We start from the raw sequence: 72,089 nt of genomic DNA, 5'->3' as shown, positions 1-72,089 counted from the left end.
GTCTGCTTGTATTCTTGTCAGCGGCACCTGGAATCTGTGTCTCATTTTGTTCTATCATCTTGCTGCATCAGCTCTCTGTGTGTGCTGCACCATTCCTGGGCAGGCTGCACTTTTTTTCGCAATGGGTGACTCTCCTTACAGGGTGCACTCCTTGCACATGGGTCTCCCTTATGTGGGGGACACCCCTGCATGGCAGGGCACTCCTTGTGTGCATCAGCACTGCACATGGGTCAGCTCATCCCAAGTGTCAGGAGGCCCTGGGTTTGAACCTTGGATCTCCCATGTGGTAGGTGGACGCCCTATCCATTGGGTCAAATCTGCTTCCTCTCAGGGGCAAGTTTTTTTTTTTTAAGATTTATTTCTTTTTTTATTTCTCTCCCCTTCCCCCCACCCTGGTTGTCTGTTCTCTGTGTCTATTTGCTGCATCTACTTTGTCCACTTCTGTTGTTGTTAGCGGCACAGGAATCTGTGTTTCTTTTTGTTGCATCATTTTGTGTGTCAGCTCTCTGTGTGTGTGGTGCCATTCCTGGGCAGGCTGCACTTTCTTTTGTGCTGGGCATCTCTCTTTATGGGGCATACTTCTTGTGTGTGGGGCTCCCCTACATGGGGGACACCCCTGTGTGGCACAGCACTCCTTGCATGCATCAGCACTGCACATGGGCCAGATCCACACGGGTCAAGGAGGCCCAGGGTTTGAACCGTGGACCTCCTGTGTGGTAGATGGATGCCCTAACCACTGGGCCAGGTCTGCCTCCAAGGGGGCAAGTTTTAATCCTGCTGCAGTTAAGCTCTAAGGCCTGATATGCTAAAACTAGAGTTTGCGAAGAGTGAGCAGCACACAATATATCATCCATGTAATGTATAATATAACAGAAAGGAAAAGCCAATCTTACTGGATCTAAGGCTTTAACCACAAAATTTTGACATATGAAAGGAGGTGTTGGTGGAGGGGAAAGTGACTTTCTAAAGTCAGTTAATGAAGGAGCTGAAGGCAAAACAACTTTAGATTTAGTATCATCAAAAGATTCAGTGGGAGGAACTTCCTTGCATTCGCTATCTTCACTCTCCTTTTCCTCCTCTTCTGTTTGCAAGGGTTCCAAAACAAATTTAATTATAGTCCAAGTGGGCCAAATGGTAACAGGGAGTGGAACACATTGTACATGTAATTTTTAAAACTCTTTTGCCACTCTCTCCCAATCTCCTAATTCTAAATTTCCTATTGCTGGGAACCATGAGCAATATTTTTCTACAATCTGTAGGAGTTCTAAAATATGAGACTCACTGGCCTTGGCTCCTCCTGCCTTGAGGAGTTGTTTCAAGAGACAGACATATGGGCAATATTTTGTTGAACTGATGCCGTTTCCCATCATAACCCTGAAAAATACTCAAGAGTATCCTTATTTACCAAGGACTTCAAAGGCCTTCTAAACTACTTGGGGCTCTGCGCTGTTACACCAACTTTAGTTTCACTCAAAGTGATCCTTCTTTCTTCAAGTCCCTCCCTGTTTGGGTACCAGTTGCTGAGACTAACTCAGCAATAGGTTTGCTTGAATGGAAGGTGATACAGAACTTAAGAAATAAAGGGACAGAAAGCAAGACACAAGAGAGAAAATAAAGATGGGACCAGGGGGCTCACAGCTTCTGGAACTGAGAGCCTCGACCCTAGTTTCTACATCACCCACCTTTTTTTTTATGTGAAGCTTTTCTACCTCTGGTTTCTTCCCTGTTAAGGTTTCTTGCTCTGGGAACTTAGATGGGGTTCTAAAGGTGTTTAACTCCAGAAAAATCCATTTTGCATACGTTATCCAGTCAAAAGAAATCAGATTGATTGTGTACACTTCTTGCCAACAGTTCTACCAAGGTCTCTCTCTCCCTTTTCCCCATGGGGTCTTTTTGTATGCACCATGCCTCAGGGGTCTGTGGTTCACCCAGGGTTTCTGTGGGCTTTGGTCCCTGCAGGTATCGTTGGGTTCTAACTTGCTGCTGTGACAGAAGGGACCCAGGCCACACTGCCTCTTATGATTCCCATGCTGTGCAGGACTGAGTGAGAGGGAGGGTTCCAGATCGGTGGGACTATGACAGAAATTTCCTGACTGATCTTGGAGATCATTTTTCTTCTTCTTTGATTCAGCAATTATGGAGCCCTTCTCCAGTCTCTGTCATCCTCCAGGGTTCTAATCAAGTGGAACTTGTCCTTTTATTTGTTGATTCTTAGGGGAGACTTTTCCAGAGGATGTCGTATGTCACCATGTTGATGACATCACTCCGTGAGCTGTTTCTTTCTTTTTTAAAGATTTATTTTCTTTATTTGTTCACCACTCCCTGTTGTTTCAGTGCTTACTGTCTGTGCTCTCTGTGTTCTTCTGTGTCTGCTTGTCTTCTCTTTAGGCAGCACCGGGAACCAATCCTGGGACCTTCTGGAGTGGGAGAGAGGTGCTCAATGTCTTGTGCCACCTCAGCTCCCTGGTCTGCTGCATCTCTTATACTCTCTCCTCTGTGTCTCTCTCTTTTTTTTAGAAGATTTTATTATTTTTATTTATTTCTCTCCCCTTCCTCCCCATTGTCCATTCTCTGTGCCTTCTTCTGTGTTCACTTACATCCTCATCAGGTGGCACTGGGATGTGTCTCTCTTTTGTTGTGTCATCTTGCTGCATCAGCTCTCTGTGTTTCCATTGCCACTCCTGTGTTTTTTGCGTGGGGTGGCTCTCCTTGCAGCGTGCACTCCTTGTGCATGGGGCTCCCCTATGTGGGGTCACCCCTGAGTGGCATGGCACTCCTTGTGTGAGGCTGCACTGCATGTGGGCCAGCTCACCACATGGGTCAGGAGACCCTGGGTACCGAACCCTGGACCTCCTACATGGTAGGTAGATGCTCTGTCAGTTGAGCAACATCCACTTCCATTCTGTATCTCTTTTTGTTGCATCATCTTGCTGTACCAGCTCTCTGCATGGGCCAGTACTCATATGTGGGCCAGCTTTCCTAAATGGGCCAGCCCTCCATGTGAGCCAGCACTCTGCATCAGCCAGCTCTCCACTCAGGCCAGCTTGCTGCATGAGGCCAGCTTGCATTTTAACAGGAGGCCCTGGGAATCAAACCCTGGACCTCCTATATGTTAGACAGGAGCCTGATTGCTTGAGCCACATCTGTTTCCCTATGAGCTGTTACATGAATTTGTATCCAGCTAGTGCAGGGGTTCTTAAACTTTTTTTCCACAGACCCCTTTGACAGTCATGTGAAAACCATGGACCCCTTCTCAGAATGTAGCAGCAGATAGATTTATGAGAGTAAACTAGTGTTGGGTCTAACAACTAATGTAATTTCAAAATATGAATCAGTGTAAGTGATTTTTCAAGATACCTAACAACTGTAATGTGATAGGAAATAAACAATTTATTGCATATATTCATAAGTGAAGGAAATACTAGATTTTGGTTAGAGGTCAGAGAAAATAAAGATAATAAGTGGATTTTTTCTCAAGTCAAGTTCATGAACCCCTGAACTCTTTCCACAGACCCCCAAAGATCCTGGTTAAGAACCAGGAGGTAGTGATATGACAGATTTTCTTGAGTGCCAGGAGCTAACAAAACTAAAATACAAAAAACACCTTTCACAGTTTTTGCAAATTGACTTGTGTGCTCCTTCAAATTTCAAACTTCCTTTCTTTTTAATTAATTTTTTAGTTTTTATTTATCTCTCTCCCCTCAACCCCAGTTGTCTGTTCTCTGTGTCCATTTTGCTATGTGTTCTTCTTTGTCTGCTTCCATTGTTGTCAGCGGCACAGGAATCTGTGTTTCTCTTTGTTGTGTCATCTTGTTGTGTCAGCTCTCTGTGTGTGTGGCATCATTCCTGGGCAGGTTGCACTTTCTTTCATGCTGGGTGGCTCTCCTTACGGGGCACGCTCCTTGCATGTGGGGCTCCCCTATGCGGGGGACACCCCTGTGTGGCAGGGCACTCCTTGCATGCATCAGCACTGTGCATGGGCAAGCTGCACACAGGTCAAGGAGGCCTGGGGTTTGAACTGGGGACATCCCATGTGGTAGACAGATGCCCTAACCACTGGGCCAAGTCCTCTGCCCCTCATTGTAATTTCGATTTACATTTCCCTAATAGCTAGTGATTTTGAGCATTTTTTCCTGTGCTTTTTAGCCATGTTTTATACCTTCTTTGGAGAAGCATCTGTTCAAATCTTTCCCCCATTTTAAAAACAGGTTGTTTGTCTTTTTATTTTCAAGATATATGAGTTCTTTATATATGCAGATATGAGACTCCTATCAGATATATGGTTACCAAATATTTTCTCCCATTGTGTAGGCTCTCTTTTCACTTTCATGAAAAACTCCTTTTAGGTGCAAAAGGCTTTAATTTTGAGGAAGTCCCATTTATCTATTTGTTCTTTTGATGCTTGTGCTTTGGGTGTGAAGGTCATGAGACCATTTCCTATTACAAGGTCTTATAGATGCTTCCCTACATTGTTTTCCAAGGTCTTTATGGTCTTGGCTCTTCCATTTAGGTCTTTGATCCATCTTGAGTTGATTTTTGTATAAGGTGAGAGATGGTAATCCTCTTTCCTTCTTTTGAATATTGATATCCAATTCTAGACACCATTTGTTGAAGGGACCATTCTCTCCCAGTTGAGTGGGTTTGGTGGCCTCGTTGAATGTCAGATGACTGTATATATGAGGAACTATATCAGAACTCTCAATTCAGTTCCATTGGTCAGTGTGTCTATCCTTGTGCCAATACCATGCAGTTTTCACTACTGTAGCTTTGTAGTATGTTTTGAAGTCTAGTAGTGTGATTCCTCCAGTTTCATTTTTCTTTTTCAATATGTCTTTGGCTATTTGGGGCCTCTTTCCTTTCCAAATAAATTTCACAGCTAGTTTTTCTAGTTCATTAAAAAATGCCATGTTGATTTTTAGTGGAATTGCTTTGAATCTGTAGATCAATTTTGGTAGGATAGACATCTCAATAATATTTAGTCTTCTTATCCATGAACAGGAAATATTCTTCCATTTGTTTAGGTCTTCTTTGATTTCCTTGAACAGATTCGTGTAGTTTTCTGTGTATAAGACATTTATATCTTTGGTTAAATTTATTCCTAGGTATTTGATTTTTTAAATTTACTATTGAAAATGGTATTTGTTTCTTGATTTCCTCCTCAGATTGCTCATCATCCATGCACAGAAATGTTACTGATTTTTGTGCTTTGATCTTATATCCTCTGACTTTACTGATCTCATTTATAAGTTCTAGAAGCTTTGTTGTAGACTTCTCAGGTCTTTCTATGTATAGGATCATGTCATCTGCAAATAGTGAAATTTTGACTTCTGCCTTTCCTGTTTTTTTGGTTTTTTTTTAATTTTATTTTTTTATTGACTTTGTAATAATATTACATTAAAAATATATATGTGAGGTCCCATTCAACCCCACCCACCCACCCCACCTCTCCCCCCCCCCCCAGCAACACTCGTTCCCATCATCATGACACATCCATTGGATTTGGTAAGTACATCTTTGGGCACCTCTGCACCTCATAGCCAATGGTCCACATCATGGCCCATACTCTCCTCCATTCCATCCAGTGGGCCCTGTGAGGATTTACAATGTCTGGTGATTGCCTCTGAAGCACCATCAAGGGCAGCTCCATGTCCCAAAGACACCTCCACCTCTCATCTCTTCCTGCCTTACCCCATACCCATTAGCCACCATGTCCACTTTTCCCAATCCAATGCCACCTCTTCTATGTGGACATTGGATTGGTTGTGTCCATTGCACCTCTATGTCAAGAGGAGGCTCAGATTCCACATGGATGCTGGATGCAATCCTCCCACTTGCAGTTGTAATCACTCTACTGCCTTTCCTGTTTGAATACCTTTTATATCTGGGTCTTGCCTCAGTGCTCAAGCTCGTATTTCTAACACAATGTTAAATAGAAGGAGTGATAGTGGGCATCCTTGTCTTGTTCCTGATCTTAGAGGGAAAGATTTTAGGATTTCACGATTGTAAATGATGTTAGCTGTGGATTTTACATATATACCCTTTATCATGTTCAGAAAGTTTCCTTCTGTTTCAATCTTTTGCAGTGTTTTTATCAAGAAAGGGTGCTGTATTTTGTCAAATGCTTTTCTGTATCTATAGATATGATCATGTGAGTTTTTCCTTCAATCTGTTTATGTGGTGTATTACATTAATTGATTTTCTTATGTTGAACCATCCTTGCATAACAGGAATGAATCCCACTTGGTCATGGTGTATAATTTAATGTGTTGTTGAATATGATTACCAAGTATTTTGTTGAGGATTTTCACATCTAGGTTCATTAGAGAGATTGGTCTGTAATTTTTCTTTCTTGTGCTGTTTTTGTTTGGCTTTGGTATTAGGATAATGTTGGCATCATAAAATGAATTAGACAATGTTCCTTCTATTTCGATTTTTTGGAAGAGTTTAAGCAAAATTGTTGTTATTTCTTTCTGGAATGTTTGGTAGAATTCACCTGTGAAGTCATCTGGCCCAGGACTCTTCTTATTTGGGAGGTATTTAATGACTTATTCTATCTCTGTACTTGTGATTGGTTTGTTGAGATGATCGATTTTATTCTTTTGTCAATGTAGGCTGCTTATAAGTTTCTAGAAATTTGTCCATTTCCTCTAAATTGTCTTTCTTGTTGGAATACAGTTTTTCTTTATTTCAGTGGGGCCAGTGGTGATATCACCCTTCTCATTTCTTATTTTGTGTGTTTGAATCTTCTCTTTTTTTCTTTGTTAGTCTAGCTAAGAGTTTGTCAATGCTATTGATCTTCTCAAAGAACCAGCTCTTTGTTTTGTTTATTTTTTGAGTGCTTTTCTATTTTCTATTTCATTTATTTCTGCTCTGATCTTTGTTATTTCTTTCTTTCTTCTTTCTTTGGGGTTAGGTTTTTTTTTCTTTTTTAACTAATTCCTCCAAATGTTCAGTTCTTCAATTTTACCTCTTCTTTTTTGATGTATGAATTTATGGCTATGAATTTCCCTCTCAGTACAGCTTTTGCTGCATCCCATAAGTTTTGATATGTTGTGTTATCATTTTCATTAGTTTCAAGGTATTTATTGATTTCTTTTAAGATTTCCTCCTTGACTTGCTGTTTTTCTAAGAGTGTGTTGTTTAACTTCCAAGTCTTGGTGCCAAATCTGGGCCTCTAGCCCTTGCAGATTTCCATCTTCACTCCACTGTGGTCAGATAAATTATTTTGTATGATTTCAATCTTTCTGAATTCATTGAGACTTTCTTTGTGCCCTAGCATGTGGTTTTTCTTGGAGAATGATCCATGTGCACTTGAGAAAAATGTGTATCCTGCTGTATTTGACTGTAATGTTCTGTATATATCTATTAGGTCCAGATCTTCTAATATATTGTTCAAAGCCTTTGTTTCTTTATTCATTCTCTTTTGAGCTGTTCTGTTCAAAGGTGATAGTGGTGTGTTAAAGTCCCCCACTATAACTGTAGAGGCATCTATTCCTTCAATTAGTTTTTTCTGTGTTTGCCTCACATATTTGCAGGTACCTTTGTTAGGGGCATAAATGTTTATGATTGTTATTTCTTCTTGAAAAACTATCCCTTTCGCTAATATGTAGTGTCCCATCTTTGTCTTTCACAATTGTTTTGCATTTAAAGTCTATTTTATCTGATATTAATATAGATACACCTGCCCTTTTTTGGCTATTGTATTCCTGTAAGATTGTTTTCCAGCCATTCACTTTCAGCCTCCTTGAATCCCTGGGTCTAAGATGCGTTTCTTGTAGACAACATATAGATGGGTCATATTTCCTTATCCAATCTCCCAATCTGTTTCTCTTAACAGGTGAGTTTAAGCCATTGAAATTTAGTTTTATTACTTTCAAGGAATTACTTATATTAGCCATATTTTCTTTGGATTTGTGTTTGTCTTATGTTGTTTGATTTTTTTTTCTCTCTTTGTAGTTTTAGTTGTTCTTACACTCTCCTCCAACTCTGTTTCCCCTGTTTTTTCTTTCCTCCTGCAGAATTCCCTTTAGTATTTCTTGAAGGGCAGATTTCTTGTTGGCATACTCTCTTAGTTTCTTTCCATCTGTTAATATTTTGAACTCTCCATCATTTTTCAATGCTAGCTTTGCTGGATAGAGTATTCTTGGTTGGAAATTCTTTTCTTTTAGTACCTTGACGATGTCATACCACTGCCTTCTTGCTTCCATGGTTTCAGATGAGAAATCAGCACTTAATCTTATGGAGCCTCCCTTGTATGTGATGATTCTGTTTTCTCTTGCTGCTTTTAGTATTTTCTCTTTGTCTTGTGCTTTGGATAATTTGACAAGTATATGTCTTGGGGTAGGCCTGTTGGGATTTAGGCTGTTTGGGGTGCATTTTGCTTCCTAGACATGTACATCCATCTCCTTCAATAGGTTTGGTAAGTTTTCAGCCATTATTTCCTCTAACACTTCTTCTATCCCCTTTCCCTTCTCTTCTCCTTCTGGGATGTCTATAATGTGTATGATTGTATGTTTTGCATTGTCATTCAGGTCTCTAAGTCCCTCCTGGATTTTTTCTATCTTTTTATTGATTAATTCTACTATCTGTTTGATTTCATATGTACTGTCTTCCACATCATTAATTCTTTCCTCTGCCTCTTCAAGTCTGCTGTTATTTGCTGAGAGTGTATTTTCTATTTCTTGGATTGTGGTATTGATCCCCATCATCTCCATGATCTTTTTGTGCATGATCACAATTTCTTCTGTATGCTCTCCAAGTGTTTTCTTAATATGCTTAATCTCTTCCTTCACTTCATCAAATTGTTCCATGATACATGTTTTTTAATTTATTTATTTATTATTATTATTTTTAATTACATTAAAAAAAATATATGAGGTCTCATTCAACCCCACCGCCCCCGCCCCCCACTCCCCCCACAGCAACACTCTCTCCCATCATCGTGATACATCCATTGCACCTGGTAAGTTCATCTCTGAGCATCACTGCACCCCATAGTCAATGGTCCACATCATAGCCCAGACTCTCTCACGTTCCATCCAGTGGGCCCTGGGGGGATCTACAGTGTCCCGTAATTGTCCGTGAAACACTATCCAGGACAACTCCACGTCCCAAAAACGCCTCCACATCTCATCTCTTCCTCCCGTTCCCCACACCCAGCAGCCCCCATGGCTACCGTTCCCACGCCCATTCCACATTTTCTCTGTGGACATTGGATTGGTTGTGTCCATTGCACACCTATGTCAAGTGAGGGCTTAGATTCCACATGGGTACTGGATGCACTCTTCCCGCTTCTAGTTGTAGACACTCTAGGCTCCATGTTGTGGTGGTTGACCTTCTTCAACTCCATGTTAGCTGAGTGGAGTAAGTCCAATAAGTCAAAGTGTAGGAGCTGAAGTCTGTTGAGGCTCTGGGCCTGGGTGTCATATTATCAGTCCAGAGATTCAAATCCCCTACATATATCTTAAACCCAGCACCAACTACAATTCCAATAAAGTAGCATGCAAGTCTTGTGAAAAGAGATCCCCTCTGAGTCCATTTCCATCACGCAGAAACACCAGCTCCAAAGAAGGGCCATCTGTCATGGCAGTGAACCCCTTCTGCCATGACCATAGAACCCGTGGGTCTCTTTATCCCACAAAAGAACCAATACCTGGGGTTGTATCTACCTTATCTGTCTCTTAGACTCTGTTCAGTTGTACATAGGGGTATTCCTTCTGACAACCTCCAGACTCTTTTTTAGAGACTCACAGCCTTATAATCTCATTTCTCCTTTCCATTTCCCCCTTACATTAGGTCAAACCGCTTCCCGAAGTCATGTTATTATATGTAGACAGGTATATTCTGCTGTTCCGCATTGAATCTTTAATTCAAGGTCATTTTCTAGTTGCTTCTTCAGCCGGTATGTGGTAGTGATCCCTCGGTGCCAGGGAGGCTCATCCCCGGGTGTCGTGTCCCACGCTGGGGGGAATGCATCACATCTACACGCTGAGTTTGGCTGTGAGAGTGGCCACATTTGAGTAACATGAAGGCTGTCAGGAGGAAACCCCCAGGCACAATGCTACTCTAGGCCTTGTTCTTATTGCAGGTGCATAGGCTCAAAAGTGTAGCCATTAGTATCAAGAGCCCACTGTTGGGCCCTCCTTCCTTCCCGGTTCTTGCCGTTGCACCTGGAGGATTGCCGCTGCTCTCCCAGGGCCCACAACAGTGACCCCCCTGGCCAGGAGCCCAGTACCCCCCCCAGCTGTTGTTTTTAATTGTTTCCACTATGAGTATATATAGACATTACCATATACCCTGGGCATATGCCCTGTATAACTCCCTGTCAACCATATATATCCTGTCAATAACATCCCATATCAGTATTCCTCCGCTGCCATTGTTGAACCACTCTGTGATCCAAAACTTCCCGTAAAGTGAATCCCAACATAATGTCAGCTTCAGAAGAGTCTTAGATCACCAAAATTCATATATACAATATACAGTATTTCCCCAGATCCACCATAAAACCTTTTCCCTTGCACAGCAATAATCTTTTAACTTATTCATATCATATTTCCTGAAACTGATGTACAGATTCCAAAACTATAGTTTTCAAACAAGGTAACATTTGTGCTTACTATGTGGTCCATACTTTAGGTTGTACAGTTTTCTAAATTTTTTAGTTATCCTATGTTTTGTCTTATGGTTTTCATTATTAGTCTGTCATCCCCTATATGTTTTTGGTGTAATATTAGCTGTTTTATATTCATCCTTGTGTACTCTCACATAACTCCTCTTTTGCCCCCTTATTTACCTTTGTTCCATCCATTGCACATCCATTTTCCCCTCCCCTTAGGGCCCACAACCCCTGCCAATCTAATGCCCTGGGAGCCGTCCTTTCTCACGAGAGATACAGTTCTCTCTATTCGACGGCATTAGTCTTCTCCAGGATATGGGTCCACCCCACCCAATGGTAGAACCCACCTTGGCAAAATGAGCCTTCAGCTATTCCCTCCAGAGTCCGTCACGCATCAGACCATACCCCCTGAGCGTCCTAACCAGGTAACCCTCCTACTTATACTTTGATACGTTTTACTCAACATTTAGTTCTCAACGAACTTCTGGCACTCTCCCATGTTTGTATGTTGCCCCTCCCTCCCACCTATTTCTTGGACCATATTACCCCTCTTCCCATCCCCAGCCCCCTCAAACCCAGAAAACGCCACCCGAAGGTAACCCCTTGCCCCCATTTTGTCCCTTCCTTGTGCTCATACTTACCCCCAGCTCATCACAGATTCCACCCCTACAGACATTAACTCACATCCTTCCTCCACCCCCCGATTTCCAGTAAGCCACTTTTCCAGACTCTAGCTCTCTGAGGCAGTTAACTTATTTCATATCATTGAGGTCATATAGTATTTGTCCTTCAATGCCTGGGTTGCTTCACTCAACATAAGATTCTCAAGGTTCATCCATGTTATCACGTGCGATTGTAGTGTATTGGTTCTTACAGCTGAGTAGTATTCCATTGTGTGTATATACCACATTTTATTGATCCACTCATCTGTTGATGGACTTTTGGATTGATTCCAACTTTTGGCGATGGTGAACAATGCTGCTATGAACATTGGTGTACATATATCAGTTTGTGTCCTTGTTTTCAGATCTGATGGGTATATACCCAGCAGTGGTATTGCTGGGTCATATGGCAAATCTATGGATAATTTTTTGAGAAACTGCCAAACTGTCCTCCAGAATGGTTGGATCCTTCTGCATTCCCACCAGCAGTGGATGAGTGTTCCCCTTTCTTCACATCCTCTCCAGCATTTGTATTCTCCTGTTTTTTTCATGGCTGCCAATCTTATGGGAGTAAGCTGGTATCTCATTGTAGTTTTGATTTGCATTTCCCTGATAGCTAGGGATTTGGAGCATTTTTTCATGTGCTTTTTAGCCATTTGTATTTCTTCTTTGGAGAAGTGTCTGTTTAAATCTTTTTCCCATTTTTTAAATGGGTTGTTTATCTTTTTGTTTTCGAGATATATGAGTTCTTTATATATGCAAGTTATAAGTCTCTTATCAGATATATGGTTGCCAAATATTTTCTCCCATTGTGTGGGTTCCTTTTTTACTTTCTTGACAAACTCCTTTGAGGTGCAGAAGGCTTTAATTTTGAGGTAGTCCCATTTATCTATTTGTTCTTTTGCTGCTCGTGCTTTTGGTGTGATATTCATGAAGCCATTTCCTATTAAAAGGTCCTGTAGATGTTTCCCTACACTGCTTTCTAAGGTCTTTATGGTCTTGGCTCTTATATTTAGGTCTTTGATCCATCTTGAGTTGATCTTTGTATAAGGTGTGAGATGGTAATCCTCTTTCATTCTTCTACATATGGCTATCCAGTTCTCCAGGCACCATTTGTTGAATAGGCCATTCTCTCCCAGTTGAGAGGGTTTGGTGGCTTTATCGAATATTATATGGCTGTATACATGAGGTTCTATATCTGAACTTTCAATTTGATTCCATTGGTCTGTGTGTCTCTCCTTATGCCAGTACCATGCTGTTTTCACTACTGTAGCTTTGTAGTATGTTTTGAAGTCAGGAAGTGTGATTCCTCCTATTTCGTTTTTCTTTTTCAATATGTCTTTGGCTATTCGGGGCCTCTTTTTATTCCAAATGAATTTCATAGTTAGTTTTTCTAGTTCCTTAAAGAAGGCTGTGTTGATTTTTATTGGGATTGCATTGAATGTGTAGATCAGTTTTGGTAGGATAGACATCTTAATAATATTCAGTCTTCCTATCCATGAACAGGGAATATTCTTCCATTTATTTAGGTCTTCTTTGATTTCCTTGAACAATCTTGTATAGTTCTCGATGTATAAGTTCTTTACCTCTTTAGTTAAATTTATTCCTAATTATTTGATTTTTTTATTTACTATTGTGAATGGTATTTGTTTCTTGATTTCCTCCTGATCTTGCTCATTATTGGTGTATAGAAATGCTACTGATTTTTGCGCATTGATCTTATAACCTGCGACTTTGCTAAACCCATTTATGAGTTCTAGGAGCTTTGTTGTAGATCTCTCAGGATTTTCTATATATAGGATCATGTCATCTGCAAATAATGAAATTTTGACTTCTTCCCTTCCAATTTGAATGCCTTTTATATCTGGTTCTTGTCTCAGTGCTCGAGCCAGTACTTCCAAGACAATGTTAAATAGGAGCAGAGACAATGGGCATCCTTGTCTTGTTCCTGATTTTAGAGGGAAGGATTTCAGGATTTCGCCATTGTAAACAATGTTGGCTTTAGGTTTTTCATATATACTCTTTATCATGTTCAAAAAGTTTCCTTGTATTCCGATCTTTTGGAGTGTTTTTATCAGGAAGGGGTGCTGTATTTTGTCAAATGCCTTTTCTGCATCTATAGATATAATCATGTGGTTTTTTTCTCTCAATCTGTTTATATGGTGTATTACATTGATTGATTTTCTTATGTTGAACCATCCTTGCATACCTGGAATAAATCCCACTTGGTCATGGTGTATAATTCATTTAATGTGTTGTTTAATACGATTAGCAAGTATTTTGTTAAGTATTTTTGTGTCTAGGTTCATTAGAGAAATTGGTCTGTAATTTTCCTTTCTTGTGGTGTCTTTGTTTGGCTTAGGTACTAGGGTAATGTTGGCATCATAGAAGGAATTAGGCAGTGTTCCTTCTGTTTCGATTTTTTGGAATAGTTTCAACAGGATTGGTGTTAGTTCTTTCTGGAATGTTTTGTAGAATTCACCTGTGAAGCCATCTGGCCCTGGGCTCTTCTTAGTTGGGAGATTTTTAATGACTGATTCTATCTCTTTGCTTGTGATTGGTTTGTTAAGATCATCAATTTCTTCTTTCGTCAGTATGGGCTGCTTATGTATTTCTAGGAATTTGTCCATTTCCTCTAAATTGTCATTTCTGTTGGAATATAGTTTTTCAAAGTATCCTCTTATGATAGTCTTTATTTCTGTGGGTTCAGTGGTGATATCACCTTTCTCATTTCTTATTTTGTGTATTTGCATCTTTTCTCTTTTTTTCTTTGTTAGTCTCGCTAAAGGTTTGTCAATTTTGTTGATCTTCTCAAAAACCAGCTCTTGGTCTTGTTTATTTTTTCAAGTGCTTTCTTATTTTCTATTTCATTTAGTTCTGTTCTTATCTTTGTTATTTCCTTCCTTTTTCTTCCTGTTGGGTTACTTTGTTGTTGTTTTTCTAATTCCTTCAAATGTGCCGTTAATTCTTCAATTTCTGCTCTTTCTTCTTTTTTGATATATGAATTTATGGCTATAAATTTCCCTCTCAGTACCGCTTTTGCTGCATCCCATAAATTTTGGTATGTTGTGTTATCATTATCATTTGTTTCAAGGTAGTCATTGATTTCTTTTGAGATTTCCTCTTTGACCCACTGTTTTTCTAAGAGTGTGCTGTTTAATTTCCAAATTGTCGTGTGAAGTCTGGGTCTCTGTCCCTTGCAAATTTCCAGCTTGACTCCACTGTGGTCAGAGATATTGTTTTGTATGATTTTGATCTTTCTGAATTCATTAAGCCTTTCTTTGTGGCCTAGCATATGGTCAATCTTGGAGAATGTTCCATGTGCACTTGAGAAAAATGTATATCCTGCTGTGTTTGGGTGTAGTGATCTATATATGTCTATTAGATCCAGCTCTTCTAATATACTGTTCAAATGTTTTGTTTCTTTAGTGATTCTCTTTTGAGATGTTCTGTCCAGAGTTGATAGTGGTGTATTAAAATCCCCCACTATAATTGTAGATGCATCTATTCTTTCACTTAGTTTTTCCAGCATTTGCCTCACATATTTAGAGGCGCCCTTGTTAGGAGCATAAATATTTATGATTGTTCGATCTTCTTGACAAATTGTCACTTTCACTAAAATATAGTATCCTTCTTTGTCTCTCACAATTGTTTCGCATTTAAAGTCTATTTTGTCTGATAATAATATAGCTACTCCTGCCTTCTTTTTGGTTGTTGTTTGCTTGTATGATTGTTTTCCAGCCATTCACTTTCAACCTCCATGAGTCTCTGGGTCTAAGATGTGTCTCTTGTAGGCAGCATATAGATGGGTCGTATTTCCTTATCCAGTGTCCCAGTCTGAATCTTTTGATAGGTGAGTTTAATCCGTTGACATTCAGTGTTATTACGTTTAGAGAGTTATTGATGGTAGCCATATTTTGGTTGGATTTGTGTTTGTTTTATTTTGTTTGTATTATTTTATTTTCCCCTTCTATTTTTGTCTTTCCTGTTGCTTTTACACTCTCCTCCGTCTCTGACTGTCCTGTTTTTTCCTTTCTTCCTGCAGAACTCCCTTAAGAATTTCTTGAAGGGGAGGTTTCTTGTTGATATACTCTTTCCGTTTCTGTTTATCTGTGAATATTTTGAACTCTCCATCATTTTTGAATGCTAGTTTAGCTGGATAGAGTATTCTTGGTTGGAGATTTTTTTCCTTTTAGTACCTTGACTATATCATACCACTGCCTTCTTGCCTCCATCATTTCAGATGAGAAATCAGCACTTAATCTTATGGAGTTTCCCTTGTATGTGATGGTTTTCTTTTCTCTTGCTGCTTTTAGAATTTTTTCTTTGTCTTGAGCATTGGATAATTTGACAAGTATATGTCTTGGGGTGGGCCTGTTGGGGTTTATGACCAGTGGAGTGCGCTGTGCTTCTTGGATGTGTACCTCTGTCTCTTTCAGTAGATTTGGGAAGTTTTCATTCATTATTTCCTGCAACACTCCTTCTGACCCCTTTCCCTTCTCTTCTCCTTCTGGAATGCCTATAATACGTATGTTTGAGCGTTTTGCGTTATCATTCAGGTCCCTAAGTCCTATCTGGATTTTTTCTACCTTTTTATTGACCACTTCTACTATCTGTTTGATTTCCAATGCACTGTCTTCCACATCACTAATTCTCTGCTCTGCCTCTTCTAGTCTGCTGATATTTGCTGCGTGTATTTTTGATTTCTTGAATTGTGGTGTTCATTTCCATCATATCTGTTATTTTTTTGCGCATGTCTGCACTTTCCCCTCCAAGTGTTGTCTTCACGCTGTTAACCTCTTTCATTACTTCATTAAATTTGTCGGTGATAAATGTTCTGAGATCTTTCATTGCTTGTGCGAAGTCCTGCCCCCCTTCCTGATTTTCAGTTTGTTGATTGGATTCAGCCATGTTTTCCTGATTATTGGTTTGGTTTGTAGATTTTTGTTTCTGTCTTGTCAACATTTTTTCTTGACGGGTTTAATCAGTTCCTTAGCTTCTTTGTCTAGTCTTGGAGATTAATTAGCTGTTGTTTTTGCATAAGTGTTATATCTTCTCTTTGTCACTTTGTTCTTCTTATTCCAATTTCTTATTGCTAGTTAAGCTCACTTTAAAGGAAAGTATTAGTGCTGGGGAAAGTCAATTGTGTAAGGAAGGAAAAAGTGTGAAGTAGTATTGGTGATATATGTTTACATAGCAACAATATGAGTTCTGGGAGGATGGAGGTTAGATCATGTAAATTGTGTAGAGTTATAGTAGTAGGAAAGTACCTATAATGAGGTAGACGACTGAATATGGGAGGAATGTGGTACGTACTAAGAGGCTATTGTTTTCGTGAGAGAGGGAAAGAGAAAAGAAAGGTAATAGTTTCAGGGATGAATACCAGATGGAAAACTAAACAAAGGTATTAGAAATTAAGAGTTATACACTTTGTGGATCAAAGAAAGGGAGATGGAATATAGGAGAGATAGCAGATGGTGGAGGATATCAAGTTGTAGGGGAAAGGGGATAGTGCAGATAGGCTAAATCTATTCACAGAGAAATGAGGCAGTGGAGGGTGAGGAAACCCAGCAAATGTGAGGTATTTCCTGTAGGACCTATTGTATTGTTAAGGTAAAATAGTATAAGAAGAATATTGGGGACAAGAAAGAGAGGATTGAAAAAAAAAAAAAGAACAACAAGAACAACAACAACAAAAAAAAATAAAAAAATAAAAATAAATTAAAAAAATTTAAAAAAAACAAAGAACAGAAACCCCGCCGCCAGGCTCGGCTGGGCTCAGCTGGGCTCCGGTCCCCCGCCCGCCACCCGCCGCGGCTCGGCTGGGCTCGGCTGGGCTCGGCTGGGCTCGGGTCCCCCGCCTGCCGCCCGCCGCGGCTCGGCTGTGCTCGGCTTCCCCTCCCGCCACGGCTCGGCTGGGCTCGGCCAGGCTCGGCTTTCCCACCTGCCGCCCGGCGTGGCGCAGCGCGGCTCGGCTCTCCCGCTCGCCGCCCGGCGCGGCACGGCTGGCCTCGGCCGAGCTCAGCTGGGCCTGGCCCCCCCGCCCGCCGTGGCTCAGCCGGGCTCGGCCGGACTCAGCTTCCCCGCCCACCACCTGCCGCCACGGCGCAGCGCGTCTCAGCTCTCCTGCCCACCGCGGCGCGGCTAGGCTCGGCTGGGTTTGGCTCCTTCGCCCGCCGCCAGCCGTGGCACAGCGCAGCTCGGCTCTCCCGCCCGCCACCCGCCGCGGTGCTAGCTGCCTCGGCTCCGCCTACCCAAGGAGGGAGTCCTCCACACGTAGCTGGGATCTCCGTGTATATTTCACAGATGGATCCTCTCTGTTACCTTCCCTCCAAATCGATGTCCACACACCTCCGGACCAGGAAAAATCCCAAAACAGCCGGTCCCAAAGAGTCTCCGATGCCTCCCAGCCGATTCCCCCCAGGAGCTAGTAACCGGGAAGTTCACTCAGCCGCCATCTTGCCTCCCCCTCCTGAAAAGTCCCAAATTATATCTTATAGACCAGTCCTTTCCATTACCTTCCCACCAAATTGGTGTCCAGACACTTCCTGCCCTGAAAAAATCCTGTAAAAGCCTGGTCCCGGAGAACCTCCAGCGGTGCCCAGCTGCCTCTTCCCAGGAGAGACGGCAAGGCAAGCTCACTCAGCCACCATCTTCAGTATATTCTCTTAAAAGCCTGAACTAAGCAAACAATTGGGACAGGTTGCAAAGTCCCTGCTGCTCTATCAAATTCCTAAATGTGGTTTGGTTGGATGGGATAAAACTATGCCCTCTTGTTGTAAATGATGGAATGCAATCATGTTAACAGAGTTTGTAATAATGTTGAAGTGCTAAAAATCTTTCATCTCTCACTTAGTCTCAAATATTAAAACCATTGTATGTATTAATTGGGAAAGGTCCTTCAAGGAAGTAGGGAAACCTCCAGCAAGCTGCTTTAAATAATAAAAAGAAGGTAAATTTTGGACATTAACTCAGTCTATGAATTGGATGCGGCAAGCACCCATATTGGCTTTGGGTGGAGTTTGTGAAAAAGCAAAATTCTAAAAGTAACCCTTGGGTTTTAATCACAATTCTGGAAGGTCAAAAGTGCAATATAAAAGGCAATTGTATGCAGCATGGGAGACCCTGCTAAAAGTGAAAGACTTAACCCAATAATGTCTGGTCACTCTAAAGATGGCCATCCCTATCCAGGGGTAGATTGCAAATACTGAAAACAAGACAGAAATGATGGACTTTTATAAATCACCCTCAGATTATGAAAAAAAATCCAGGATACCTGCTGGTAGTAACAGGTGACTGTCATGTCCCTGCCACTCCTCTAACATCCCTTTTAAGACTGTTGACGCAGATGCCTTTGTGAAGATCCTGGGCCTAAAACTGAAACCTGAGAAAAGGCAGAGTGGCTCTACCAGAAAGGCGAACATCATCGAGTACCAAACCTTGTGGTGCCTAGCCCAGCAATTATGGTTACTCACCAACAGCTAATAAACATCCCCCGTAAGTTCCTTCCTGCTTACTCCAATGACTGTGACATCAGAGCCCTCCTGCTCTTGAGAGGAATGAGCCCTCAGATGCACTATTCAAACCCACTGAAGCTGTATTCATTACTAAAACAAAAAGGGGAAAATGTGGAAATATGGCTGGAGATTAAAATACTTTACTGAAACCTGTGGCAATTTTAACTTTAATCATAAAAATTTTTCAATTGCTTCCATACATCACATGAACTTTACACATTCTGGAACTGTGAACTTGCAGCTTTTGTCTGCCTATGGATTTTGGGCCTGTGTGCTCTTATGCTATTGTGGCAGGAACTGTTACCGTCACAAAGGAAAATGGATACCGGCCCCTTGGACCAATGGCACTCAGTCATAACCTGCAAAAGAATTTGTGGAAAATAATTTTTGGAATTGCCCCTCCGTATGAATGGCTGGGAAATACATTTGATCCTTAAACATACCATTTTAAAGCTTGTGTCGAAGATCCATTTGTTTTCATAACTGGTAAGATAACTATTAAGAATGTTCCACTGTTTTATGAAAATGGTACCTTGTATACATATCAGGAAGTGTGTTGCAGGACGGAAAAACAACAGCCATGACCAGAAGAAGAAAATGCATCTGGATACTGGTGAGAATGATGTTCATTTGGCAGTCATCTTCTGAAAGTCAATTATTGCTGCATAAAAATTCTTGAAATGGACTGAATGCTTTATTGGACTGCTCATTATAAGCATTTTGGGACTGATTGGAATCATTACAGCTTCTGCTACTGCTATGATAGCTTTGCGTGAAAGTACAGACTCAATAATACGTGCATGATTGGCACAAAAATGGTAGTGATTTGTGGCATAGCCAAAAGCACAATTGATGAACAGTTAAATAATTGGGTTAATAATTTAGAATCTGCTGTTTTGCATATTGGAGATCAATTGTATAATTTAAACTTGTTAAGGGGATTGAGGTGTGGTTGGAAGGAAAGTAATTTCTTTGACTCTGCATATAATAAATCAGATATAGTAGAATCATTTGATAGGTCATAAAGGTAATATGTCAATAGAAATAGAAGAATTACAGAAAAAGATAATTAGAAATCCCTTAATCAGATTAATGTAGCTGATGATAAGGATATGTCTTTAATGATTTCATTTCTCATTTCAATAAGTTTAATCCAGTAAATTGGTGGAAATCACAGAGTTTTCTGTCAGCTTTAGGAATAGTGCTAATCATACTTGTTCTGTTGCTCATTATTCTCACCCGTGCCGGACAGTGCTTTCAAAGAAAATTGCAAAGCGTAACAGCCATGGGACATGTGAATAATCTGGTGCTAGCAAAAGCACCTCAATAATTTCCCCAAGTTGAAGAGCTTGGACGGTAGTCAATGATGGGTAAGACCCTTAGAGGAGGGCAACCTAAGACAGGCACGGTCACCTTGACTAAAAAAGGGGGAAATGTTGGAAACTGAGGCACAGTAGCCTCTCAAGGAGAGACGTGCTGTCTCTATGACTACCCTTGCAACCTAAGGAATGCAGTGATTTGGGAGTTCCCAGCAAATGGGCTGAAGCTGTTAAAGGCTGAAGGAAAAGATGAGCTCATACCTTTTGTAATGTATAGAACACTTAGACTTTGCACCTTGAGATAAGATTTTTTTAAAAAGAAAATTCTTTAGACTATAGGTAATGTTGATGGTTAATAAGTGTTGCTCCTTGATGTCACTCGGACACTATGTTAATGCTAATGTTTATGCTTAATGGCATTTAGGCTGCTGTGGGCCTGCTTGTAGACACATACACTGGTATATAAGAGCCCCTTGTAATAAAGTTGTTTGAGTCTCTACTCGCAGATCCTCTGATCCCAGCTCTCTCGTTCTTTCTCTCTCTGCTCTTTCTCCTTGTTTCCTTCCCCCTTTTCTCTTTATTTCATTCCTGATACCCTCGGGTCACTGATTAAGACTCTGACAATTGGGATAGATTATTAGACCCAAAATGATAGGTGCAAATAAAACTTGATAGAATTACATAATGAATTCTATTGCAGTACATCCCCCTCTCAATTATTGATAAATCAAAAATAAAATTCTTTAATAAAAATCTAGGAAATTTCAAGTACAAATTGCTAATCTTAAAACAGTGTATACAGAACTCTGAGTCAATATTTAAAAGAATTACAAAATGTATAATCGATCATGTTTGTGTTCTAGCCCATAAGAATAATTTTAATAAATATTGGTGAATTTATTCTATTCAACTCACATTCTCTCATGTATGCTGCGGTATTTGGGATGAATTGGATAAGATTTGCTTTAATATGTTCCCAGCAACAAATGCACATTTGTGTGTTGGGGGATTGATAGATGAATCACAGATAACAAAACGTAGATAATGGTTGAGAGTAGGTGAGGGGTTCATGGGCATTCTTTATACTGTTTACTGTGCTTTTGTTTTTATTTAAAAATGTGTCATAACAGAATTTTTTTTTCCCCAGGAGGTCCTTGGTATTGAACCTGGGACCTTGGATATGGGAAGCTACATGTGCTTTCCTAATAATTTCTTTCTTTCTTTCTTTTTAGGATTGACTGGGGTTTGAATCCAGGACCTCATACATGTAAAGCAGGTGCTCAGCCACTGTTCTGAACACCATCATGTTACTAAATTTGAAAACTTAGAGTGGAAAAACTTCTAGGAAAAAAACAATACAAAGCTAAAATATTTTAGGAATTGAATCAGTTGTTCAGAAATCTTTCCAGAAAGAAAACAATATTATAATATTGTTTCCTGGGAAGGTCTACCATATTTTCAAGAATTAGATAATTTTAATATCATGTGAATTCTTCAAGTGATTAGAATAAGAATAAACACTATCCAGAACTTACTTTGAAATAAATATAATCTTATAAAAAAATCTTACAAGGTAAGAACAAGAATGGAAGATTCCAAAATTAATCTCTAACAGGAAATTTTATATAATAATGAGTTAAAAAATAAAAAGATAATAAAGCATGATCAAGTAGGCTCCACTCTATCAATGTAAGGTAATTTAACATGAGACAGTATTTCATTGTAATTTACCTCATTAATACTTTAGTAAAACCCCTGTCATCTTAATGTAAGTAAAACTGGTAAAAATCAACACCCATTTTTAATAAAAATCTCACTAAAATAGAATAGAAAGGGGACTTCTTCAGTCTCAAAAAGAGAGACAGGATCCCAAATCAAACATCAGAAAAATCTGATCTCCACTCTCACTACTTGTATTTAATAGTTTTGGGGGATCCTACCCAGAGTAATAAGCCAAAAATGAAATTAATAAGTGTTTTACAACAATGGAAAATCAAGCTCATATACAGATATTATGGTTATTCTTATGAAAAAATAAAGGAATCTGTAGACAAATGATTAAAAATAGTATGAACATACAGCAAGTTGGCTTAATAAAGATAAATTGATCTATTACATTTTTAAGCACCAATATTCTTTAGAAAACACAGTTCAGCAAAATTTAAACTATTTACAATAGCAAGACCTTTAATGGAGAAAATAGGAAAAACTTATCTTAAAGGAAATGTAAATGTGGATTTAAAGCACATGTTGTAATGACAAGTCCACTCTGAAATTTACCTGTAGATTCAGTAATTCAAACCACCATGTTTTGTTTTGTTTAGGATTTAATTTGTTCGTTGTTACCATGTAATGTGAGAGTTCTAAAATTTGTATGAAATAAAAATAAGAAACAAGAAATATGTCAAGATTTATTTTAATGTTTCAGCAGTTAAGAATTTGAATTTCTTGAAGTAAAATTCACTAGCATAAAGTTTAACATTTTAGCCATTTTGAAGTATGTAACTCAGTGATTCATAGTACGTTCACAGTGTTGTGCAACCATCAACGCTATCTAATTCCAGAATATGTAGAACTCCCCCCCCCCCAAATACCATACCCATCAAGCAGTCATTCTCCAGCTCCCTCTTCTCCCAGTTCCTGGCAGCCACTAATCTGGTCTCTCTGTATGGATTTGCTCTTCTGGAGATTTCATATAAATGGTATCATACAATATCTGGCCTTTTGTGACCAAGTTCTTTCATCTAGATAATGTTTTTAAAGTTTATCCATGTTTTGGCATATACCAGTACTTCATCCTTTTTTATGGCTGGAAAGTACTTCATTGTATGGATGTACCACATTGTGTTTATCCATTCATCCATTGGGCATTTGTATTGTTTCCACATGTTGCTGTGAACATTCATGTACAAACTATTAGTTGAACACCAGTTTTCACTTTATACCTAGGAGTAGAATTGCTGGACCATTGGTATTCTGTGTTTAACTGAGTGAGAAACTGTCAAATTGTTTCCCTCAGTGTTAGCACCATTTCATCTGCCTACCAGCAATGTACAAATGAGGGTTCCAATTTCTCCCATCCTCACCAACACTTGTTTCTTTCCATTTTAAAAAATTATTTTATTATAGCCATTTGTCCTGTTGGGTGTGCAGTGGTATCTCAATGTGGTTATTTGCTTTTCCCTAATGAAAAATGGTGTTTAGAATCTTTTCATGTATTTATTGGAAAATTAGTATATCTTCTTCAGAGAAATATGTATTCATGTTTTTGCTCATTTTTAAGTTGGGTTATTTGTCTTTTTGTTTTTAAGTTTTAGTTGGTTTTGTATTATATTCTGGATACTAGCCTCTTATTACAAATATGATTTGCAGATATTTTCTCCCATTCTCGAGGTTGTCATTTCACTTTCTTGATAGTGTGCTTTCCATGAAGAAAAGTATAATTTTGATAAAGTCAAATTTATATCTATTGTTTCTTTTGTTAAGTTTTTGGTGTCATATATAAGAAGCCATTGCTGAACTGAGGTCATGAAGATTTACCCATGTGTTTTCTTCTGAGAGTTTTATATTCTTAGCTTTTATATTACATTATATTTATATTATAATAGTTAGGTCTTTGATCCACTTTGAGTTAGTTTTTGTATATGGTATGAGGTAGTGGTTCAATTTCATTCTTTTACAAGTGGATATCCAAATACCTCAACCCATTTGTTCTAAGAATAATTCTTTACCTGTGGGTTTATTTCTGGATTCGCAGTTCTATTTCATTGATATGTTTATGTTTATGCCATTACCACTTTTTTTTTCTTTTTTGAGATTGTTTTGGCTATTCAGGGTTCCTTGCAATTTTGTATTAATTTTAGGCTTAGTGTTTCCATGTCTAAAAAACAGGCATTTGGGATTTTGATAGGGATTTCATTGAATCTGAGGTCAATTTTGGGAATATTGCCGTTTTATACGTTGTGGTTTTCTATGTGTAAGTCTTCACACCTCACTAGTTGGATTTATTCCTAATATTTTTAATCTCTGGATGCTGTTATAAATGGAATTGTTCACTTAATTTCATTTTGGATTTTCCATTGCTGGTCTGTAGGAATACAACTGATTTTTAAATATTGTTCTTGTATCTTGCACCTATGCTGAATTTGTTTACTAGCTCTAATAGAATTTTTGTGGATTTTTTTAGGATTTTCTAAATATGTAATCATGTCATCTGTGAATAGAGATAGATTGGTTTCTTCCTTTCCAGTTTTAGATGCCTTTTGTTTGTTTGTCTTGCCTAATGTCCCTGGCTATAACTTCGGGTACAGTGTTGACTAGAAATGGTGAAAGCATCCTTGCTTATCCCTGATCTTTGTGGAAAAGCTTTTAGTCTTTTACCATAATTGTTGTTGGCTGTGGGTTTTTCATAGAAGCCCTTTATCATGTTAAGTAAGTTTCCTTCTTTTCCAAATTTGTGGAGTGATTTTATCATAAAAGGTTATTGGATTTGTTAAATGCTTTTTATATATCAATTGACATGGTCATGTGTTTTTTTCCCCCTTAATTCTATTAACATGGTATATTACATTGATAGACTTGCATCGGTTGGACCACCTTTGTATTTCTGATCATGATATAGAGTAGTAGTTTTTAAATAAAATTCTATTGAAGTAGATCATTCATGCATGAGCATACATAAACAATGAGCATATATAGTATAATAAAAGTTGTGAACTTACAAAACAAACATGCATAGCACCATACAGTGCTCCCAAATATCACCCCACCACCAAAACTTTGCATTGTTGTGAAATATTTTTTACAAACTGTGAAAGAATATCACCAGAATATTACTAACTATAGCCCATATCTTACATTTGTTGTATTCTCCCCCAACCCACCTGATTTTTATTATTATTTAAGTAAATTTTATTTTATTTTATTCCCTCCCCTCCCCCCTACACCAAGATGGCTCCCTGGTCTTTTTGCTCATTGTTTTTCTTTATTGTCAGCTTCTTCTTGTTGTTTTTGCTCTTTGTCTACTCATTGTTGTTGTTTTTTTCTTGAGGAGGCAGTGGGAACTGAACCTTGGACCTCCCATGTGGGAGGCGGGTGCCAATCACTTGAGCCACATCCACTCCCCCCACCTGATTATTAACACCCTGTACTAGTGTTATAAGTTTGTTATAGTTCATGAGAGAATGTTCTCATATTTGTTTTGTTAACCACAAACCATTTTCTGCCACAGAATTCCTTGTGTTATACAGTCTCATGCTTTGTACAGTCCATTCAGATTGTACACTCAGTGGTTCTCATTTTCATCAGAGTTGTGCTGTGATCACCTCAGTTAATTTTAGAATGTTTTCATTACTCCAGAAGGAAAAATTGCCTATCCCCTATTGTCCCTTAGTATTGAAATATCTTCTTTGCCATTGCTGCAAAAATAATACAATAGTACAGTTAACTATTGTCCAGAAGTTATATTTGTTGTAATTTTCCTGTGTATCATCCTATTCTTAACTTTGTAAATGAAGAACATTTGAACATTTGTTACATTTAATACTGTTAACTTCAGTCTTCACCTACCACTGAAATCACTGTTACACATTCCCTAGATTATTTCTACCTTCCTTTCAATTGACATTTATGTCCACAGACTACTCTTTCAGCCACAATCACATTTATAAAACATCAGTGTTTGTTATGCCCACTGTAATATGTTACCATCAATTCTATTCATTTCTACACTTTTACAAGAAACCTTACTAAAAAGTCTACATATATTAAGCATCAGCTCCCATTCTCAACCCACATTCTCCTCGTAACCTAACCTATGTTCTAGAGTTTACCACTGTGAGTTTACTCATTATTTAGTTCACATTAGTGAGACCATACAATATTTGTCCTTTTGTGTCTGGCTTATTTCACTCAACATAATGTCTTCAAGATTCATCTATGTTCTCATAAGCATCCCAATTTCATTTCTCCTTACAGTTGAATAATATTCCATTGTATGCATATAGCACATTTTGTTTAGCTAATAAATATAGTTGTTCATATGCATAGAATATTGCTATGAACATCAGTGTGCAAATGTCAGTTCACATACTTGCTTTCAGTTTTTCTGAATATATTCCTAGTAATGAGATTTCTGGATCATATGGCAGTTCTATATCCAGCTTCTTGAGGCACTGCCAAACTAACTTCCACAGAAGCTGCAACATTCTGTATTCCAGTGAAGGAGTGTTCCTGTTTCTCCACATCCTGTTTAGCACTTGTTTTCCATTTTTTTAATTAATGGCCATATATGAGTTGTGAGATGACATCTCACTGTGGTTTTGATTTGCATTACCCTAATAACTAGTGGTATTGAAGATTTTTTTCATGTGCTTTTTTGTGATTTATATTTCCTCTTTGGAAAAATGCCTATTTAAGTCTTTTGCCCATTTTATAACTGGATTGCTTGCCCTTTTATTGTTGAGTTGTATGATCTCTTTATAAGATATGAAAATCAAACCCTTATCAGATATGTGGTTTCCAGATACTTTATCCCATTAAGTGGACTGCCTTTTTACCTTCTTGTCAGTCTTTTGAAGCATAAAAGTGTTTAATTTTGATGAGATCCAATTTACTTTTTCTTTCATTGCTTGTGTTTTGGGTTTAAGGTTTAAGAAACTACTGCCTACCACAAGATCCTGAAGATGTTTATCTACATTTTATTCTAGGAGTTTTATGGTGTAGCTTTTATTTTTAGTTCCTTGATCCATTTTGAGTTAATTTTTGTATAAGGTGTGAGATAGAAGTTCTCTTTCTTTCTTTTGGATATGACTCTCCAGTTCTCCCAGCACCATTAATTGAATAAACTGATCTGGCCCAGCTGGATGTGCTTAAAACAGCCTTTCAAAATATCACTTGACTATAGATGTGAGGTCTATTTCTGAGTTCTCAGTTCGGTTGCATTGGTCAATCTATCTGTCTTTATGCCAGTACCATGCTGGGTTTTTTGTTTTTTTGTGTTTTTTTTTAACCACTGTAGTTGAGTAATGTGATTTAAAGTCAGGAAGTGAGAGTCCTCCAACTTCATTCTTCTTTTTAAAGATGTTTTTATTTTTATTTTTTTAATTGCCTTTTTTTTAAAGATTTATTTATTTATTTCTCTTCCCTTCCCCCCACCCCCCAACCCGGTTGTCTGTTCTGTGTCTATTTGCTGCGTCTTCTTTGTCTGCTTCTGTTGTTGTCAGCGGCACAGAAATCTGTGTTTCTTTTTGCTATGTCATCTTGCTGCGTCAGCTCTCCATGTGTACGGCACCATTCCTGAGCAGGCTGCACTTTCTTTCATGCTGGGTGGCTCTCCTTACAGGGCGCACTCCTTGTGCATGGAGCTCTCCTATGCGGGGGAAACCCCTGTGTGGCTCGGCACTCCTTGCGCTCATCAGCACTGCACGTGGGCCAGCTCCACGCAGGTCAAGGAGGCCGGCGTTTGAACCGCAGACCTCCCATGTGGTAGGCGGACACCCTAACCACTGGGTCAAGTCCGCTTCCCAAGATGTTTTTAACTATTTGGAGGCTCTTACCCTTCCAAATAAAGTTGATAATTGGCTTTTCCATTTCTGCAATAAAAGCCATTGGGAATTTTATTGGGACTGTGTTGAATCTGGAAATCAGTTTGGGCAGAATTTACAGCTTGATGATATTTGGTCTTTCAGTCCATGAACATGGAATGTCCTTCCATTTATTTAGTTCTTTTTTGGTTTCTTATAGCAATATTTTGTATTTTCTGAATACAGGCCTTTTATGTCCTCAGATAAGTTTAATTTTAATATTTGATTCTTCGAGTTGCTATTATAAATGGATATTTTTTACTGACTTTTACTGATTGCTCATCATAGTGTATAGAAATGCTGTATATTTTTGCATATTAATCTCATATGCTGCTACTTTGTTGAACTTGATACTTCTAGTATCTTTGTTGTGGATTTTTCAGAATTTTTTAGATATAGGATCATATCATTAGTAAATAATGGAAGTTTTACTTCCTCCTTTCCCATTTAGGTGCCTTTTATCTCTTTTTCTGGCTTAATTGCTCTAGCTATAACCTCTAACACAATATTGAATATCAGTGGTGACAGGGGACATCCTTGTTTTGTTCCCAATCTATACAGGGAAGCTTTTAGTCATTCACCATTGAGTACAGTGCTAGTTGTGGGTTTTTCTTTTATGCACTTTACAATATTGAGAAAGCTTCCTTCTATTCCTATATTTTGGAGTGTTTTTGTAAAAAATGATGCTGTATAAATAAGTAAATAAGTGCTGTATTTTGTTAAATGACTTTTCTGCGTCAATTGAGAAGATCATGTGATTTTTCTTCTTTATTAATGTTGAAATAAAACTAATTGATTTTCTTGTGTTGAGCAACCCTTTTATATCTGGGATAAAACCCACTTATGATATACAATTCTTTAAATGTGCTTTTGGACTTGGTGTGCAAGTATATTTTGAAGATTTTTGCTTTATATTCATTAGAGAAACTGGCCTGTAATGTTCTTGTTTTTGTAGTATCTTTATCTGATTTTGGTATTAGGGTGATGTTGGCTTCAAAGAATGAGTTTGGTAGCATGTCTTCCTGTTCATTTTTTTGTAAGAGCTTGAGTAAAATGGTAGTAGTTTACCTTGAATGCCTGGTAGAATTCACCTGTGAAGTCTTCTGGTTCTGGGCTTTTCAATTTTGGGAGATGTTTTTCTTGTGATTGATTCGTTGAGGTCTTATATTTCTTTGAGGGTCATTGTAGGTTGTTGGTGTGTTTCTGGGAGCTTGTCCATTTTGTCTGTTAGCTAGTTTGTTGGCATAGAGTTGTTAGTAGTATCCTCTTATGATCTCTCTTATTTCTGTAGGATCAGTGGTAATGTTTCCCATCTCATTTCTAATTTTATTTATTTGGATGTTATCTCTTTTTTTTGTCAGTCTAGCTAAGGGTTTGTTGATTTTGTTGATCTCAAACCAACTTTTGGTTTGTTGATTCTTTTTTTTTATTGTTGTTATCATTCTCAATATCATTTATTTCTGTTCTGCTCATTACTTTTCCCACTTTGTCTTGGTTTGGGATTAATCTGCTGTTCATTTCCCAGTTCCTTTAGGTGTGCAGTTAGGTCTTCATTTTTAGCTCTTTGTTTTTGTTTTTTTTTAATGTAAACATCGAGGGCTATCAATTTCCTTCTCAGCACTGCCTTAGTTGTATACCAGAAGTTTGACATTGTGTTATCATTTTCATGTCTCAAGACATTTACTGATTTCTCTTGCAATTTCTTTCACCCCCTGATTATTTAAGAGTGTGCTGCTTAATCTCCATATATATGTGAATTTTCCCTTTTTCTGCCCACTTTTGATTTCCAGCTTCATTCCATTATGATCAGAAAAAGTGTATCATTCCAGTCTTTTAAACTTTATTGCAAAAAATGTTATACTGCTGTTTGGGGTGTAATACTCTATAAATGTCTGTTAAATCTAGTTCATTTATCATATTTTTCAAACTCTGTTTCCTTATTTATCTTCATTTTTCCATACTGCTGGATTTGGTTGCTAATATTTTGTTGAAAATTTTTGCATATAATTTTATAAGGGATATTGGTCTGTGGATTTCTTGTGATGTTTTTGTCTCCCTTTAGTATTAGGACAATGCTAACCTCAATGAGTGGGAAGTGTTTGTGCCTCTATTTTTGGGAAAAAGAATAGAGGACTGATATTAATTACATGTTCCTAGAATTCACCAGTAAAGCTATTTGTTCCTGGGCTTTTTTTGTTGAATATTTTTGATTACCAGTCAATCTCTTTACTTAGTAAAGATCTATTTGTATTTTTTATTTTCTTGAGTCCATTTTGTTAATTTGTATCTTTCTAGGAATTTGTTGATTTCATCTAGGTTGTCTACTTTGTTGGCCTAAAATTGTTCATAGTATTTTCATATTATTCTTTTTATTTCTGGAAAGTCAGTAGTAATGTCCCACTTTCATTCCTGATTTTAGAGATTTGAGTCTTCTCTTTTTTCTTAGTCATTTTAGCTAAATGTTCATATATTTTATTATTTTTTAAAACATCCCTGCTTTTCTTTTTTTTTTTTAAGATTTATTTTCTATTTATTTCTCTACCCCCTCCCCCAGTTGTCTGCTCTGTGTGTCCATTCGCTGTGTGTTCTTCTGTGACCACTTCTATCCTTAGCAGCAGCACCAGGAATCTGTGTTTCTTTTTTTAAAAATTTCTCTCCCCCTGCCCCCCAGTTGTCTGTCCTCTGTGTCTATTTGCTATATGTTCTTCTTTGTCTGCTTCTGTTGTTGTCAGCGGCATGGGAATCTGTGTTTCTTTTTGTTGCATCATCTTGTGACAGCTCTCCGTGTGTGCGGCACCATTCCTGGGTAGGCTTCACTTTGTTTCACGCAGGTGGCTCTCCTTATGGGGCACACCCCTGTGTGGCACAGCACTCCTTGCGCACATCAACACTGTGCATGGGCCAACTCCACACGGGTCAAGGAGGACCCGGGGTTTGAACCGCAGACCTCCCATGTGGTAGACGGATGCCCTAATCACTGGGCCAAGTCTACTTGCCTCATATATTTTATTAATGTTTTCAAAGAACCAACTATTTTTCTGTTCTCTGTTTCATTTAACTCTGATTTAATCTTTCTGCCACAAAGCTTTCCTATCAAGATTCTTTTTTTAAAGACTCCCCCTACCATTTTTTTTAAAAAGAAGCTTTAGATTACATAAATGTTACATCAAAAGTATAGGGGATTCCCACATACACCACCACCTCCCAGTTGCCCCCATTAACAACATCTTTCATAACTATGGTAGATTTGTTATAGTTGCCTATCAAGATTCTTAATTAACCTTTGCCTAGTTGCTGTAGACCTTTGACTAGTTCTAGAGCTCTGATGAAGTTGATTCTCATAGTGTTTACCTATTTATTCACTGTTTTTGTGGAGGGATGGACCCTTGGCCTTCTCTACTCTGATGTTTTTGTGGACATTGTTCTAAGACAATGACTTGTCTGCATTGATGTGTGGGGCAGAATCATAAGCCAGAAGGACCTGCACGTCAGAAACTTGGTATAGTCAGTTTTGCTATAACATGTCATATGCATTCTTAAAATTTGCTGTGCTTTTCAAAATTGTACAGTAAAAACCAGATAGCTTATATTGGAGAAATGAGGTGAGAGAGACAAAAGTCAAAAATTTCAGTGACACATTAAAAAAAAGACTGGAAACTTAATAAAAGTGGCAGCAGAGTTTTACACTTGTTAAATGTTTAAGGTATACATAATAGCATAAAAAATATTTACCGTTAAAGAGATCTTCCCATTGCTGGTGGTAGTATGTATTGAAAGGATTGCAAATTTTTTTGAACTGGTAGAGGATTTTCTGAAATCAGACAAAGTTTTAATACCATACATGGATGCATGTAGTTCATAATTCACAGTTAACTGAGATGTTTGACATGTGTGCATGTGTACATTTTATGTATTCCTTTGGGGCGCTGTTCAGCTTGGTACAGTTTTCTGTGTTCACCTAGTGTTTTCTGAAGATGAAATCCTGCATAAGCAAATGCAGAATTTGAGTTATGCTCAAGTTGTTCCCTAATATATCAGTTGTTTTAGAACAAATAAGTACTTTCAAAACTAGTGTTATAGCTGAACTGACTGTGACAGAAACTGAGGAATGTCAGCATTGCTCAGTAAATACTGTTAGGGAAAGTGGAATTAAAAATGTCATCAGATTCCAACTCATCCATAAACAAACAGTAATACCAGCTGTATTAGCAGGTAAATATGAAAGCTTTAAAATGTGAAATACAAAAAAAGTTGTACTTCCTTAACAATCCCATTTAAAATTGCAATCTTATGCTCAGTTAATCCATGTTTCCTTTTGACTGCTTTGTTTTTCTCTTCATCAAGCAAAACAGTCTCATATACTATATTATTTTCTTGTCTGAAAATTGTCTGAGTTACTTCATTGATATATATGCAGTACCAAGAACAATGCTTGAAATGAACTAGCCACTTAATATAAATATTTATTGAATGAGCAATTAATAAGGAGTCAAGCAATCCATTGAAAAACAGTAGGCATTTCTGTCTGAAAGAAACATGAATGCTAAAAATGACTATATAAGAAAAAGCCCAACTTTACTGTGATCAAGGCAACACAAACTGAGACTGCAGTGAGACAGTCTCAAAAGGACAAACATTAAGAAGTCTTAGAATACCAAATGTACCAGAAACTCTTTCATAAGCTTGACACACAACCACTTTGAAAACAGTCCTACTTCCCATATGATGCTGAGCCTGCCCATTCCCTCTGACTCAGCAATTATGCTTCTAGGTGTATATGCTGGAGATACCAGGAAATATGTAAAAACAGATCTGAGGTGTCATTGTAATGACAAATAACAGGTTCCCTGGTGAATGGCTACTTGCAGAATGGTTGATGACTATGTTGTAATATATCCATGCTGTGTGCTGCAACAGTGTGAATGGATCTGAAATAAAATATTGCATTAAAAAGCAATTCTGGGGGGATGGAGGATATATGGTAACCTCTTATATTTTTTATAATGTATCCTTTTTTGTGATGTATGTATCTTCAAAAAATACAATTTACAAAAATGATGGGGTTGGGGGAGTGGGGTGTAGGTTATACGGGAACCTCAAGTTTTTTTTTTAATGTAATGTTCTATGTGATCTATTAACTTTGAAACAATCTATTAAAAAAATAGTTGGTTGAAAGCAAACCAGACAATAACTGATCAGTAAATGTTTAAACAATGAATAAACCCTCTAAGAATGAATGCTATGCTTAAAGGGAAAAAACACCAAATATAACTGTGACTGAAAAGGTGATTTTCCATTCTCACCATTGCTGTTAAAATATGCACTAACCATTAAAGAAAAAGTTGCTACTTAAAAAAAAATAAAAAGCAATTCTAGGTAAGTCCTACAGACTGTAGAGTAGGTGTTGCAGCTCTGCAGAGGCTCAGAGCCCAGCTGGCACATGGACAGTACAGGGATTCAAGTCTCCTGAGTATACACCAACCCCAGCGCCAACCACAGGTTCAGTAAAAGTGACAGAAGAGATGTGTGTAGAGAGGTCACTTCTGAGTCCCAACTCCATCACACTCAGGAGCACAAATTCCAAAGTAGGGCCCACTGAAAAGGCACTGAACTCCAGAGCCATCTGCCGTGACCGTAGGGACCTGTGTGTCTCCATAGCCCTCAGGAGCACCACTACCTGGGGTTGTTTCTACTTTGGCCATCTGGGAAGAAGAGGTAAAATATGGGGGCATTTTTGGGACTTGGAGTTGTCCTGAGTGATATTTCAGGGACAGATGCAGGACATTATATATCTTGCCCATAACCCACTGGATGGACTGGGGGGGGGGGATGGTGTAAATTACAATATAAACTATAATTCATGCTGTGTGGCAGTGCTCCAAAATGTATTCATCAAATGCAATGAAAGTGCCAAACTGATGAAAGAGGTTGTTAATGTGGAAGGAGTGTGGAAGGGTGGGGAGTGGGGTATATGAGAACCTCATATTTTTTAATGTAACATTTTGTGCGATCTATGTATCTTTAAAAAAAAAGACAATAAAATATCTTTTAAAAAAGCAATTTTAGGGAAGTAGCTGTGGCTCAAGAAATTGAGCTCCCTTTTACCATATGGCGGTCCCAGGTTCGATCCCTGGGACTTCCTGGTTTAAAAAAAAAAAGCAATTCTAGAAATATACATATGGTATGATTCCATATTAATGAAGTTCAAAAATACATATAGGAAAACAATATGTGTATTAAAACAAAAAGCAATAGAATGCTAAATCACTGATTTTAATAGGGTTTCTTCTGGATTGGGGGATAGGATAGGTAGGTGTTCGCATGTAGATTGGAGGATATTGGTAACATTAAGTGAGTTGTGGGTTCATTGTTGTTTGATTTTCTTTTTTCATTTTTTTCTTTTTTTGTGTTTTATTCCTCTTTTTAACAATTTTTAAATTTTGCATCATTTTTTATTTGATTTTTATACTTCATAATATACACATGTGTGGCATGCCTGATTTTTTTGGGTATCAAATGTTAAAATATGGGTAGAGAGAGTGGAGGTGGTGGTGATTATATTCTGTTATTCCAAGATGTGACTTCCAGTAGATCTCATCTCCTGTGTTTCCTTCTGCTCTCTCATGCTTTTTCTCTGTGAAATAGTTTGTTTTCTGAACCATAGGGACTTTTCCTAACCTTTCCTTAATCCCTGCAGTCATACTGAGCGCCAGAATTTCTTTTAAGCTCTTCTGTGTCCTTCATCTCTCCTCCCTTGGATTGGAGGATTAACCATTAGCTTCTTTGACCCTTCTTCCCTAAGTGCTTGTTCACATCTTGACTGCCATGCTTAGAACTCTATACTCTGTGCCTGGAACAAAGCTTGGCTCATCTAGTGGATGGAAGAAATCATCTCATCTACCTTCTGTTTGTCTCTCTTTATAGTACCTCTTCAGTGATTCATAAATTTACAAGACTTGAAGCCTGTTACTCCCAAATTATGTCACAATCTTATTTGGTCCCTTTGCTCTGGAGCCCCTTACTATTCCTTCCTACAGTAAATTCCTCCTGGGCTCTGATTCCTACATTTTCAACAAAGCAAAAGCTAAAATTATATCTCACAAATTGAAAATTCTTCTCACATCCTATTTACTTATTAGGTTTTTATTCATTAGAAGTACTTCAACTGACAAAAATGAAATTCCTTTAAATCTTCCATCTCTGCCATTCTCTTGCAGTTCTTGTTTCACCTTTGTAAACTGACTTCAAAATCCTTCAGAATCTCACTTTCACCTGACATCACTCACAAGCAGATCCATACACTTAGGTTTATGTTTTGATTCCTCTAATGTATAATATGAATTAGACTGTAAAGCTTCTGTGTGACTAGCCTGACAGGGTAAGTCTAAGACTGCCCCTAATACCTAACACATCAAATTTAAATTCCTCTTTGATGAGTATCAAATATGGCCCCATTTTGCCTGCCTAAATTAATTTTTCTCTGGTGTCTGAAATTTCAGCTCAGTTCTGTTCGGTAAAGTCTTCTTGATGTCTCTCAAACATACTGTTCCTCCCTTATTTACACTTCTTATTCCATTGTGTCTTGCCTGTCCATAGTTAAATGAACCAATGCATGAAAAGTGCTTAAAACAATACCTGGCATATAGTAGTCCTATTGCTAAGTTCTTGTTTTTGTTGGTTTATACACTTTTTAGGTTTGAGCTCACGTTTTCTATTCTCTTCGTGAAATATTTTTTGACTATATTAATCGTGTCCACTTAATGACTGGCATTTTAAGAAATTAAAATTTGGTCATAAATTTTGATACTTGACAAGATGTGTTTCTTGCCTAAGGCTTTTTTCCCCCATAAATTTTGATATCCCCAAAAGAAGGACATCTCTTTTACTCTTCCTTCCTCTGCTAGGTAACATATAATAGATATTTGATGATTACTTTGTTTATTGTGTAGCCTGGGAAGAGAGAGTTCTTTCATATTTATTCATTCAGAAACCTAGGAACTCTATAAATTGGCATGCTCAGGTCAAAATCTTCAGCTTATGAATCATTAGATATAAGGTGGCAGTGAGTCTGAGAGATGTGTTTTGAGGCAGTTTTCCCAGTAACTTTGGTGCACCCACTTACTTGTACATGCCGAGTGATTTATTATCCATTCAGAGGAGCGCAAAGGAAATTGGAAATATGGTAATACCTGCCAGGACATTAGGTTGTATTTGTGATAAAATAACAAAAGCAGCATCAAATATTTCAGAATTCTATGTTTAGAAAGGAATGCTTTTATAGAGTCATGGTATACAACATGATATAGTTAGTATTGATAACTTCTGTGAGAAGGCTTGTTTTGGATAATATAGAACAGTAGTCATTTCTTGAAGGGTTTCTAGCTTATAAGTCAAGCTGACTGAAAGGCTTACTACTAACCCAGTGGATGGATATAAGGGCAGGCCTGTGGTTAGGCATGAGAGAGTTTTGGAGGAAGTCTGCTTTGTGGAGAGTAAAGGGTAGTCATTGCAGCCATGAGGAATGATAGTTATCACCACAAATAGGATTCAATTGTAAGGTTTTATCTGTCAGAAGGCAGATTTGTGTCTGTCTTATTTCTTGGTCCCTTCAATGTTGTAGGTCTTGAACATAGAACTGATAATGATGTTTTCAATGTAGATAGCTGTCATGTTCAGAGAAAAGCTTTTCATAATAAATAGAAAAAAGATAAATATTCTTAAAACTAGGTTGAAAGCTCTCTTTAAGATTCACACAGGAAATGAAACCAGAAATGCTGAAATACGTTTCTGGAAACCAGAAATGGTGAAGTACGTGTGTGTGTGTGTGTGTGTGTGTATCTCCCTGCAAAGTAAAGAATTATTATGTGAGGTATAAGTTTATTTATGACAGAGTGAAATCAACAGGTAGAAATAGAGAAACTTTGATTTGATGACCTTGATAGGTTAGTAGTGAACAACTCTGGTAGAGGTGAAGGTATAATAGCCAAATAAAACTTTGCATCTGATCTTGTTTCAAGAATAACCTAAATGTGTGCTTTCTTTGGACATTGGATTTCCATGTGAATCAGAGCTGGACTGAAAATTACACTCCAGGCAACAGGGTTGTTCTATTGAACATGAGGAAATTTTTGCTTTCTGAAATTTTATTTGGCATTGGTAAGTAGAATAGAAAAGAGTGGGGAAATGGACTTTGCCCAGTCGTTAGGGCATCTGTCTACCACATGGGAGGTCCGTGGTTCAAACCCCAAGCCTCCTTGACCCATGTGGAGCTGGCCCATGTGCAGTGCTGATGCGCACAAGTGCCGCGCCACCCAGGGGTGTCCCCCCGCATAGGGGAGCCCCACACGTGGGGAGTGTGCCCCCTAAAGAGAGCCGCCCAGTGTGAAAGAAAGTGCAGCCTGCCCAGGAATGGTGCTGCCCACACTTCCCATGCCGCTGACAACAGAAGCGGACAAAGAAACAAGACACAGCAAATAGACACAGAGAACAGACAAGGGGGGGCTCATTAAATAAATAAATAAATCTAAAAAAAAAAGAGTGGGGTGAGATTGAAAGCATATATATTAGTGAGGATCCTGAAGTAAAAGAGAAGCACCCATATTTTGATGTGCCTCCTCTAAATATAATTTTTATTGTGATATCTCCCCTCAATACCATTGCCTACTAATTTTTCTTGTGGGTCTACATATTATTCATTTAGGTCTCAAGCATTCATCTAAGCAGTGTCTTGTTTGAAATATTTTCTGTTTATTTAACTTTGTTTATTTTTTTAAAAGATTTATTTCTAACCTCCCCCCCCCGCCCGTTTGTGCTTGCTGTCTGCTCTTTGTGTCTGTTCGTTGTGTGCTCTCTGTGTCTCCATGTTATTAGGAGGCACTGGGAACTGAACCGGGGACCTCCCTTGTGGGAGGAGGGTGCCCAACTGCTTGAGCCACATCTGCTTCCTGCTGTTATGTCTCTTGTGTCTCCTTCTTGCTTCATCTCGTTATGTCGTCTTGTTGCATCAGGTCATTGTGTTAGCTTGTTGCGTCAGCTCACTGTCTTGCTCATCTTCTTTAGGAGGCACTGGGAACTGAACCTGGGACCTCCCATGTGGGAAAAGGGTACCCAACTACTTGAGCCACATGTGCTCCCCCTGTTTATTCAATTTTGAAGATCATATTTCTAAAGTGTCAAATTCCTGTTTTTTTTTCCTGGACTCCTCTCCCATTTTCCACTACTGCAGACTGTTTGTTTTGTCTAAATCTAGGGGAGCAAGAAGTATGCCCTTGGGCTTACTTTCAGGCCAAAAGGCCAAGCTATACTAGGCATTTGTAGATTAAGTCCCCTTTTCACATTAAATGTGTTAACAATTATAAGGTATGGTAAATTATTTTCATTTCTAGAATTCTGGAAAGTTGATGACCTGATGGAGAAGATCCAGGAAAACCAAGACCAGCCTTTATGGAAAGTTGATTTCATTAACAAAACACTGTCTAAGGTGAGAAATAGAACATTAGGAAAAATATTTAGTGTGAACCCAAACCCAGTGTGAATGGAAAAATACCTGATAAATCTGACTTAGGTGGAATGAGCTTGCACTATATTTCAGAATTAATTATTAGTAATAGAAACTCCATTGTAAGGAAGTTTGATCAGTTAAATACACATGGGAAATTACTCCTCTGTATAAGGCATAGGAATCCTCATTCCAGAGAGGAACATTTTGTGTATGACAGAATTGTGAAGGCCATTAGTCAAAGTGAGGTCCTATTCCAGCATCAGAATATTCAAACTCTGAAGCAGCTTTTTGAATGTAACAAATGTGGGAAAGCCTTTCATGAGGAGACATCATTACCCATAAGAGAGAATACTCATGGGAGAAGTACATGAAATGTGAAAACCTTTTCTAATAATTCAGCCCTTCTTGCCCATCATAGAAATCACATAAGGGAGAATGGCTATGAATTTAATGACTGTGAGAGGAGGTCTGTTGGGGAAAAGTCAACAAAAGTCAACTCTGAATAAACTCTATAGAGTTCCCTTGGGAGAGAAACATGATTGTAATGTGAGTGAGAATAGTTTTAGCAAGAAGTCCCTTCCCATTCATACTGAGAGAACTCAACAAGGAGAAACCACCTTTGAATGTGATGAGGGTGGGGAAGTCTTCAAGAAACCAAATCTCTCTCATTATCAGCAAGCATATGCAGGAAAGAAACCCTATGAAAATAATCAGTATGGGAGATCCTTTTGGCAGACACTAGTTCTTCCTTAACATCAGCAAACACACATAGGAAAAAAACTCTATGAATGTAGTGATTGCAGGAAAACCCTCAGCCACAAATCATCTCTCATAGTTCATAAGAGGATACACAAAAGGGGAGAAAGCTTATGAATGTAGTGAATGTGGGAAAACATTTACAAATAGATCAGGCCTCACAGGATACACACAGGGTAGAAACCACATGAATGCATTGAAGGTAGGGAAACATTCAGATATAGGTCAGGCCTCATAGTGCATCAGAGAACACACACAAGGGAATGTAATGAATGTGGATGTAACGAATGTGGAAAAAAATTCTGTGACAAGTCAAATATCTGTGTGCACCAGAGAACTCACAAAGGGGAGAAGCCCTATGAATGTAATGAATGTGGAAAAACCTTCCTCTACAATTCATTCCTCATGGTACCTCACAGGATACACACAGGAGTGAAACCCTATGAATGTAATGAATGTGGGAAAACATTTTCCCAAAAGCCAAACTTCATTAACCATCAGAGAACTCATACTGGAGAGAAACCCTATGCATGTAATGAATGTGGAAAATGGTTCTCTGTGAAGTCAAAACTTAGCGTGCATCACAAAACTCACACAGGGGAAAAACTCAATGTGATTGTGGGAAACCTTTTTCCAGAAGTCATCTCTTATAGTACATCAGAGAATACCTACAGGGGAGAAACCTTGTGAATGCCATGAATGTGGGAAAACTTCTTCCCAGAAGTCATCCCTTAGAGTACACCAGAAAACACACAAAGGGGAGAAGCCTTATGAATGTATTCAATGCAGGAAAACCTTTTACCAGAAGTCAGGTCTCACTAAACATCAGAGAACTCACATGGGAGAGAAACTTCATAAATGTAATGAATGTGGCAAAACTTTTTACCGTAATTCATCCCTTAGAGTACATCAGAGAACACACACAGGGCAGAAACCCTTCTGCCAAAAGTCATCCCTCTCAGCTCATCAGAGAACACACACAAGGGAGAAAGCCTGTGAATCTACAAATGTGGGAAAGCCTTTTACAAAATTCAAAATTGATTAATTCAAGAACCTACACAGAGAAGAAACCCCTGTCTACATCCTGAAAGTACAGAAACCTTTTCTTATTTCACTTACTCAGTTTGCATAAGAAATAGCACAGGGGAGAAACTTAATATAAACATGAGAAGTATTTTACCCAGAGTAAAGTCACATCCCATTGAACAGCAGATATTTGGAGCACCTTATGAAAATTTTGAATGTGTCACAACTTTCAAAATGATTCATTTTTGATCATATGTCAGAGGATTTATCTGAATGGAAATTAATCACTTTGGGAAATGAAAATAATATTTTTTCCAGGAAATATACTAAAACTCCTGTTTTATATATGACACCAAAATTGTTACTGAAAATATTCAGTTAGAGGCATGACCAATTTGCTATAGCATCTAAATTTGAAAAGCATGATTAAGTCGAGTAATTAAAAGTACTGTTTTTAAGCATAAATATGAAGAACCACTGAGTTGAGTATGCTTTATCATTGAAATAGTGTGTATATATGCTTGCTTACTGGAACCTATATAATCCTAGGTAAAATGTACCCCAACTTGGTTGATAACTATGACATGTTGTAAATATTCATGCTTAAACACCTGTGTCTTTTTCAACTGTAAAACAAAATCTATATTTAAATAAAATATTTGTGGAGTGTAAATCAATGTACTCATATCTTTCTTGGCATTCTCTTGGTGTATATCAATAAATATAGCCATTGTTCTTAAGCACCCTCTCCAATAAAGAATCCAAACAGTGTGTTTGTAAATTTTTTAGCTGACTAAATGGCTAGATGGGATAATATTTTATGCCAGAGTTAAGTATAAAATTATTGAAAAGATTTATTGTTCTACAAACGAACTTTTGCACAAAGTGCTGTCTCATTCTAAGCTACTGGAAAACTGGACACAATATATGAAACAACTAGAAAACTGGAAAAATATTAAACAACTTTTAAGCAATTGGACATTAGGGGTTGTGTGACTGATTCCTTAGAGAGGAAAAAAAAAAAAACCAAAACATCCCTGTGATGTCCCCAGCTTCCTGTTGGGAGAAAAGCCCTGATACGGCATATGTAGGGAAAATGCCAAATATAGCCTGGCTCAATAATGGAGAGACGTTTCAGAGTTCAGTGTGGTTAAATCAGCTCTGATTTGGGGAGGAGACTACTGGAGAGGGAGGTAGCAGAGAAAGAGCTCAAGAAATCTGAGAATCATTCTGCATATGCTAAGGGAAGGCTCTTCCAGTCCAGGCACTAGACAGCTGCTGAGGCAGGGACAATTATTGGGGAAACTGTATGATAGACAGTTCTCAGAGTTTATGCAGAGCTGGGAATCATTGCTTTCTAACTAGCCAAGACCCCTGTTCCCTCAGATCCTAAGATCTCATACTCTTAAGTTCCCTTTTGGGATCACGTTTGAAGATCCCATTGGTATATTGGGAGCAGACAAGAGTGGAGGTTTGCCATGATGCCTAATAATCAGCCTTCCAGACTCTGAATGTCTTATTCCCCCTGGCATCCAAGTGGAGCCTCCATCTCCTTATTTATCTTTATAAAAATGGAAGAGTAGAACTAACACTGAAAAAATCTCCATGAATATACTAATAAGGTACTCCCTGCTGACTTCATGGGGAGGCAGGTCAGACGATACGGCTGCACAGTTTCAACAGAGCTCATGGGTGCAGTCATTCTCTACAATCTAAGAGTAACATTCCATTAAAAAGGAAATTGGAAGAGATTAGGAGCCATGGTCAATCTCTGGGGGCTTTTAGGGCCCCCACAGCTTGCTCAGCATTGAGAGATCCTGGATTTATGACCGCTGGCTCAGGATCAACAAGTCTGCTCATCCTGGAAGAGACAAGAAATCTGTATCCCTTGTAGAAGAAGCAATTGAGAAGAAGGTCTGGGAAGACCAAAGTAGCTATCTCTGCTGGGGGACCCTAGGCAACTCATTTCCCCTCCCCATGTTTATAGCCTCCTCTGGATGGTGATAGGTTCTTACATAAATTTCTTGAGTACCTTTTATGCACCAGACCTATGCTAGGAATGTTCAAATTTTAGTGAGCTGGATATGTTGGATAATGGTGTCCTTGACATAAAGATAAAGAGAGTGGGTATCGGAGAGGGAACTGACTTATGTAAGAGTTCCATAGGGAGACTGGTGAGGTTAGCCTATGCATCTAAAATAGAAATATGAAACTGTGTACTGTGAGATCTGATTGTTTTTTTCATTTCACAAGTACTACATAACATTCTTTTTCTAAATGAATTAGTAACAAGTAAAGATAAGATCTGCCATAATGTACAGTTCCAGTATTGAGACTTGTCATTCAGGAAACTGGTTAGGTCAGTGTGCATCCTTCCTGATCATTTTCTATGCATTTAAATCCAAATATAAGAACATGCACCAAATATATAAAACAACATTGGCATTTTGTGGGAATTTGAACCATGAAATTTGAAATTTTCCCTTTCACTTTGTTGTAAAATTTTAACAAATGCAGCTTCCAAATTATTTTATAATTATTTGGTATCACAAAGCCTAAAGCTGACTTGCTCAGTTGATTATGAATTGTGGTTTTCACTGCATGGTAGTGGCACTTTAGTAAAGAGAAACTTATGCTAAAAATGGTATTGTTTACACACTTTGGAGGTTTTGAAGTTGAATTAATATTCAGTGCTATAGTTTAAAATTCCATGAAAACATCATCTGGGTGTTCACGAGGTCACAAAAAAGATATGCCTAAAATCACTGCTAGAGGTCTGAGAAGAAAATTTTAAGTATTGCTATGACTAATTGAATAATGTTTATAACATACACAGCAGCATTAAGAGTATGCTGGAGTGGTTGCAGATTTATGCTCTAGAAGAATATGTCCTCATTGTGTTTCATTCAGTCCTATGAGAAAATTGGTATGGAATCATATAATTAAAACATTTTAAGGGTCTAAGAATTTTTGTCATGCAGACTGTTCTGGATTGCTCTATGCCGGTATATTTATTTTGCATAGTACAGATTTTTTTGTTTCATACATTTCAGTGTTGAGATTTTAGGATATGTGCTTGTTTTTTAAAAATAAGATACCTTACCTATTCTTGTGTAATTTGCATTTTTAGTTTTATGGTATGCTGTGGACTCTTCTTCCATCCCCCAGTGTTAGCTTGATAATATTCTTAGTGACCAAATAGTTTCCCATTGAGCATAGACAAGATTAGTTTGACCAATCAATGTACTGATGGAAATTGACAAAGTTGAACAGAATATTTTAAAAAAATCTTCCAAGGAGTATCAAAGAACTATAAAGACAGTAACTACTGGAATGTGGTATGGAAGAGGGCAGGAATTGTAAGATGTTAGTTCACCATGTCATCCTGCTTTTGCCCTTGCAGCACAGAATGATCTGAGAGAGTAGCCAGCCTGAGATTTGCTTTTGGGAGTGTTGTGGTACTGATGGGAAAAAAGAGACACCTGTGGTCCATAGGGCAGATGGACTATAATAATAATCTCATCTTTGACTTGGCCCTTGGAGGACTTTCTTACATGATGAACGGAAGTAAATCAGCCCTCCTACAAATTTTAGCCAGATTTCAAGATGTTTGGGAGGTCTAGAACATTCCTAGGCCCTGAAAGTCTGTTAAAAATACCAAGGAGTGTTGGAGCCCCCAAATTCCCTGTCAGAAGCAAGAAAAATTCCTCTGAAGGCAGAAAAATCATCTTAGACCTCAGATAAGCTTTTGAAAATAATTTTTCAATTACTATGCTCGGCACATAATCACAGATAGCCAGGCCAGAAAGAGATAGTAACCATGTGTAAGAACCAGCAGAAAGAGCAGACACAAGGGACTCTATGGAAGATTCTTAACACACGTAAATGATGAAACAAAGTTAGTGGTTTATCTCCCTTACAGGAGATACAAGACTGGAGTTAAATATTTTGGCTACTGAAAACAACAAAAAGTGTCCTCGTCATTCTGAAAAATTAACCAAATAGGCATTCTAGAACTGCTTAACACTAATTGGATGGTTTAACAGATTAGACACAAATTGACCTGGGAGATAGTTCAGAGGAAATCATTTATAGTAAAGCACAGAGAGGCAAATGGATGTCAAATATAAAAGAGACTGAAAATTATAAAGGATACGTAGTATGTTTTATGTATTTATTTAATTGAGTTGCAGAGGATGTAGAGAATAGTATTTAAGAGATAAATGGTGAGAAATTTCCAGGAATGATTGAAAGACATTTATTCACAGATATCAGAAATGCAGTAATACCAAGGACATAACATAAAATGAGCTCCTGGAAGCCTGATAAGAAAACTATAGAAAATGAAAGATGAAGGTCGAATACTAAGACATCCAGGGAATGAAAAGGTTACATCAGAGGAACAAGAAATTGTCTTGTCATGATCATTAGTGAAAGAAAAAGTGAAAGATAACTCTATGTTCCTTTTTGTTCCAAACAAAAATAACTCTTAAGAAAGAGGGCCAAGTAAAGTTTTGAAGACAAAAATGAGAATTTTCTGTCAGAAGTCTTGGGTTAAACAAATAAAAGGGTATTATTCTTTGAAGGAAAGCAAAACAATGCCAGATGAATGACCCAGATTAAGGAAGGTGTGGAGTGCAATTATTGTGGTAAATATGTTGCATAGATAAGAATGAATATTGACTACTTAAACCATAATAATAATTTTTGGTAGGGACGTGTAGATATATAGGTGCAAATTATACAGACGTTACATGAATCTGGATTAAAACAAATTTTAAAAATTGTGTGACCATTAGGGAAATTTGAGCAATGATTGGATATTCCGTGAAAGGAATTATTAGTTTCCAGGAATTGTAGTTATGTTTTTCAAGAAAGTTCTCAATATTTTAGAGATACATAATAAAATATTTACATATGCAGTTATATGATGGCCGAGGTTAGCTTAAAAATCATTCATGTCAAGGTTTGGGTGAAACTACATTGGCCACTATTTAGTAAATACTGAAGCTGAATGATAGGTACTTGCGGGTTCAGTGTACTGTTCTTCCTACTTTTGCATAGGTTTGCTAGTTTTCCATCATAAAAGTTAAAAATCAGCATAAGCATAGGCGGAGGGCAACAGTATGACAAGTACCTGGTGGTTCATTATGTGGTTCTTTTTACTTTTGTATATGTTTTATTATATTTTCTATAATGTTGAGATGATATAAAGTAAAACACAAAAATAACATATACATACAAGTGTGTGGAGAATTGAAATGTAGCCAATAATACTGAAGTCTAGAAGCAGGTAAATTGATGTATAGAATGTGTGAGAATTACTTAGCCCCAAATAGGAACAACCCAGCTGTCTATCAACAGAATAATGTATACATTATGGTATATTCATACAGTGGAATAGTAGATAGCAGTGGAAATTATCTATAGCTACACATGAAGCTTAAATGAGTCTGACAAGTTGATGCCAATCCCCAAGGAAGTCATTCTTAAATTTTTTTAAAATTATTTTTTTAAAATATTAAAAATATATTTTAAAAAAATCACAAGTGCTTACTGTAAAATTCATGATATTGGCTATATTTCAGGAAACAGATACATAGAGTGCTGCTGTGGTCCTGGCGATATCCTAATTCTTATTTGAGTGGCATATATTTGTTTTATCCAGGTCTCTGTATGTGTGTTATATTTTGTAATAAATAGCTTTAAACAAAATTTTAAACACCTTCGTAAATTTGTAAGTTGCATGATCACATTTGGAAAAAATTAGGCTTCATAGAAGTAATTTGGCCAAACTAAAAAAATCAACAAAAAAGTGCAAAATTATTCAGTTATTTAGAATTAAAGGTATATTTTTGGCAGAATATATACCAGCACAGTTTATCTGGTTAGAAAAATAAGAAGCAAAATTAAGAACTATACATACAAATTCATTGCATTAAAAGTTCATAAATATAAACAAATGATTGTTGTATCACATTACATTTTGTGGATGTTGTATCACATTACATTTTGTGGAAGTTCTATAGCAAATAATTGATGTAGACTGCAATAATTTCTATAAAGGCAATATTGGAAAAATTAGAAGGGAAGAAATTGTGCAGAATAGAAAATTCACTCAAGATTGAAGTGGCTTCACTATTTTGCTGCAGAAAGTCCTTTCTCACAGCAAGTTCATCAATATATGTTTTAAATTTTAAACTTCTTTTATCAGGAAATACTTTCAAACTTACAGGACAGTTACAAAAATAATAAAAACCCCATAGAAAACACCAACATGTCCCTAACCCCCTCAATTACCCCCAAACCACCAATTTTAACATGTGCCCACATTTGTCTTATCATCCCAGTTATCTATCCATCTGTGTCTCTTATCAATCCATTTTCTGAACCTTGGGGTGTAGGCTGTGTATATCATGTTCCTTGAACACTTAATACTGCCATATACATTTCTAAGAACAAGGGTATTCACTTATATATCCACCTTAAGTGTGGTTTTCAAGTTCAAGAAATTCAACATTGATATAAAGCTTACAGTCTATTTTCAGGTTTTTTCATATGTCCCAATAATTTTCTTATGAATCTTCTCACATCCCTTGCTCATTCCCATCCAGGATCATATGTTGCATTTACTTGTCATTGTCTCTTTAGTCATTCAAAATTAAGCACTATATGTATAAATAATAAATTCATTGCATTAAAATGTCATAAATATAAACATTGTGGGAAAATATATACAACATAAACTTTCCCATCCCAGCCATCCCCAAGCATACCATTCAGTGGGATTAGTCACATTCACAATGTTGTGCAGTTCTTGCCACCTTTCATTACTAAAACTTCCCCATCTCCTCAAACTCTACTTTCATATTGCATTAACTCCCCATTTCCTCTGCCTCCTGCCTATTGTAATCTGTACTCTAATTTCTGTGTCTCTGAGCTTGCATATTTTCTGATATTTTCTTTGTGGTTCCATGGGGCTTAAATTTCAAACCCTCAATCTGTACAAGTTTTGTTTGCTTTGATGTCAATTTAACTTAAGTATTTTACACAAGCTATGTTCCTATACCCTTCTCTCTGCACATGCATGTAGTTCTTGGCACACATTATGTGTTTATATATTGTGAGTTCAAAACCACTGATTTCTTATTACATCTGTGCATTTGCCTTACCTTGTAAGAAGTAATCCTCTAGGATTCACTGAGATTCGATCCTAGGAACCTATGATGTGGAGAGAGGTTCTCTGTCACATACACTGCCTCAGTTCCTGGTTTTCTGTTGTGTCTCACCTTGACTCTACCCTTCCTGTCTCTTGTTGCATCATCATCTTGCTGCCTGGCTCACCATGTGGGCACTGGCTTGCCACGCAGGCACGCCTTTACCAGGAGGCCTCAGGGACAGAACCCAGGTCCTCCCATATGGTAGGCAGAAGTCCAATCGCTTGAGCCACATCTGCTTCCTCCATTTTGCTTGTTTTTTTGTTTTCTAGGAGGCACGGAACCTCCTATGTGGGAAGCAGGTGCTCAACAGCTTGAGCCACATCTGCTCCCCATCTTGTGATTTTAATGCAATCTTTGTTATAGTCCAAATTCCCCCTTTTTTGTTGGTCTGCTTCTAAATTCTCTGTCTCCTGATCTATTTGTCTATCTCTAGTCCTATGTTAACATCAGATCATTTTATGACTACAATTTAAAAATCTCAATATAAGGCAAGCTATCTTAATAATTCTTGTTTTTCAAATTTGACTTGTCAAGTTTTACAAAATTCTCCCACAAGAATGGACCTTAGACAAGGTCCTAGGCCTAGGCCAGCCCCAGGATACTTCTGGGACATTGATCTTTCTTTTAATCAACCTTACGGTAAATATTTAAAAATATGACAGGATTAATATGCACGTTATTTGCTGGTACATATAAAAGTTATGTTTATACTATATAGTGTAGCCTGTTAAGCACTATGTCTAAATAGCAGTAGCACTATGTCTAAAAAGATGTATATACCTCAATTAAAAACACTTTATTGCTAAAAAATGCTAACCATCATCTGAGCCTGATTTCAGGCATTAAACCTGATACTTAAAAATGCATATTTGTGAACTCATTAAAAATGTCAGATTATTTTACCTTTAAGTTTATATTCAATATCTATTTTCCTTAATGTCTTGTATTTTTTTTATCATATTGGAATTATATATATATATATATATATAGGTAAAATTATTTTTCACCAAGTCCCAGTAAAAACTCCAAATCCCTTTGAACATTTGTTAAAAAATTACTGGCATACCTCAGAGCTATTGCAGGTTTTGTTCCAGGCCACTGCAGTAAAGCAAAGATCACAATAAAGTGAGTTACATGAAGTGTTTGTTTTCCTGGTACATATAAAAGTTATGTTTATACTATATAGTGTAGCCTATTAAGCACTATATCTAAATAGCAATAGCACTATGTCTAAAATGATGTATATACCTCAGTGAAAAATACTTTATTGCTAAAAAATGCTAACCATCATCTGAGCCTTCAGCGAGTCATAATCTTTTTGCTGCTGGAGGATCTTGCCTAGGTGTTGATGGCTGCTTACTGATCAGGATGGTATTCGCTGAAGACTGAGGTAGCTGTGGCAATATCTTTTAAATAAGACAACAATGAAGTTGCTGCGTCGATTGGTTTTTCCTTTCATGAAAGATTTTCTGAAGTGTGCGATGCTGTTTAATAGCATTTTACCCACAGAACTTCTTTCAAAAGTGGAGTCAGTCCTCTCAAACTCTGCTTTATAAACTATGTAATATTCTACAGGCTTTGTTGTCATTTCAACAGTGTTCATAGCATCTTCACCAAGAGTAGTTTCCATCTCAAGAAACTACTTTCTTTGATCGTCTGTAAGAAACAACTCTTCCAGTTTTATTATGAGATTGCAGCAATTCAGTCACATCTTCAGGCTCCACTTCTCATTCTATTTCTCTTGCTTTTTCTACTACATCTGCAGTTACTCTTACCACTGAAGTCTTGATCTCCTCAAAGTCATCCATGAGGGCTGGAATAAATGTCTTCCAAACTCCTCTTAAAGTTGAAATTTTGACCTTCTCTCATGAATTGTGAATGTTCTTAATGGCATCTAGAATTGTGAATCCTTTTCAGAAGAGTGTCAATTGACTTTGCCCAGATTCATTGGAGGAATCACTACCTATGGCAGCTATAGCCTTACCAAATGTATTTCTTAAATAATAAGACTTGAAAGTTGAAATGACTTCTTGATCCATGGGCTACAGAATGGATGTTGTGTTAGCAGGCATGAAAGCAACATGAATATCATTGTACATCTCCTTCAGAATGCTTGGGTGACCAGGTGCATTTCAGTGAGCAGTAATATTTTGAAAGAAATCTTTTTTTTCTAAGCAGTAGGTCTCAACAGTGGGCAAATATTTCCCTCCAGCGTGGGACATGACACCCGGGGATGAGCCTCCCTGGCAACGAGGGACCACTATCAAATACCAACTGATGATGCAACTGGAAAAGGACCTTATATGGAAGATTCAATGCGGATCAGCAGAATATCAATGTCTACATAAAATGACATGTCTTTAAAATGCTGTTTGACCTAAAGTAAGGGGGAAATGGAAAGGAGAAATGAGTTTATATGGCTACGAGTTTCTAAAAAAGAGTCTGGAGGCTGGCAGAAGGATTGCCCTCATGCACAACTGAGCAGAGTCAGAGAGACAGATAAAGCAGATACAACCCCCAGATATTGGCTCCTATGAAGGCTAAAGAGACCCATGAGAGTTATGGTCATGGCCGATGGGGTTGACTACCAGGGCAGATGGCCCCTCTTTGGAAACGGTGTTTATGTGTGATGAATCTGGACTCAGATGGGATCTCCCTTCATAAGGCTTTCATGCTAATGTGATAGAGGTGCAGTTAACGTTGGGGCTTAAGATAGATTTAGGGGATTTGAATCTCTGGACCGACAATGTGATAACCAGGTCCTGAGCCTCAACAGACTCCAGCACCTACAATCTGATTTATTGGACTTATCACACTCAGCTAAGATGGAGTTGAAGAAGGACAATCACCACACCATGGAGCCTAGAGTGATTACAACCGAAAATGGGAGGATTGCATCCAGCATCCATGTGGAATCTGAGCCTCCTCTTGACATAGAGGTGCAATGGACACTACCAATCCAATGTCCACAAAGAAGAGGTGGCATTGGATTGGGAAAAGTGGACATGGTGGACGATGGGTGTGGGGAAAGGCAGGAAGAGATGAGAGGTGGAGGCGTCTTTGGGTCATGGAGCTGCCCTGGATGGTGCCTCAGAGGTAATCACCGGACATTGTAAATCCTCACAGGGTCCACTGGATGGAATGGAGGCGAGTATGGACCATGATGTGGACCATTGTCTATGAGGTGCAGAGGTGCCCAAAGATGTACTTACCAAATCCGATGGATATGTCATGATGATGGGAACGAGTGTTGTTGGGGGGGGGAGAGGGGGGGGTGGGGATGAATGGGACCTCACATATATATTTTTAATGTAATATTATTACAAAGTCAATAATAAAATAATAAAAAAAGAGGATTTAAAAAAAAAAAACAGTGGGCAAATATTCAGTAAACCATCTTCTAAACAGATGTGCTGTCATCTAGGCTTTTTTGTTCCATTACTAGAGCACAGACAGAGTAGATTTAGCATAGTTCTTAAAGGCCCTTGATTTACAGAACAGCAAATAAGCATTGACTTTAACTTAAAGTCACCAGCTTCATTAGTCTCTAATAGAAGACTCGGCCAATTCTTTGAAACTTTGAAGCCAGACATTGATTTCTCCTTTGTAACTTCAGAAGTCTTGGATGACATATTCTTTCAAAGGAATTCTTCTTGCCTACATTAAAAATCTGTTTATTGTAGCCACGTTCATCAGTTATCTTAGGTAGATCTTCTGGATAACTTGGTGCAGCTTCTACATCAGCACTCGTTGTTTGACCTTGCACTTTTATGTTATGGAGATGGCTTCTTTCCTTAAACCTTACATTAGTCGGCAAAGGGGTGCTGATGCAAAATACCAGAAATTGGTTGATTTTTATAAAGGGTTTTTATTTGGGGTAGATGCTTACAGATAACAGGCCATAAAGCATAAGTTACTTCCCTCACCAAAGTCTATTTCCATCTGTTGAAGCAAGATGTCTGCTGATGTCTGCAGGGTTCAGACTTCCTGGGTTCCTCCCTTCCAGGGTCTAGCTTCTTCCTGAGCTCAGGGTTCCTCTCTTCCTGGGGCTTACTTCTCTTTCCTCTGTGGGCTTACTTCTGGGGCTCCAGGTTAAGGCTTCAGCATCAAACTCCAACATCAAAACTTCAACATTAAAAACCCTCAGTTCTGTCCTTTGCCATGTCTTTTATCTGTGAGTCCCCACCCACCAAAGGGTAGGGACTCAACATCCTAATGACATGGCCCAATCAAAGCCTTAATCATAACTTAATCACACCCAGGTACAGACCAGATTACAAACATAATCCAGTATCTGTTTTTGGAATTCATAACCATATCAAACTGTTACAAACCTCATGAACCAACCTCTGCTAGCTTCAAACTTCTCTTCTGCAATTTCCTCACCTCTCTTAGCCATCATCAAATTGAAGAGAGTTAGGGCTTTGCTCTGGATTAGCTTTTGGTTTAAGGGAATGTTGTGACTGGTTCAGTCTTCGATACAGACCACTAAAACTTTCTGCATATCAGCAATAAGGCTGTTTTGCTTTCTTATCATTTGAGTGTTGACTGAAGTCACACTTTAAGTGCTCTTGCTATTCTAGAGTTCCTTTAAGAACTTTTACATTTATAACCTGGCTTACTGTTTGGCACAAGGTGTCTAGCTTTCAGTCTATTTCGGCTTTCGATATGCCTTCTTCACAAAGCTTAATCATTTCTAGCTTTTGATTTAAAGTGAGAGACATGTGACTCTTTCATTTGAACACTTAGAAGCCTCTGTAGGTTATTAATTGGCCTAATTTCAATATTGTTATATATCAGGGAGTAGGGAGGCCTGAAGAGAGAGAGAGAGAAACAGCCAGTTGGTGGAGCAGTCAGAACACACACAATATTTATTAAGTTCCCTGTCTTATATGGTTGTGGTTCATGGTACCCCAAAATAATTACAATAGTAACAACAAAGATCTCTGATCACAGATCACCAAAACAGATAAAATAATAATGAAAAAGTGTGAAATATTGTGAGAATTACCAAAATGTGACTAGAGAGGCACAAAGTAAGCTCATGCTGTTGGAAAAATGGTGAGAGTAGACTTGCTTGACATAGGGTTGCCACAAACTTTTGATTTGTTAAAAATGCAATATTTGTGAAGTGCAATAAAATGAGGTATGCTTATATTATAATTTTCAATGGGTGTCATGACCTTAAAAATGCTGGCAGTGGGAAGCAGATGTAGCTCAATTGATTTGGCTCCCGTCTACCATATGGGAGGTACAGGGTTTGATTCCCCTGGCCTCCTGGTGAAGACAAGCTGGCCCGTGTGGTGAGCTGGCCCATGTGGTGAGTTGGCCTGAGCAGAGAGTTGGCCTGCATGGTGAGCTTGCCCATGTGGTGAGCTGGCCCAAGTGGAGTGCTGGCCCAGGTAGCAGTGCTGGCCCACGGGGTAAGCTGGCCTGAGCAAAGAGCTGGCACAGCAAGATGATGCAACAAAAAGAGACACAGAGGAGAGACAATAAGAGACACAGCAGACTAGGGAGCTGAGGTCCTCCAGAGATTGAGCACCTCTCTCCTCCTCTGGAAGGTCCCAGGATTGGCTCCTGATGCCACCTAAAGCAGACACAGAAGAATGCACAGCAAATGGACACAGAGAGCAGACATTAAGGTTGAGGGTGGGGGGAAGAAGTGAAAAACAACAAAAACCAAATAAAGCTGCCGGGAGTCATTGATATGCTGACCTGATTCTGGTGTCCTTTCCCATACCTGGAATGTAGGCACACTTTTTTCTCCATTTTACCACCAACCTAATTCCATCTGAACTATATAATTTAGAAATTCTGTGAGGATCTTTGGTCCTTATGCAAGTTCTCCTTTCCTTCCCCACAGATCACATAACACAAGATGTTCAGGAAAGGGTCAATGAATTTGTTGCCTGCATCTTGTCTTTAAAGTAGCTGCTGGAAGCTTCTCTCCCTGTCCCCTACATATTCACACAAAATAAAAGTTCAGTGATGTTAATCACCCTACTAAAACAAAGTAGATTTACCAATACTCTCAGAATTCCCCAAACTAATGTAGGCAGTCTGATTCGTATAGATGAGCACAGAAATGCCAGTGTTGGAGATGTGCTGATTGATGTGTTGGAGAACATGCCTCTCTGCAGACCTGAATCCTAGGTCTGTATGTGGAACGGACCCTCTCTCTCTCCCCCTCTTTAATGCACTTGGGGTCCTATAGTTGTTTAGTGAAAAAACATCTACCATAGAGAAGGAGGTATATATTCTTGATGGCATTTTCTTTTTTGATTTAGCATTCACTTGGGAGAATTGGTGGTGGAGGATTTTTCTCCCACTCCAGTTATGTAGAAGTTTCATTAGCTATTAGTGCTCCATAGAGAATGAAATCTCTAGTATGACACTTGACACTCCCTAGGATGACTAGAATAAAAAAGATGGACAATAATTGTTGGTGAGGATGTGGAGAAAATGGACCCTCATACCTTGCTAATGGAAACGTAAAATGCTTTGGAGAACAATCTGGCAGTTCCACAAAAAGTTCAACATACAGTTATTATATGACCTAACCATTATTACTCCTAGGATTCACCCAAGAGAGTTGATAATGTATGTCTAATATGTGTGAATGTGTTTGATGATAACAAAATGCCATACCTATGTCATCATAGCCAAAAAATGAAAATGGTAAAAGCCTGTCATTTGGGATAGACAAAATGTGGTATATATATATATATATATATATAAAATGGAATACTCTTGGGCCATATAAAAGGAATGAAGTATTGATACATGCTTGCAACATGGATGGACCTTGAAAATAAGTGCAAGAAGCCACACAAAAGGCTATATGTTGTATGATTGTAGGATTCCATTTATATGAAATGTCTATAATAGGTAACTCTATAGAGACAGAAAGCAGGTTAGTGATTGCCTGGGGTTGAGGGTGGAGAATGGGAAGTGAGTGCTAATGGGTTCTTTTTTGGGTGTTGGAAATGTTATAAAATTAGTGGTGATGGGTGCACAAAATATACCAAAAGCACTAGTGTGTACATTTTCAGAGGGTGAACTTTAGGGCATGTGCATTGTAATTCAATTAAGCTATTATAAAGAAACCTGAATATTTGGGCAGGATTCTGACACAACTGCCTGATTCCAGCGACTGAGTACGATTTATTGAAACTGATCCTCAAGTAGTGGAAATATAGAAAGTCTGAGTTCGGGCTACAAGAATCAAGTTTCCAGCATTTTGAGGTACCAAGCAGATTTTATTCAAGAGAACAAGAATAGACACATTATTTTTCATGTAAAGTAACCTTACATATTTACCACATTATAGGCTTTGAAATGATTGGAGAAATTAAATTTACTTCCATATAACTGGAAATCTTCTGTCTCAAAGTGGTTATATGTGCTGCTTCTACTGCTTCCATAATCTTTTTTTTATTGTTCAAAATATGCTTTTAGTGGGATTCTATGTGTTTGCTCCTATTGGTTTACTCCTTGAAAGCATTCAAGAAAGTTTTCCTATTCTGATGTAGGTTAAGTTCAATGTATCAAGAAACCCCTCAGGGGAGCAGATGTAGCTTAAGTGCTTGAGTGCCTGCTTCCCATGTACGAGGTCCCAGTTTCCATCCCTGGTATCTCCTAAAAAAGAAAGGAAGGAGGGGAGGGAGGGAAACACCTTAAATTCAGTTTGATTCTCTGTAAGAATTTGAAGCAAGATATTCAATTCCAAAGAGTCAAACAAACATAAATCTCTCTCTTCCCTCTCTCCTGGCCTTCTCTCAGCCTGGTCTGAAAGGTTCAAGTCCATCTTGATTCAGGTATTCTTACCTATCAATTTATTGCTCTTTATCTATATTCTCAATCAGATCATCCCCATTCCCTTTGAGAGCTAATACTGATTTAGGTTTCAGTTTCATCATGATTAACATACTTAAGTAGGAAAAAACTTAATTAATTTGTGTGGTATCATATACCAATACCATTTTGCTCTCCTGAAATTATACCTTAAAAACTTAATGGAGTTTCAGTGCCCCTGAAACTTTATCCATTCATTTACTGCCTATATCTTAGAGCATGCTACTTCAAAAAAAAGACAGATATCATCGGGTACATTTTAAAAAATTATGAAATGGTCTTTATTCAAAATATTAGCACATTTAAAAGCTTTTAAGATAATTAGAAAAATCTTTACAACACACAAGCACATTTAACATTTTCCTTTCATTCTGGTTTTTTTCTCTAGATAATATTAGATTTAAATATGCATAATTGCATAAAATCAGAAGAATTTTCCAGTTTTCAATATAATTGTAATTTCCACTTTGAATGGCTATACATGGACTTTAAAATATGAGCAGTTAGGCTGCACTCACATTTTCCCCACTTGACCAAAAAAAAAAAAAAAATCAGCATGGGAAGCTTGTGGAGCTCCTTTCCCTTAGAATAGGTCTTTAACATGACTGCACCTTTGAATCACTTTGGGCTTTGCCAATGAAATCAAAGGTCTCTTAGGCGAGATTTTCTTGAGCTGCACAAGTAGTACCAGCGGGCAGCTGTGTTTGAGAACATGCTGCTATAGCAGTGGTTCCCAAATGTGAGTGTGCTGCAGAGCCACCTGGAGGGCTTGGTAAAGGCCAGCGCATCGGGCCCCCTCCCCAGAGGTTCTGATTCAGAAGGCCTGGGCTGGGGCCCAAGAATGTGCGTTTTCTAACACATTCTCAGGTGATGCCGTTTTTGGTCTGGGACCCCACTTTGAGATCCACTGCTTTACAGAGAGAGATTCCTGTAGGATAAGCTGCCTGTGAGATTTTATAAGATCAGAGGTAATATCTATTTTTCTGACAAACGATCTTAAATTGAATGGCTTTTAGGAAAAGCGTGCACCAACTTATACTTCCATTAGCAAGGGCTACTTGCTTCGCTTCAGTTTGCCGCTCATAGTTACAAGAATTGCTGATGGATTTAGTTTTTCTGATTTTACAGTGGGAAATGTTATTTGGAAAACAGTTTAATTTGGAGACTCACCTCATGGTCTAAAGTCAGTTCCACGTGATTTAAATAGCCCATTGTGAAAACCCAGCTGTGTGTGGAGGAGGGAGTCGGTGGGAAGGAGGGACGAGGCGTTGCTTCATTGAAAATCATGTGTTCTGGGAGGTATTTCTGCCCTGCCTCGCCTGGTCGCTGGGACTTGTAGTTAGATTGGCTTCTTACATATGGTGCCTGGCTAATTGCATCCAGAGTGTGGTCCTTAATCTTTAGAGTACATCTCTGGAAGTTCAGGTTCAATTTTCTTTAAAAAAAAAAATCTCTGGACGATTCAAGGGGGCAGAGGGAAGAAGGCCCTGCAAGCTGTGAGTGGAGGGTGGCAGTGGCCCTGGGAGTCCTGCAGCATCACCCCTGCCTGCCCCGGGTAAGTCCACAGCAGGCACTGACAAAGGAGGGCCTCTGTCTGGTGCAGCAAGGAGTGGGCTTGAATCGGTGTTCTCTGTATCTAAAATTACAAAAATTGACAGGAAGAAAAACAGACTTAGATGTTCACTAGGTATCTGGGAAGGAGGTTGCAAGATGAGCTGCTTGTTTTTAGCAGTTTGAAAAAGGTATGAAAACCCCAGCAAGCGCCTGGCATCTTGGTCGCCTACTTGCACGGAGACCTGGAGGTCAGTACTGGGTCTCCAGGCGGGCATCGACGGGGTAGGTCCAGCCTGACACGGCTGTTCTCTTAGGGGCTTTCATGCACCAGGACGCAACACGGGAGCCTGTTTCCTGTGTCACGTAGCCTGCTCCCCAGCTTTCTTGTCCTGCCTGTGGTGAGGGAGGGGACAGGCAGTATTCACTCCACTCAGAGCAGGAGGGGTAGCAGTGCTCTATATCCTCTTCTCCACTGCAGTGTGACTTGGACACATAAATTAATCCATCAGCTTCTTAGGCAGATAATGCTCCAAATCAGGATTGTTGTGAGCAATTAAAAATTGAAATTGCTTGGCATATCAATTGTGCTTAAATGCCTTTTTAAAAGAGTTAGCCAATGTGTATGAATCAAATTCTTTCTTGTCCTAAATGCTTTTCTGGGAACGTCCTTCTGGACATCACAAATTGGTCAAGGAAGCAGATATTCCTGATGTGGGGACAAGCAGTAACACCAAGCTTCTCTGCTGGTGTGTTGCCTGCCCATCTCTCTTACCAGGATAAAAATACATTTGCATAACACCCTTCAGGCTGTGAAGACCCTGCCCCCCAGTTCGCCTTTAACAGCCTGTAAGAAATGCAGACATGTTTCACTAGTCCCATCTTTTTTCCTTGAGGAAAGTGATGTTCTGAGAGTTTCACGATGTCTCCAGGGCCACACAGCTGGCAAAGTTAAGAGTAAGACTTGAAGTTTATGTCTTGAGATGTTCGATTGACTGTGTTCAGAATCAGCTGGGGAGCTTGGTTAAAAATACCGAGGCCTGTGTCAGTGAGCCTGGGCCTCCTGCCCTAGTGTGCCAGGTGACTGTGATGAGAACCACTGCCTTAGACTCTGCCTTTGCTCCCAGTCTACTGGTACCCAGAATGCACTCCCCCACAGGTGAGGCATAGGTGAATGCAAGGATGTCATCCTAGAAGTGGGTATTTCTACAAGCACAATATTGCCTTTCACCTGTGTCCTGGAAGATGAAAAAAGGTTGTCAAGATGGGGAAGATGTTGCAGGGAGAGCACTCGAGGGTGTGGGAAAGGCTTCAGTCAAGGCACGTAGGTGTGAGGAAATGGTAAGTTGAGGGAGGTGTCTGGGAGCCTGTAAGAAATACCAAGAAAAGATCATTCCGAGAAAGCAGAATGGGGCAAGCCCTAGCAGATCCCTGCGTTTAGGGGTAAGAATCTGTGCTATGTGTCTAGTCTTAGGAGGCCATCATGCTGAGCTTGCACTATAAGAAAATGATCCTTATTTCATGATAAGGTGTTGATGAGGCTTTCGTGGTAAGTAAATTAATGCTCTCTCTTCCTATTCCCTGCTTGGGTTTGGCTTCAGATTGAAGAACTGGACACAGTCAAGGAAAGAAGCAATGGCCTCCTGGGGACCGAACCAGGACCAAGGATGACAAGCACCTGTTCTGAGCACCCGTGATGACCAGCATGCTGTCCTCCACTCTGCTAGGAGGTCAGAAGGTGTTCCTGGCCAGGGGCCCAACTCAGGGAACCCTGAAGTCAGGAGCGTGAGCATGGCCCTGAGTCCTTCTGTGATGTCCAGGGCAAGCGTGGGACCATCTTTGGCCTTGCCCAGTTCACCATTCTACACTGGCTGTCCAACTACCCAACCACAGCATCCAAGTACTCCCATACCTTCCACATTTTCTCTAAATGAAGAGTCTTGGGGGTGGGGGAATAGAGAAGAAAATCCCATCCCAGGACAAGCCCTTCTTAGGTCACTGGCTGACTCCTGCAGAGAAGACACAGGGCTGTCCCAGCAACTTGGCTGCAGACTCTTGCAGCAGTTATTGCAGGAATGTCCTGAATGGGAACAACTATTGAACCCAATGCTCAAGACACTTATACAGAGTTTTCTAAAATCCCGACGCCCAAAGAATCCCCAGGAGATACTTGTTGGCCTGAGAGATCCACAGTCAGAAATGAGAAAGCTGCTCCAGTGGCTGCTTGGACATGTTCCCAACTGGAAGATGCTCTTAGATCAGAGTCTCAGGAGGATCCTTCAGCAATATGTTTCATCCCAGGGGTAGCAGCCTGGCCAGGGAGAGCAGCAGGGACAGACCCTGCAGGCCTGTCTGCCCATGTCCCAGCAGTGGCAGTGGAGGCAGCAGCAGCAGCAGCAGCAGCAGCAGCAGCAACGTGCCCTCAGAGAGCAGCAGTTGCAGATGCTGCAGGTCTATCTGCTCACATACCAGCATTCTCAGCAGCCCCAGGTACTACGACCTGGCCAGGGAGGGCAGCAGGGGCAGACATTGCAGGCCTGTCTGCCCACATTCCAGATCTGCAGCAGCAGCCTACCCAGGGTGGGCAGCAGCCACAGATGCTGCCGGTCTATCTGCCCATGTACCAGTATTCTCAGCAGCCCCAGGTACTACAGCCTGCCCAGGGCAGGCAGCAGCCACAGATGCTGCAGGCCTATCTGCCCACTTTCCAGTATTCACAGCAGCCCCAGGTGCCGCAGCCTGGCCGGGGAGGGCAGAAGGGGCAGATGCTGCATGTCCATCAGCCAACTTACCAGCAGTGGCACAGCAGCCTGACTTCCATGGACAGCAGCCACAGATGCCGCAGGCCTATCTGCCCACATTCCAGAATTCACAGCAACTCAGCTCAGCTGGCCAGCAGCCAGGAGGGTTGCAGACTGCTCGTCCTCCCCGCCAGGGCAGTGGTGGTCAACACTGAGCCTGGCAGGGAAAGGCAGCTGCTCACTCTGCCAGTCTGACACAGTAATGCCATGATAGTCCCTCCATTACAGTCCTTTTGAATGCCTGGCTCTAGATACATAAACCCCCACACATGAACATCTCCACCCTCTTAGCTGCAGAATTTGGGGCAGCCCTTGCCGTCTCTAGAATCATGAAGGAATTGTCTTTTCTGGAGCTTCTGAAATCACTTCCGTAGACCCGGGAGCAGGTTCGTATTGGCTGCAAAACCCACAATGATCTCAATGGCAGGATGCTAGGTGCTCCCCATCAAAGGTTCTAGACATCATCTCAGAGGCAGAAGCTGGCACAGGAGGTCCAGAGACGAGCGCCCTCTGCTGCACTCCTGAGAACACCAGGGGGTTCATGTGCAGCGCTCCTGACTGAGCTCTACATGCTCATTCGGTTGAAGAGTTTCACAGTTTTAGAAGGTACAACTGTCTCGTCCCCATGCTTTCACAACTGCAACTCCGTAGGGATAATGCAACATGCATCATCTCTGTGGAGACTATCACTGCTGTCATTTTATTCACTTACTGTTTTATTGTGCAAGTTAAATTTCAAGAACTGATGGAGTCACATCCCCCACCAGCATTCCTCTACTCAGGAGCAGATACAGTACAGGACTCGGGCTTGTCCTGATGGGCAAGGTCACGTAGTGCAGCGTACAATGACTTATTTTCCTAATGGGGGGACATGAAATCTTATAACCAGGAGAAATCACTGCAAAATTATCCTTTATCTTGTACTTTGAGGAAAACCAATATTTATGAACCATAATCTGCTAACAGTCCAGGGGGAAGGATGTGGGTTATGTTGTAGCTTTCATTTTTTTCTAATGACTCAATAAAGCTGTTACTGTTCTTTTTCTGAGTCACCGGATTCCCCTGCCACTCTGTGTCCTCCATCATATTAGGTTTCAGAACCAGGAGCTCTTTGCCTTGGTATTGGGGCCCTCCTTTCTCTTACAGGTCTGATAATTGATTCTGATGGATCTAATGGCTAAGTCTTGAGCAAAGCCTGTCTTTCATCCAGGGCTTTGCTTATGACTTCTCTTTAGCCAGGGCTAGCTTTCTCTCTAAAAACTCAAAGCCTAAATACTTACTTTTTTAGTTGTAAACAACAGAACTTATTTTTGGCTGTGGATGTATCCTTGACAGTCTGTTTCCTATATATGGATATTATTATATATATATATATATATATATCTTCATGAGGAGATGTTCTATTAAACATTGGTTCAAGAAAATTATGGGTAACTTTCTTTTTGCACAAGTAAGGAAGTTTAGGCACTGAAAACTAATTCAAATTGCTCCACAAAAATTAAGAACTGTACCAAGAACAGGAAGAATTGTTTAGCACAAGTGGACACACAATATCAGGTGTAAAAGAAAGTCCCACCACGTGTTATGGGCTAATGTCTTTGCAAAAGCCCCAGGAGGACGCTCACTGCCAAGACTTGATCCCCTGGATTGCAGAAGACGAAGCCTCTAGTGACCCTACCCTCTATAACTAGATGGTAAGCAGGTTTAAGAAAGTAAAGGGCAAACTCGTGAAGATAACACAGATGGACACAGAAGTGGAGAAAATACTTTGTTTGCTTTTTAGTTTTTTTAATAAGTTTTTAAAAAATTATTAATTTATTTCTCTCCCCTTCCCCTCACCCTCCCAGTTGCCTGCTCTCTGTGTCCATTCGCTGTGTGTTCTGTGACGGCTTCTATCCTTATCAGTGGCATTGGGAATGTGTTTTCCTTTTTGTTGCATCATCTTGCTGTGTCAGCTCTCCATGTGGGCAGTGCCATTCTTGAGCAGGCTGCATTTTCTTTCACACTGGGCTGCCCTCCTTACGGGGCGCACTCCTTGTGCATGGGGCTCCCCTACACGGGGGACACCCCTACGTGGCAGGGCACTACTTGTGCACATCAGCACTGTGCATAGGCCAGATCCACACAGGTCAAGGAGGCCCGGGGTTTTAACCACGGACATCCCATGTGGTAGACGGATGCCCTATTTATTGGGCCAAGTCCGCTTCCCAATAAGTTTTTAATTGGGGTATACCATACCTCAAGAAAAGTTCCCAAATTATAAGTGTAAGGTCAATTAAGAGTCACAAAGAGAACACACCTGTACAGCTACCACTTACTCAAAAATACAGTATCACTAACTTCATAGAAGCCAGTTTTGGGCTCCCTCCTAGTCTCTGACCCCTCTGTTATTAACTGCTGTCCTGACTTCTAACCATATGGCCTGTTTTTGATATATTATTGTGTTAGTCAGCCAAAGGGGTGCTGATGCAAAATACCAGAAATTGGTTGGTGTTATAAAGGGTATTTATTTGGGGTAGGAGCTTACAGATACGAGGCCATAAAGCGTAAGTTATTTACTTCCCTCACCAAAGTCTATTTTCACAAGTTGGAGCAAGATGGCTGCCAATGTCTGCAAGGGTTCAGGCTTCCTGAGTTCCTCCCTTCCTGGGGCTTGCTTCTCTTTCCTTTATTCCTGGAGCTCCAACTTAAGGCCTCAGCATCAAACTCTGACATCAAACCTCCAACATCAAAAATGCTTCAACTCTGTCCTTTGCCATGCCTTTTATCTGTGAGTCCCCACCCACCAAGGAGTGGGGACTGAAAGCCCTACTGACACAAGAAGTTTACCTGATTAATCAAGTAAACCTCTGAATCCAATATAATCTCATATGCCCAGAGGAGAAGACCAGTTTACAAACATAATCTAATATTTCTTTTTGGAATTCATCAATAATATCAAACTGCTACCATTATTAAATCCCAATAGTCAGATACCAACAAGGAGAAAATTTAGTCCAACAAACTTTGGCTTATTGGCTTGCTGCAACAAGGGAGGGCACAACAGAGAAACCATGAGCTGATCTTGGTGGGGAGAGGCTTTAGAAAGGGTTAGGCTGGGGTGGAATAATTCCAAGTAAAAGTTAGGGAAGTGAGGATCAGTTCTAAATTGGTTGCTGTCATGAAGTATGGGCAGCTTAGTAATGAGGTATCTCAGTAATGCTTGGCAGGTGAGGTTAGTAAAGCAGGGCTGGGCATCATTGGTGAAAAAAGCAGGAGTAACTCAAGGAAGAGAGTCACTGTGTGTGCTTCACATTTGCAGCATGACGGTGGGAGAAATGTTTTCTGTTAACCTTGCAGCTGACTTTATCTGTGCTATCAGCTAACATATAATCATAGATAACAGGGGTGATTTTTACTTTCTCAGTCTCCTGCTGATATTTACTTTGAGTCCTGAGCTAATTTTGCTCTTTGGGTATAAATGAAATGACATGTATTTTCTTCCGCATGTGACTTCTTTTGTTTAACATTTTCTTTGTGAGAGTCATTCTGATAGTTGCATATAACTTTACTTAATAGTGCAGTATAGTTTTCTACTGTATGCTCTGCTATTGACGAGCTTTGGAGAGCTTTCAGTTCTCAGCTTGGACAAATAATGCTGCTATGAACATTCTAGTGCATGCCTTTTGATGAACATATGGGCCCATTTCTGTTGGGCATGTACCGAGAATAAGGTTGCTGGGTCATGTGGTATACATATTTTCAGCTTTAGTAGATTCTGCCATTGTTTTCCAAAATAGTTCCTGCAATTTATATTCTTAGTAGTGTATGAGAGTTGCAGTTTCTCCATATCCTTACCAATGTAGGTATTGTCTGCCTTTTCATTTTAGCCATTATAGTAGATGTGTAGTGTATTGTTTTTCAATTCATTTACTTGATGACAAATAGACTTTTATATGTTTATTGGCTATTCAGATATACTTTTCTGTGACATCACTTGTCTTTTGCCCATTTTTCTATTGGGTTGCCAGCCTTTGTCTTATTAATTTGTAGGTGTTGTTTTTATATTCTTGATAAATTGCTCTTATCAGATTAAGTATTGTAAATATCATGGCTTGCCATTTTACTCTCTTAAAAGTATCTTTTGCAGGGGTGTCCCCCATGTAGGGGAGCCCCATGTGCAAGGAGTGTGCCCCTTAAGGAGAGCCACCCAGCCCAAAAGAAAATGCAGCCTGCCCAGGAATTGCACCACACCCATGGAGAGCTGACACAGCAAGATGACGCAGCACAAAGAAACACAGATTCCTGTGCCGCTGACAACAACAGAAGTGGACAGAGAAGATGCAGCAAATAGACACAGAGAACAGACAACTGGGTTGGGGGGGGAAGGGGAGAGAAATAAATCTTTAAAAAAAAGTATCTTTTGCACAGAAAATCCTAATTTTAATATATTCCAATTCAATGTTTTTATTTCTCTTCTGGTCCCTTTACATCAATTTTTGCCTATTCCTAGGTCATAATGTTATTCTTTGATATTTTCTGTTGGAAACTTAAGTCTTTCATATTTAGATTTGAAATTCATCAAAAATGTAGTGCGAATGGTGTAATCAAAGGATCAAGCTTCTCCCTCCTCCCCCACATGGTTATCTATTGACATCAATCTACTTGTTTGAAAAGACCATCTTTTTTCACCACTGCACAGAACTCTGAAGTCTGTTCTATTGATATATTTTCATTCCTGTTCCACTCTTACGTTTGATTCCACTAAACCAGTGGCAGGACTCACCCCAAAGAAAGAAATAGGGGAAGATCTATCCAGGACTGCCCCAAGCCACCTCACAGCTGGGCTTCTTGAGAGTCCAAAGAAAGAGCCACTACACTCCAAGGTAATCAGTCTGAAAGCATTTATTAGGGGAACTTCTTTACAGAGCAAAGCAGCTACCTTCTGACAGACAGCAGATAGCAAGAAGTTCATTAGATTGTGTCCATGCCTATGGCAGTCACTTACAGGTTGAGGAACAAAGGTGACTAAGTGCCAGGGGCCTGTGTGCAAGTACTGGGAAATCATCTTGCTATGTGCTCTTTTCTCAAAACAAGATGTGCTCCTGATAGGCTGCACTCAGGTTAGAGCAGCCAAAGCTCCCTGTGCCTCTAGGGTGTTAGAGGGATGTCTGAGGAGGAGGGCAGGGGTGAATTCAGTCCTTGGTGGAGTAGGAGATGCTATATGTATTGCACAACCCATCTCCCTACCAGACTGTACAGTCTCACATGCCCCTTCTCCTGTAGGTGTCCCTAGGCTATGGGCAGGGTAGAGGTAAAGCTTGTAAAATGGTTTTCCCCATTTTTAAGGAGCATTGGAGACAAAATCTGCACCAACAATAGAATAAGTCCAATTGCCCCAATATGCAGAAGGCCTATCAATAGTGTTTTCCAACAGTGACCCCACCCTGAGAACCAAGCCTTCCTTTGGCACCACGGTGAATCATCACCCATTTGACCTATGATTTGCAGTTGTTTTTGTGGGTGAGCAAAGGACTTATTCACTTTGGTTTCTTTATCTAGACTGTAGGCACAACACTCAGTTTTTATTAAGGCACACTTTCCCTTTGAACTGCAGTGAGAATATTCAGAACCATGCAGTTTTGTAACACCACCTTGCATAGAGCCACAGTTTCTTGATTTAGGGGGAGAAAGCTATGCACAGTATTGTTGAGGTCCATGGTTACAAACTTTTGGAATTTTTATATCTTTAGCATGATATCAATATCACCTCCTTGGGGAGCAAAACAAAGATCAAATAACCCCACCAAGGAGTTGGCCCATGCGCAGTTCTGATGCACGCAAGGAGTGCCCTGCTATGCAGGAGTGCCCTGCCATGCAGGGTGTCCCCCATGTAAGGGAGCCCCACATGCAAGGAGTGCACCCCCTAAGGAGAGCCACCCAGTGAGAAAGAAAGTGCAGCCTGCCCAGGAATGGCACCACACACACACAGAGCTGACGCAGCAAGATGATGCAACAAAAAGAAACATTCCTGTGCCACTGACAACAACAGAAGTGGACAAAGAAGAAGACACAACAAATGGACACAGAGAACAGACAACTGGGGTGGGGGTGGGGAATAAAGGGAAACAAACAAATAAATCTTTAAAAAAAAATCCCACCTAAAGAATAAAGACCTGTTCCACCTCCCCTCCAAATAGGCTCATTTAAGGGCACTGGGATTGTGTCTGATATCCTAGAGTTCAAACAGGAGAAGCCAAGAGTGCATCTTTCTATCCACTTGGCAGAGGGGCAGAGCTTTAATTTGCTAAAGCCTGCCAAGCAATATACCAGAAATGGATTGGCTTTTACAATGGGGATTTATTAATTTATAAGCTTATAGTTCCAAGACTGAGAAAAATGTCCAAATCACGGCATCAGGTGAGGTTCTTTCCCTGAAGATACGGCTGCCAGTGATCCTGGACCCCTGTCATGTGGCAGGGCAAAATGGCAGTGTCTGCTGCTTCTCCCTTGTCCTCTGGGTCTCTTTACTTTCAGCTTCTAATTTTCTCTTGGCTTCTGTGGCTTTCTTTTTCCTGGATTCTGGTAATTTCAACTTCTGGCTTCCGGGACTTTCTCTCTCAGCTTCTGGGGGTTTCTCTCAGTCTCTGAGGCTCTCCTCTCCCTGTATTCACCCAATTTTTAAAGACTCCAATAAAAGGATTAAGACCCACCCTGGGTCATGCCCTACTGAAGTAATCTAATGAAACATCCTAACTGAAGTAATTTAATCAAAAGCTCCTACCCACAGTAGGTTCACACCCACAGGCATGCATTAGCTCTCAGGAAATGATCTTTTCTAGGGTGCAAACAGTCAAACTACCACAAGCTGCCATGGCCACATATAGTCAATGTGTGCCTCTAGAGGAAATCCAATAGTTACCAGGGTGTGTGGAGCCCAGGCAGGAGCAACCTAGTCACTGCTAGTTAGGACAAAAATATTATTTTCCAGGAGGCACATAAGCCAGATATTTAGTATTAACTGCATCACGGTCTTTCATGTGTTTTTTTTTTTTTTGTTCCAGACACAGGAAGGCAGGTCATGGTAGTATCCCATGATAGGAGTTAGCCAAATAAATACATTTCATAATTGAGCATAGGACCCCCATTGATAAAAGGTCGTATCCTTTGGGGCATTATGTGCCCTTTCCTGATGGTTTATTTTTCTGAGACATTGCTGGAAAAGGTTAGGTGGTGGCCCCCTCCCTGAGTCCACGGTGTCACCTGGGATGTCAGTGGTGTTCAAGGTTGACATTTCCTTCTGTTCTCAAATCCAGAGTTGGCCAGTTTTCTGAGTCACAACCTAGAAGCGGATCAACCCACCAGGGGTGCCTCTTTAGCTGCTCAAAGGCATGAGGGTGCAAACACCAGTTGTGTGTGTCTGCCATTAAATGGGGTCAGACTAAAAACATATTTTCAGAGATGCTCCAAGCGTTATGCTAACAAGCATAAGCAGTTAGCCATAAAAGACAGCATAACCTGGCAGCAAAAACCTAAGAAGTTGTTAGGAACACAGACTGGGCCATTTGGCCCTTCTATGAATGAGACTAGTGGGTTCCTCCTTCAGCAGTGGCCTCTGCTCCAGCAGGGTCTTGCCCTGGCTTGCTGCACCACACCTCTCATCCCACCATGGGAGGGGTGGCCCCATCCATGCTAATTGTGTTAGCACTAATCCAGTGCACCCTTGTTACAGCTGTGTCCTTCAGGATGGGACGCTCATGTGCCCATTACCATCACATCTCTCTGGGTTCTGACTCCTCTAGAAATGTCAGGGTTAGCTCCAGGGTAGGGGGACCTCCTGCACTATCGTCAAAAGGATCTTGATCCATCCCTTGGGCACTATCCACCCCAGATCCCAATGTCTTATTCCAGTATGTGGAGTGATAGGAAGTGTTCATGGTGCTCTCCCATTCTGGGTGGCATTTGGTTCAGGGCTCCAGACCTCCTCTGTTCATTTCCACACTTGCCTAGCTTTGCAGGAGCAGGCACTGCAAGGGTCCTGTCAAGGCTGGCTTACCTGCATGGTGGGCACTTCATTAAATTTTCTGATGGCCTTTGGTAGGCTTACTGCCCATCAGTTTAGAGATGGCCTTCCTGTGGGGAGTGTAATCTATTCCTTCAGCAGGCAAATTTTCCTTTCCATTAGGGAAGCCCCTTGAAGGTTATCAGGTAAATGAAATGCCACATTATCCCCTCTTTTTGCATGCAATCTTGTATGAGGATGCTGGTGAAGGGGTGCCCATAGTTATTAGAAATGACACTGGGTATGCCATACATTGTAGACACTGCAGTCCTATAATGGTGAATGTTTGGTTGTCACTTCCACAAGGGAATGCTTGCATGACATCACCCACAGTGTCTACACAGGTAAGTGCATAGCAACACCCTTGGCACCCCAGAAGAGGCCCTATGTAATCCACCTGCCAGATGTCTAAATCTTTACTTCCTCTTGTTATATGGCCAGATGCCCTGGGCAGAGATTTGGGTCACACTTTGCTGTAAGTGGGGCAGTCCTGGGAGATTCTGTCGATGTCCTGTCTGGAGATAGACCAGCCATTTGTGCTGGCCTTCAGGTTTGTGATGACCCCTGGGACCACCCCCCCCCTTGTATCCATACTGGGCTATGTGTGTTCAATCTTGTCAGTCATTTCCACTGCCTGGGTCTAGACCCCCACAAGGGACCCCTGTTTATAAGTCATTTATCATCTTCCCTTTGGGCAATCCACATTGCTAACCCTTTCATCACTGTCCAAGAATCTGCAAATGGTGACTAGATATGGCTCATTCATAAGAACCAACCAAATGGCTCTTAGCTTAGCCCACTGACTCCTGCTTTCTCTTCCCATCTCCACCTCAAGGGTGGCTGTTGCTAGTTGTATGGACAGGAGATAGCCTCAGCAGGAGCCATCTGTATACCAAGCATTCTGTGGAGATGTCCCTTCTTCTTCCCTTACACACTAGGGCATTTCTAGGGGCAACTAACTCTGGGGCCTCTTCTGATTCTGTGGTGTATGATATGGGCCCCAGACGGGCTTGTTTCTCCAGTGAGATAGGGCTAGATGTTAAGTGTCCCCTCTTTTGTAGATCTGCATACCACCGCACTAATGTGCCATCCTGGACGACTGCAGAAGCAGGCCTTGCAAGAACCCCTCTACCCACCCCTTAATGGAATATCCCCTGTGATGGTCTCTGTAGTAAAGCTTGGTACACAGCTAGGAATTGCTTTTCCAGGATGCTGTAACATTGCTCAGCTCCCAATAAGAGTTTGAAATTAAAACCCTATGGAGGGAGAACCAGCAAGATGGCAGCAGAGTAAGGAGCTCCTAGAGTCAGCTACTGCTTCAGAGCAGTTAGCAAACACCCAGAGCTCTCTGAAGCTAGCTAAAGCACCTGTTTGGTGGCTCCAGGAGGCCAGAAGAGCATCCTGCAATGTCCTTGAAGGAATGGAACGAGGAGATAGCCCATCTACAGAGAAGACTCGTAAGTAGAGCACTTCATGCCATGGAGGCCGGTGCCCATCCTCCACTGGAGGCACAAGCTGCCTCGGGAGCTGTTCCAAGGCTGGAATTGAAAGCTCCACTTCCCCAAAATGGGGGAGGAAGAGACAGTTGGGCACCAATTTCAGCTATGATGAGGAAATTCAGTGGGCTACAGTATGATCCTGAGAACAGCTAAGGTTTCAGCCTGTACAGGCCAGAAAGAGGCCGGGAGCTGCCATCTTAACTCTGCATCTGGCATAGGGGAAGCAGGATGGACTGAGAATCCCAGCACTGCTGGGGTCTGACTTCTTCCCATCCAGATCATATTGCAGGTCTAGCTTAGGCCCCAGTGCCACCTTCAGCAAGGAGGAAGCTGCGGGGACCTGTGCCATCCTCTCCAGGAAATTACCAGCCAAGCCACAGAGGCCAGTGATTATCCTGCTCTGGTGGCAGAAGCCACCCCAGGAGCTGCTCTGTGATGAGAAGAGGAAGCTCCATTTCCCAGAAACAGGAGGAAGAGATGATTGGCTGCCGATTTCAGCTACTGATTGGGAGACTTGACTGGCTAAGAGATAATCCTGGGAACAGCTGGGGTGAGAACCAGCCCAAGTCAGAAATAGGCTGGTAGCCACCATTCTGAATCTGCCCCCAGCCTGAGGGGAAGCTGGGCTGACAGTTTCTTTCACGCAGATCAGCCTGTAGTCCACCTAGGCTTCAGCCCCACCTCTGGCAGGGAGGAGGCTGAGGAGCCCTGCACCAGCCTATACAGGTAACTGCAGAGAACTTTGGCTGGCATAGACTGAAAACTAGAAGATTGCATAGATTGCTGTCATATATTGTCATATATTGTTTGATTTTTTTCTCTTTTTGTAGTTTTAGTTCTTCTTACATTCTCCTCCAACTCTGTCTCTCCTGTTTTTTTCTTTCCTCCTGCAGAAATCCCTTTAGTATTTCTTGAAAGGCAGGTTTCTTGTTGGAATACTCTCTTAGCTTCTGTTTATCTGTGAATATTTTGAACTCTCCATCATTTTTGAATGCTAGCTTTGCCAGATAGAGTATTCTTGGTTGGAAATGTTTTTCTTTTACTACCTTGACTACATGATATCACTGCCTATATGCCTCCATGGTTTCCTTCAGAAAGGGGTGTGAAGCCTCATCAGTCTCTCTGGGCAACTACAGTCTAGGCCTGCATGTGGATTATTCCACAGTTGGGACTCTGTCCCTACCCCTGGCAAAGGAGAAAATTGGAAGAAGCTTCATTAGTCCCTGGTGCAATGAGGGCAGCTTGAACCTCCACAGCTTACAGCACCAACTACATGCTTGGCTCCTACTGCATAACCAGCGAGGAAGAAATGATAGGAAGCCCTAAACTAGAGAGAAAAACTGCACCCAGAAAAAATACTCTAGTAAGCCAGATGTGAAGACACCAACAAAAAATTACAATCCACACCAAGAAACAGGAAGCTATGGCCCAGGTAAAGGAACAAGATAAGCCTCCAGATGACATAAATAAGTTGAGACAAGTAATTATAGATGTTCAAACAAATCTCCTTAATAAATTCAATGAGGTGGCTAAAGAGATTAAGGATATTAAGAAGACATTGGATGAGCACAAAGAAGAATTTGAAAACATAGAAAAATAGCAGATCTTATGGGAATGAAAGGTGCAATCAATGAAATTTTAAAAACCACTGGAATCATATAATAGTAGATTTGAAGAGGCAGAAGAAAGAATTGGTGAGTTTGAAGAAATGGCCTCTGAAAGTGAACATACAAAAGAACAGATAAGAAAATAATGGGAAAAAATTGAACAAGGTCTCAGGGAGCAAAATGACAACAAAAGATGCGCAAACATATGTGTCATGGGTGTCCCAGAAAGAAAAGAGAAGGGAAAAGAGGCAGAAGGAATATTTAAAGAAATAATGGGGAAGCAGACTTGGCCCAATGGATAGGGCATCTGCCTACCACATGGGAGGTCTGCGGTTCAAACCCTGGGCCTCCTTGACCTGACCGGTATGGAGCTGGCCCATGCACAGTGCTGATGCGTGCAAGGAGTGCCATGCCATGCAGGGGTGCACCCTGCATAGAGGAGCCCCACGCACAAGGAGTGCACCCCGTAAGGAGAACCACCCAGCGTGAAAAAAGCACAGCCTGCCCAAGAGTGGTGCCACCCACCCAGAGAGGTGACACAGCAAGATGACACAACAAAAAGAGACACAGATTCCTGGTGCTGCTGATAAGGATAGAAGCAGTCACAGAAGAACACACAGTGAACCGACAGACAACCGGGCAGAGAGCAGACAACCGGGTGGTGGAGGGGAGAGAAATGAATAAATCTTTTAAAAAAATAAAGAAATAATGGTACAAAATGTCCCAACCCTATTGAAGGATGTAGATATCCCTGTCCAAGAAGCACAATGTACTCACATCCGAAAAAATCCAAATAGACCAACTCCAAGACACATACTCATCAGAATGTCAATGGCCAAAGACAAAGAGAATTCTGAGAGCAGCAAGAGAAAAGCAATACATAACATATAAGGGATATCCAATAAGATTAAGTGCTGATTTCTCACAAGAAACCATGGAGGCAAGAAGACAGTGGTCTGATATATTTAAGATACTACAAGAGAAAAACTTCCAGCCAAGAATCTTATATCCAGCAAGACTGTCTTTCAAAAATGAGGGCGAAATTAGAATATCCACAGATAAACAGAAACAGAGAATTTCCAAGCAAGAGACCAGATTTTCAGGAAATACTAAAGGGTGTGCTAGAGCCTGAAAAGACAAGACAGGAGAGAGGGGCCTGGAAGAGAGTCTAGAAATGAAGATTATATCCATAAAAGTAACTGAAAGTGTCAAAAGAGAGGTGAAAATAAAATATGACAGATAAAACTCAAATAGTCAGGAATGAACTTAACTAATGATGTAAAGCACTTGTATTCAATGTCAAACAAATTTTAAAAAGCCCTAAATAACTGGAAGAACATTCCATGCTCATGGATTGGAAGACTAAATATCATTAAGATGTCAATTCTACTCAAATTGATATACAGATTTAATGCAATCCAGATAAAAATTCCACCAGCATTAAAAAAAAAATTGAAAACATGATAAATAATTTTATTTGGAAGGGTAAGGAGGCGTGAATAGCCAGAAACATCATAAAAAGGAAAAGTGAACC

The 72,089-nt window shown here is 39.8% G+C and overlaps 1 protein-coding gene and 1 pseudogene across 1 annotated transcript; both read left to right on the top strand.

Moving 5' to 3' along the window:
• Positions 1-36,815: 36,815 nt before the first annotated feature.
• On the top strand, positions 36,816-40,655 carry LOC131278940 (putative zinc finger protein 487; annotated as a pseudogene).
• LOC131278800 (uncharacterized) lies at positions 38,096-60,453 on the top strand. Its single transcript, XM_058299262.2, has 2 exons — positions 38,096-38,179; positions 58,209-60,453. Exon 2 carries the CDS (start codon positions 58,692-58,694, stop codon positions 59,601-59,603), a length of 912 nt encoding a protein of 303 aa, XP_058155245.1. The 5' UTR covers positions 38,096-38,179; positions 58,209-58,691; the 3' UTR covers positions 59,604-60,453.
• The last annotated feature ends 11,636 nt before the right edge of the window (positions 60,454-72,089 follow it).

This window comes from Dasypus novemcinctus, chromosome 6, assembly GCF_030445035.2.
Source record: "Dasypus novemcinctus isolate mDasNov1 chromosome 6, mDasNov1.1.hap2, whole genome shotgun sequence".
NCBI lineage: Eukaryota > Metazoa > Chordata > Mammalia > Cingulata > Dasypodidae > Dasypus > Dasypus novemcinctus.
The sequence above is the reverse complement of the archived record's forward strand: the minus strand, read 5'-3'. Positions and strand labels throughout refer to the sequence as shown.

Bases quoted from the DNA above. Each gene is read 5' to 3' on its own strand.
- LOC131278800 (XM_058299262.2), top strand. From the start codon at position 58,692: ATGGGAACAACTATTGAACCCAATGCTCAAGACACTTATACAGAGTTT.